The sequence below is a fragment of the Phaeoacremonium minimum genome (genome assembly GCF_000392275.1).
Source record: "Phaeoacremonium minimum UCRPA7 unplaced genomic scaffold PA7_03_scaffold_450, whole genome shotgun sequence".
NCBI lineage: Eukaryota > Fungi > Ascomycota > Sordariomycetes > Togniniales > Togniniaceae > Phaeoacremonium > Phaeoacremonium minimum.
This window is the reverse complement of record NW_006921352.1, coordinates 235,140-303,925: the sequence shown is the minus strand read 5'-3', so window position 1 is coordinate 303,925 and position 68,786 is coordinate 235,140. Positions and strand designations below refer to the sequence as shown.

The 68,786-nt window shown below is 49.9% G+C and overlaps 16 protein-coding genes across 16 annotated transcripts; 10 read left to right on the top strand and 6 right to left on the bottom strand.

Moving 5' to 3' along the window:
- Window positions 1–1,117: 1,117 nt before the first annotated feature.
- On the top strand, window positions 1,118–2,306 carry UCRPA7_6116 (hypothetical protein; the record flags this gene model as incomplete). The annotated part of the gene is made up of 2 exons (XM_007918657.1): window positions 1,118–1,691; window positions 2,065–2,306. 2 exons carry the CDS (start codon window positions 1,118–1,120, stop codon window positions 2,304–2,306), a joined length of 816 nt encoding a protein of 271 aa, XP_007916848.1.
- A 1,738-nt stretch (window positions 2,307–4,044) lies between these two features.
- Window positions 4,045–6,350, top strand: UCRPA7_6115 (putative alcohol oxidase protein; the record flags this gene model as incomplete). The annotated part of the gene is made up of 6 exons (XM_007918656.1): window positions 4,045–4,157; window positions 4,209–5,149; window positions 5,209–5,431; window positions 5,481–5,697; window positions 5,751–6,160; window positions 6,212–6,350. 6 exons carry the CDS (start codon window positions 4,045–4,047, stop codon window positions 6,348–6,350), a joined length of 2,043 nt encoding a protein of 680 aa, XP_007916847.1.
- Window positions 6,351–11,454: 5,104 nt separating this feature from the next.
- UCRPA7_6114 (putative oxidoreductase - protein) lies at window positions 11,455–12,457 on the top strand (the record flags this gene model as incomplete). The annotated part of the gene is made up of 2 exons (XM_007918655.1): window positions 11,455–11,487; window positions 11,567–12,457. The coding sequence occupies 2 exons, from the start codon at window positions 11,455–11,457 to the stop codon at window positions 12,455–12,457; spliced, it is 924 nt and encodes a 307-aa protein (XP_007916846.1).
- Window positions 12,458–12,648: 191 nt separating this feature from the next.
- UCRPA7_6113 (putative methyltransferase domain-containing protein) lies at window positions 12,649–14,173 on the bottom strand (the record flags this gene model as incomplete). Its single annotated transcript, XM_007918654.1, has 7 exons — window positions 12,649–13,021; window positions 13,081–13,311; window positions 13,362–13,422; window positions 13,645–13,686; window positions 13,745–13,827; window positions 13,881–13,924; window positions 13,973–14,173. 7 exons carry the CDS (start codon window positions 14,171–14,173, stop codon window positions 12,649–12,651), a joined length of 1,035 nt encoding a protein of 344 aa, XP_007916845.1.
- Window positions 14,174–16,959: 2,786 nt separating this feature from the next.
- UCRPA7_6112 (putative carboxylesterase family protein) lies at window positions 16,960–17,871 on the top strand (the record flags this gene model as incomplete). Its single annotated transcript, XM_007918653.1, has 1 exon — window positions 16,960–17,871. The coding sequence occupies one exon, from the start codon at window positions 16,960–16,962 to the stop codon at window positions 17,869–17,871; it is 912 nt and encodes a 303-aa protein (XP_007916844.1).
- Window positions 17,872–21,608: 3,737 nt separating this feature from the next.
- On the top strand, window positions 21,609–23,348 carry UCRPA7_6111 (hypothetical protein; the record flags this gene model as incomplete). The annotated part of the gene is made up of 4 exons (XM_007918652.1): window positions 21,609–21,686; window positions 21,739–22,517; window positions 22,573–23,040; window positions 23,300–23,348. The coding sequence occupies 4 exons, from the start codon at window positions 21,609–21,611 to the stop codon at window positions 23,346–23,348; spliced, it is 1,374 nt and encodes a 457-aa protein (XP_007916843.1).
- Window positions 23,349–30,781: 7,433 nt separating this feature from the next.
- Window positions 30,782–31,507, bottom strand: UCRPA7_6110 (hypothetical protein; the record flags this gene model as incomplete). The annotated part of the gene is made up of 1 exon (XM_007918651.1): window positions 30,782–31,507. One exon carries the CDS (start codon window positions 31,505–31,507, stop codon window positions 30,782–30,784), a length of 726 nt encoding a protein of 241 aa, XP_007916842.1.
- Window positions 31,508–39,326: 7,819 nt separating this feature from the next.
- On the bottom strand, window positions 39,327–41,378 carry UCRPA7_6109 (putative amidohydrolase 1 protein; the record flags this gene model as incomplete). The annotated part of the gene is made up of 4 exons (XM_007918650.1): window positions 39,327–39,340; window positions 39,733–41,093; window positions 41,146–41,282; window positions 41,349–41,378. The coding sequence occupies 4 exons, from the start codon at window positions 41,376–41,378 to the stop codon at window positions 39,327–39,329; spliced, it is 1,542 nt and encodes a 513-aa protein (XP_007916841.1).
- Window positions 41,379–41,956: 578 nt separating this feature from the next.
- Window positions 41,957–43,030, top strand: UCRPA7_6108 (putative n-carbamoyl-d-amino acid hydrolase protein; the record flags this gene model as incomplete). The annotated part of the gene is made up of 1 exon (XM_007918649.1): window positions 41,957–43,030. One exon carries the CDS (start codon window positions 41,957–41,959, stop codon window positions 43,028–43,030), a length of 1,074 nt encoding a protein of 357 aa, XP_007916840.1.
- Window positions 43,031–43,183: 153 nt separating this feature from the next.
- On the bottom strand, window positions 43,184–44,252 carry UCRPA7_6107 (hypothetical protein; the record flags this gene model as incomplete). Its single annotated transcript, XM_007918648.1, has 3 exons — window positions 43,184–43,720; window positions 43,778–44,022; window positions 44,099–44,252. 3 exons carry the CDS (start codon window positions 44,250–44,252, stop codon window positions 43,184–43,186), a joined length of 936 nt encoding a protein of 311 aa, XP_007916839.1.
- Window positions 44,253–44,781: 529 nt separating this feature from the next.
- UCRPA7_6106 (putative nuclear condensin complex subunit smc4 protein) lies at window positions 44,782–49,325 on the top strand (the record flags this gene model as incomplete). Its single annotated transcript, XM_007918647.1, has 3 exons — window positions 44,782–45,675; window positions 45,729–49,043; window positions 49,098–49,325. 3 exons carry the CDS (start codon window positions 44,782–44,784, stop codon window positions 49,323–49,325), a joined length of 4,437 nt encoding a protein of 1,478 aa, XP_007916838.1.
- Window positions 49,326–50,336: 1,011 nt separating this feature from the next.
- On the top strand, window positions 50,337–52,127 carry UCRPA7_6105 (putative tannase subunit protein; the record flags this gene model as incomplete). The annotated part of the gene is made up of 2 exons (XM_007918646.1): window positions 50,337–50,612; window positions 50,700–52,127. The coding sequence occupies 2 exons, from the start codon at window positions 50,337–50,339 to the stop codon at window positions 52,125–52,127; spliced, it is 1,704 nt and encodes a 567-aa protein (XP_007916837.1).
- A 5,905-nt stretch (window positions 52,128–58,032) lies between these two features.
- UCRPA7_6104 (putative amino acid permease protein) lies at window positions 58,033–59,498 on the top strand (the record flags this gene model as incomplete). The annotated part of the gene is made up of 2 exons (XM_007918645.1): window positions 58,033–58,121; window positions 58,181–59,498. 2 exons carry the CDS (start codon window positions 58,033–58,035, stop codon window positions 59,496–59,498), a joined length of 1,407 nt encoding a protein of 468 aa, XP_007916836.1.
- Window positions 59,499–62,642: 3,144 nt separating this feature from the next.
- On the bottom strand, window positions 62,643–63,251 carry UCRPA7_6103 (putative microsomal dipeptidase protein; the record flags this gene model as incomplete). The annotated part of the gene is made up of 2 exons (XM_007918644.1): window positions 62,643–62,802; window positions 62,860–63,251. 2 exons carry the CDS (start codon window positions 63,249–63,251, stop codon window positions 62,643–62,645), a joined length of 552 nt encoding a protein of 183 aa, XP_007916835.1.
- A 1,508-nt stretch (window positions 63,252–64,759) lies between these two features.
- Window positions 64,760–66,550, top strand: UCRPA7_6102 (putative mfs transporter protein; the record flags this gene model as incomplete). Its single annotated transcript, XM_007918643.1, has 6 exons — window positions 64,760–65,068; window positions 65,126–65,225; window positions 65,282–65,394; window positions 65,444–65,600; window positions 65,654–66,269; window positions 66,322–66,550. The coding sequence occupies 6 exons, from the start codon at window positions 64,760–64,762 to the stop codon at window positions 66,548–66,550; spliced, it is 1,524 nt and encodes a 507-aa protein (XP_007916834.1).
- A 235-nt stretch (window positions 66,551–66,785) lies between these two features.
- UCRPA7_6101 (putative glycoside catalytic core protein) lies at window positions 66,786–67,876 on the bottom strand (the record flags this gene model as incomplete). The annotated part of the gene is made up of 2 exons (XM_007918642.1): window positions 66,786–67,200; window positions 67,254–67,876. 2 exons carry the CDS (start codon window positions 67,874–67,876, stop codon window positions 66,786–66,788), a joined length of 1,038 nt encoding a protein of 345 aa, XP_007916833.1.
- Between the last annotated feature and the right edge of the window lie 910 nt (window positions 67,877–68,786).

Here is a 68,786-nt window from a genome sequence, read left to right as displayed (position 1 = left end):
TGTTGGGGAGAGCTAGATTAGAGAAGTAACTTAGAAGCGTGTATTATTCTTACCAGGCCGGGTGAGTAGGTAGAGTAGCAGTCCCGTGATATAGGCGCCTGCATACTGGCTTATATTGACAATATTATGACTGGCAAGAGCTGGTTCTTTCTGATGACTGTCTCCCATCTGATTTATTCCCATAGATATACTCTGAATTCTGGTCGTTGTTAATCAGTGGCTGTGCCAGTAAAAGGCTTTTAGTCTTGATCCCTCTATCGCTTCCAAACAACAACAACAACAACAACAACAATAAGGAAGGAAGAGACGACAGCATCGTATACAACAAATGTAAAATTAAGAAACCTCAAAGCCTAGATCCTTCGAGGCTGTAGAAATCTTTGCGCACGCTGAATTGGCGATTTTCTTGTTATGTACTCGTGGCACGTAGTCATAGCGTGGGAAAGGGGCGTGGAGGCATTCGCTCTTGAGCCGACCCGACAAATAATTAGTAGATTGGGGAGCAACTGTTCGTGTAAGAATGGGCTAATCCTCTAGGAACAGGAGACTTCTCAATATATTGGCAAGACTGAGTGAGCTGCGTGAATATTTATGTGTTTCAGGAAGCCCGAACAGAGAGAAGCTTGGATGTTAGTGGAGATAGAGTATTCAGCTTAAAATTGTAGAGGTCCGCTAAGGTGGCCTAACCCAAACTTTCATTGATTGGATTACTCTAATTAAACACACGCTCGCGATATTTCGGATTTGGCCCTGATACTTGTATTCATCTAATTGATCAGTGGCTATCTACCCTAATTCCTACCTTCTCACGAATTCATTCACCAATGTCGATGCGACGATGAGAGCGGTCCTGGAGGAAGATAAAGCTAACTAAAAGGTTGTCTAGCGTGTAAGTGCGCTGGCCTTGGCCCAAAGCCAGCAAATGATTGGCCTGTGCCATCTCACCACATAAATACGATCAACCTACCCCTGTCAATCAGGCAACAACAGCTCCCCCGCTTCTATCAAATGCAAAACCTTGGTCACCTTGAGATTTGGATGAAATTACGACTGTGATACTCTAGGCTGTAGAGAATGCAAGAACTATAGTACCAAACAAGCAACAGTGACGGCTCCGATGATTTTCTCAACGTGGTCTCTTCTCTTTTCTCTCGGCTCGGCCTGGCTTCTCAACATCCCGCGGATCGACTTGATATGGCCACCAGTACAAGCGGAGCGAGAAATTCCCATCACGAACTCGAACGAAGCGGCAGACTCTACATATCCCTGTGCACATGTGCCAATCCCCGACAATGTTGAGCGAATCGATTTCCCTATTATAGGTGGGCAACTTCAATTCAACTTCTCAACACCCAGTCCAGGCCAACGCAATGGGCGCGAGCTCGGCTGGGGCATGTCCTACGCCCTCGGCCAGTTCAACGGCAACCAAACTGTTGGCCAGGATAATTGGTTCATGATTCGGTATAAGTACTGGAACGCGACCAACTTTAACGCGAACATTGGCATTTACTGCACGCCTGAGTTTGACGACCTGGGAAACTACGCAATAAACCTTACAAAGGAGGCGTATGAGTCTCCGCTGGAACGAACCCTGCCCGAAGACGTCGACCTGGAAGGCATGAATGCTACCCTTGCTGTGGAGCTTTTCAGGTTGAACAATGCGGACCTTGACGCCGGCATGGACCAGGTAGGTTGTTTGTGAACTTTACAAATAGCTTGGCTAACATTGTCCAATCGATGTGTAGTGTGTATATGTGCGTTTGACAAGTAATCCCAGATCCTGGGGTGCATGTGCCGAGTCTGACTTGGTCTCACCTACCGTGATTCCCACCCCCACGAGTTCAGGTTTTGGCGGCGGAGGTATCATGCCTCCGACTTTTACGCCAACTCCGAGCCATCCGACGGGAGCCCCGACTCACAGTCGTCGCAACTCTTCGCTTGTCATCGGAGCCAGTGTGGGTGCAGTCGCCGGCGCGGCTCTTATTGCTTTGATAGTCGGATTTCTTATTGTTAGAAGAAGACAACAAACACGCCAACTGAAGAATCCAGTTCCTATGCCGCCAGACAGTGAAGACAAGGATCTCAAGAAAATGAAGAACGGCGGCAAATGGAAAAGCAAGGAGGTTGATGCTGGAATGGATGGGAATGAGCAGAGATTAGCAAAGGAGAGAGAGTCTGACAAGGGCAAAGATGCTAAAGATGCTAAAGATGCTGATTCTGTCAGCGGGGAAAGTAGCAGCGCATCGGTTCACTCTGAGGTTCCGCCTAGCTATGCCGATGCCGTCATGTCCGAGATCAAACTTTAAATCATGGTGAATCCCCGTCATCCAGCACCTGTATCTAAATAAATAGAGCCGTAAACCAGGTAGATGATTCAAATAAAAAAACATCATCATTCATGCTAGGTCACGGAAATGGGAGGTAACAGGCAACTCCTCAGGTCGTCTTTCAAGCATGATAAACCACAACTTTTGAAATAGAGTCCTGGCATACTCTAGCAACTTGCTATAGTCACGTAGACAGCGAGGGGTGTCATCTCAACTCATTGGTATCCCAAGATTACGTCATGGCAAACTGTGTTCACCCCACAAGGTACTGCTTTTGCCCCTTTTGGCGAAGCCGAAACCCTTTCCAACGGTTGGGCGGATGGAAATGCCACGGGATTTAATCTAGTATCCGTCGTTTACTCTCGGGCAATTTGAAATGTATGGTGGGTTCCACTGCAGAGCCAGATGTGTATTGGATAAGTCGGAATGCATGTTGGACGTTCTTGATATCCTCGAATTAAAGCGAAAGGATTGTTGATTCGTCCATGATATCAAATGTACCGAAGAGGCATGCCGGAGAGGAGGTTGCTCAGCCATTGAAATGCGTTCCCCTCCCTACTGCACCACTCCTCGAGGGAGGTAAAGGATGAAACGAGCCACCAAGCTTGCAATCCCGGCGTCGTCGGATCGAAGGAGAACTGACCGGGTGCGAACCCCCGCACTTGGACCGTGTACCGCGGCGTCTGGGGTGCATTAGCACGAAACGCACTGAACTGGGGGTGTAGAGATCGAGATCTTCACTGGCCCGGGAACTGGCCGGACTTGGAGACAGGGGTGGGGTGGTCAGCATATTTGATGCAGAGCCTCCGCATCTTCGATGTTGGAGAACGCGTACTCCACTGCAGGACAAGCCAATATCATAACACGTTCTTCTCGGTAGTTCACGTTGAGTTTTCTGAGCAGCCAACTTCGCTGGTCCTCGTGCCAATCATCCATCAATCACAATCATGACCCCGCATCAATTGCTTTGCTTCGCGAGGCGCAGCATGTCTCGTCATGGCTGGCGACGTCAACCTGCATCGAACATTGAGCGGGTATTGTACCATCGGGTGTAATACTGAGAAGCGCGAAATGTAGCTTCACGCATATCCGCCATCAGTTGGCTCCAATGCCTCGAGTTTGAGATGGTTGAATGCCTCAACCTTTGGCATGATGAGCTGAACCAGATGACTAATACTGTGCACTCGATTGAATGGTTGAGAACAGATTATAATCAATTGCTAACGTTGTATGTTCATCTCAGTGCTGACCACCTGAGAGGAGGACTGCCGCAACCTTTGATAGCCTGAAACTCCGCACATGGTCCTTGGCATGGCTTCCTGGACAAGAGCTTCCCCTCCCACCAGGCAACCTTTATGCACAAGATCGCCCGTATCTCCTACATCAACGAACGCAGGATTGAGGAGCAGTGTTTGGATCAATTCAGATGACCTTCAGGATGCAGGTGCCATTGGTGCCCGCAACTTCCGGGAGAGGGGCTTGCAGTTATGGATGGTGTTGATAATCCCTGACTGATTGAGCGAGCAACTACTATTAAGCTCAACGGAGTAGACTCGGTATTTGAGATGAAAGTGTGAGTATTTCGAAGGGTTTGATGAGCCCAGTGGCCTACTTAAGGAGGCCCTGCTGAGAAGCCAACCCTGTGGGGTAGCATCCAAATCAACAATCAACAATCTTGGTCTACTTTCATATATCAGCTCTGGACAGAGATATCAAGATGGGAGATAACCCAAGCGGTACACAGTACTCCTCCAATCAAAGCACACTGCCAGATGAGTTCGATATCATCGTGTGTGGTGGCGGAAGCTGCGGGTGTGTTGTGGCTGGAAGGTAGGAATATCTTCACTGCTTTTGGAACGACATTTGTGCTCAAAGTCGTAGATTGGCCAACCTTGACCATAATCTAAAGGTCCTGTTGATTGAGGCTGGTGAAAATAATCTCAATAACCCATGGGTCTTCCGACCTGGCATCTACCCGCGGAATATGAAGCTGGACTCCAAGACTGCATCCTTTTATGAGTCTCGACCTTCCAAGTGGCTGGCTGGGCGAAAGGCAGTCGTTCCATGCGCTCATGTTCTCGGCGGTGGCTCTTCAATCAACTTTATGATGTACACGCGGGCATCTGCATCCGACTATGACGACTTCCAGGCAAAAGGCTGGACCACCAAGGAGCTGCTGCCATTGATGCAGAAGCATGAGACCTACCAGCGAGCTTGTCATAATAAAGATATCCACGGCTTCGAAGGACCAATTAAAGTATCATTTGGCAACTACACGTATCCTATCAAGGAAGACTTCCTTAGGGCCACGGAGTCTCAGGGTATTCCAACAGTTGATGATCTTCAAGATCTGGTCACTGGCCACGGCGCTGAGCATTGGCTCAAGTGGATTAATCGAGATACCGGGCGTCGAAGCGATAGCGCTCATGCCTATATTCACTCTACTCGGTCTAATTACGATAACCTTTATCTGGCCTGCAACACCAAGGTCGACAAGGTAATCATCGAGGACGGCCGAGCCGTTGGAGTTCAGACAGTGCCAACAAAGCCATTGCATCCCAGCCAGCTAAAGACACGGACTTTCAGAGCACGCAAGCAGATTGTTATTTCCGGCGGAACTCTTTCGTCGCCCCTCATTCTCCAGCGCTCTGGAATTGGTGACCCGAAGAAGCTGGAGGCCGTAGGAGTAAAGCCAATTGTGGACCTCCCAGGAGTTGGACTGAACTTCCAAGACCACTACCTAACATTCTCAGTTTATCGTGCTAAGCCTGAGACTGAGAGCTTTGACGAGTTCGTTCGCGGCAACCCTGAGGTTCAGAAGAGTAAGCTTACACTCGTTTGCTCGACTTGACGTTGTGAGTAGATGCTGACATCTAGATAGGGGTGTTTGATGAATGGAACTTGAAAGGAACGGGGCCACTCGCCACTAACGGTATTGATGCTGGCGTCAAGGTCCGCCCAACTGAAGCAGAATTGAAAGAGTTCGAATCTTGGCCTACGCCCCACTTCAAAGATGGCTGGAAGTCATATTTCGAGAAGAAGCCTGACAAGCCGGTGATGCATTACAGTGTCATTGCTGGCTGGTTCGGTGACCATATGCTTATGTAAGTGATATATGTAATCCTTCACTTTATCATTCTCATGAGGAATCAGGCCACCTGGAAACTTCTTTACCATGTTCCACTTCCTGGAGTATCCCTTCTCCCGAGGCAGTACTCACATCAAGAGTGCTGACCCGTATGACCTACCTGACTTTGATGCGGGATTTATGAATGATGAGCGTGACATGGTTCCGATGGTCTGGGGTTATATCAAGTCTCGTGAGACTGCCCGCCGCATGGATGCTTACGCTGGTGAAGTTGAAACTATGGTAAGCCTATGCAATCGTCAACCCATGGGACCTATAACACTAACTCAAAATAGCATCCCTTCTTTGATTATGACTCGCCTGCTCGTGCTCATGATATGGATTTGGCCACTACCAAGGCTTATGCTCTTCCAGGCAATCTTACCGCTGGTATCACTCACGGTAGCTGGTCGACATATCTGCCTGAGGCGGACAAGAAGGCGGCCGTGAATATTCTCAACTCCAACAAGCATGATGTCCGTGACGAGCTGAAGTACAGCGAGTCTGATATTAAGGCAGTTGAAGAGTGGGTCAAGAGACACGTCGAAAGCACCTGGCACAGTCTAGGCACTTGTTCAATGGCGCCTAAAGAGGGCAATAGCATTGTCAAGCACGGTGTACTCGATGAACGCCTCAATGTCCATGGAGTAAAGGGTCTGAAGGTTGCGGATCTCAGTATCTGCCCCGATAATGTTGGTTGCAACACGTAAGTCGACTCATCTTTGGTAACATTCACTGCCATCTAACCTTTCTTTAGCTACTCGACTGCTTTGCTCATTGGCGAGAAGGCTGCTGTCCTGGTAGCCGAAGATCTGGGCTACTCTGGTGATGATTTGAAGATGAAGGTCCCCAGCTATAACGCCCCAGGAGAGGTTGCTTTGCCTTATCGCGTCTAAAGGCACCGTAGAGTACGTCGTGAGAACCGCGGTAGTCTAGTGATGGTTGCCAGATTGACACTTTAGAAAGTATAAGGTAGTACTCAGATTGAAAATTCATATTGTGTTACACCTGTGTGTCGTGAGCCAGAAACTGGCTTCTGTGTTGCAAATAATATGACCCAAGAGTCGCCTTTATGTCAAATCCAATTCTGACTTCTCTTCTGCCTTCCAACCAGAGAGCTCCTATAGCTTCCTCTCTTGGCAGTGCCTAGACCTTCCCTCACCAGACCAATCAGGAATTGTACCCCCATTGCCACACCATCCACCACCATCACCTCCCTTTCGGCCATGTTAACAGTCTGTTGGCACACCTCTTGCATTTCCGTCATACCCGCACATCCCAAGCAAATACAGTCTGCACCCTTTTCAACCAGCCTTTTCGCCGCTGCCACTAGCCCGGCGTACACCACCTCCTTCGGCTTCGTTTCAAGTTCTAGTACACTGACATCGCTCGCCTCACAGCCGGCGCTGAATGCGCCGAGACCATATGATAGGGCAATTGAATCTGTATGCAGGAACTTCGAGCGCTGACCGGTGGTGATGATGCCGAGCTTGTCGCCACACATGCGGCTGGCATACAGCGCGGCTTCCATAATCCCAATGGTTGGGACGGTGAACTCTTCACGTAACATGGGAATCAAGGGGTGAGCGCTGAAGCACGCGACGAGGCAGGCGTCAAACTTTCCCATGTTCAATAAGGGAACTAGTGCCCGGAAGCAGTCCGCCGCCGAGAGGACGGCATCAGCACGGCCCTCAATAGCGGAGGGCCCGGTTGGTGGCGCAGTAAATCCATGCACGGTGACATGAGGCGGTAGTGTGTCTTCAATACTTCTCAGGCATCCGGCTGTCATTGACGGAGTACAATTAGGGTTGATAAGCAATATAGATATCGGCCGGGTGGAGCTCCCGGTGACTGAGATAAGGGATGCTGTCGGATCGGCCATCTTTTCCGGTATATGTCTTCCGATCTGAACCGGATCGACGGACTCCTGCCAAATGCTATAATGGGTTGGGAAATTCTAGGATGTGTGGAAGGCCTTGTATAACACGATTAAGCCTGACACTGCAGCATTGATATCAGGTGCATGTTGCCGAGTGTCGGCATACGGAGAGCGCCGGGGTTTCGGCATGCTAGCTTTCTTATAAGTGGCCGACCTAATTGTCGGGGAAGCTGGCCGTTGGCCGTTGGCCGACACAGGACGCGGCATTGGAACATAATGCGCAAAGCACTTCGGCATCATTTGTAAAGGAATGATCAAATACAATCGCCCGTAATATCCTTCAGCTTCTCATTGACTTCTCGTTTCAAGCCCTATTGGGAGCCTACGCGATCGTGGCTCGTTTCAAAGCGCGACCGTCAATTTCCCATCAAAGCCATCTTTTGTCATATCTACAGTGGACTATCACCTGCAACAATGAACTAGGAATAGATGTTCAGCCCCGGTGCTTTGTTCAAGTTCAATTAATACTCGCTCAGTGGTATCTTATAGCGGCCTCACCGACGAGAGCCGCAGCAAATAACGCAAAATTTGTCCCAGAAAACTTCAGTACCGCTTCCCGTCATGCCGGTCGTCGGCCTTTCTCATCGGTCGCACTCTATAGTAAGCACCGCCTAACTTAACGAGGAAGTAATCCCAGAGCTCACGCAGGTCGTGACCCATCCCATCAGAAGGCATATTTGCGATGCTGTATCCGGGTAACCCGTGTTAGGCAATTGTTATCGTCACGTACGTCGCTCGTCGAAGTCGTCTTCGATTGAGGGTCGCTGGTACGATAAATCGGACTCCTACACAATGCAACTTTAGCACTGTACAAGCACACCACGCATCAATTTGCAGATGATGCGACTCACACAGTCAGAGACGAGCAGGCCCTAGTACTCGACTTCGTATGTCAATGGAGCCTATCACGCGTCAATTGACCTAGAATAGAGAGATGCCGGTGGTAGTCAATTAACATACTCGTTGCTGTTTGCTCGAAAGCGACTCTTTTAGAGTGAGAAGCACGGATACAATGATTTGAAAGGCACATCGGCTCGGCGGGCGTCCCGATGCGGCGGGACGGGAGGCGCCGCTTAAGAGCGACCGAAGGGCGAGTGTGTCCAAAACAGGATTATTCAGACAACGTTGTGCTACGTAGACCAAGACTTTTACGGCGCCTAAGATAAGAAGATCATCGCACAAGAGCGTTGATACGGCAGGTATCCTCTAGTAAAGATGTGGTGAAAGGGCGGAGCTAGCTTCTTAAAGGAGATAATGGTGACTCCGACCTTGTCAAGAGGAGCGCTACTCCTTTACGTCACACTGAGGTCGAAGTTTCCTTTCAGGCACCTGCAGTGACCTGCGGGTCGCAGTCAAGTGAAGTCAGAAAGGAGTACGCAATCGCATCCCTCCCTTCACTTTGCCAGTTAGGCTCAGGAGCCGACCAACACTTGAAATTTGATGGCATTTCATTTTGTTTTTGAAGTTGGACGTGTCTCCGAGCATCCTTGGTTGCCATTCTTCCGTCATAACTCCACACAGACTCAGCGATGCCGCTTCGTAGCTTACAGGATGCACTGTGGTGGGGGGCATCGACGTGGCTGGATTGCAACATGAACAGAGCGATGCTTGCTGCCAAATTGCTATGCCGCTGTGCTGCTGTGCCGCGTGCATAGCAATAATTCCAATGCCGATTTCATAGCAACAAATTGCAATGCTTCTACGCGACCGTTTGGGCGCATGGCCAGGTACAAAAAAATACTCTCACAGTCCGGGTAGTCGTTTTTAGGACCCTTATCGCTGATTGCACAACGGCTCTAAATGGCTATACGAATGATACTCAAGTGCGAGTGCATGTTTATGCCGTAGCCGAGAACCCCGTCCACCCGAAGTAGGCAGAGATTCTTCATCTTTACGTTTTCTGCCTTCTCAGCCATCGCATTCCTCGATATACATTAAGGAGTTTTGAATGTGGTTGAGATAATAAGCTAAGCACGGATTTAATTGATCCTAACAAGACAATGGATACTGGACAAGGCACTCACCTCCCACCGCCCATCGCTGGCTGAAAACTCGCAGCGTAGGTAAAATTGTGTTAACCTTTTCTTGATCCGACGCTCGGTCTTCTGGCAGTGAAGTGTCAAGAAAGATAATAGCAGCTCGAAAGACACAGCACATTCCGACGAACGAGTAATGCAAGACGTTGTGACCCTGGATCGTATCTATGGCTAAAGTGCACATGTCCCAAAGCATGCGACGGGATGACTGTAGTGCAATGCCCTCTTTTGAGTCCAGTTGAGCGTTGATCTGGCGAGCTCGAGCTTCGTGAAGGACAAGAGCGCAGCTAAGAAAGACATTGAGTTGAAAAATTCAGAATGGGGAGACGATTGGCGTTAGACCTCACCTTATAGCCATGGCGATGGAATCGCAAAATGTCCAGCCATGGCTACCCTCTCGGTTTATCAAATTCTGTACAAGAGCTCTCATATCATCGTCAATTATGGTATAGTCTTCACGCGGTAGGGAATTCGTCCCAGTCCTATGAATATAGTCTAATGCTCGACCAGCCATGATGGACACCTGGCATGTAGTGATGAACTTCTGGTCATTTCCATTCGACCCTGGTGCCATTTCGTCTAAGCCGAATGGAGTCTTTTGCTGTACCACATCTTGAATCAGACTCCAATGGTCGCAAACGAGTGGTGTTTGGTATGTGATGGTAGATAATGCAATCATCCTAGTATCTTAGCAAGGGTTAACATTATTTTGCCGAGTGTGCGTCTCACCTGTCAAGTATGAGAATTGACCCATGTAGAGAGAGAGATGTGTTGGTTAAGGATAAAGCGTCTCTGCCTTTCATTCCGCCAAGATTCAGTTGCTCCATAGCGACGACAGAGCAAAGTGTCGCATATGCAGACCGAGGTAAACCATGACCACACTCGTACAGAGCTATGAACATGCCGGTCTGAATCAGATGTACTGTTTTCTCAGCGCTTAGATGTATCTGCATGGTCCCGAAAAGTTGCTTTATCGTGATGTAAAGGATGTTCCGACCGATATGATCTGGATGACCACACGGCTGGCGGATCACTAGATGAAGGGATAATAACAAAAGCGCGTGTTCAGGCTCTCTGGCTTGCTGGTGGCTCGGAATTATACCCGACTCTGTGTATACATCAAGTACAGGAAGCCAAGTATGAATACAGCGTTGATATTCGTCCAACAAGGAGGAGGTCGCTACATCGAATAGACCCAATATCTCAGAAACTAGTTGTGTGAACCTTTGCACTGATCCTGGAATGGTTCTTACATATGTAGATGCTACATGTAGAAGGGCGGACTGCCCCTGGGACGACAAATCATAACCACAGGGGCCATGGTCAACATAATCTCTCCATTGGTTCGCATCAGGATGAGGTGGTAATAAAACAAGTGCAGTATAGTCGCAGTTTCTCCATTTTCTGAACCTGTTATTAACTTAAGCCCGAGTGAAGATCATCTCAAAGTAAAACGGCTTACGATGCACATCGAGAGCATTTGGGTAATGTTCGATCACACCCTTGTTTTCGAATTCGGCAATACGCGCACGCATGTGCCGCTTTTCCGGATGATTCGGGCTGAGCCACCATCATGACACTACACTCAGAGTACTCGAACAATCATGGACTCACGAGACACGTTGTCTCAAATCTCGCGCAATGATGTTGATGGTGAGTAGAAGCTTCGGCCGCCCCCCTGAATATCGAAAGGAAGCAGTCGGTATTCCTCGGTCCAAAATACTCGGTTCATTGGCCAACTGGCGCAGTTTATTTTACAGGGGAGCGGCCGACACTAGAGATTTTATTGACACTAGGCCATGTTTAGTTGCTGGCCTAACCTGTTGAGGCTTCTATCAGGGTCACAGTCCTTACTGACATATCACAACATTGAAAGGGATTGAGACTCTACTACGGATCTAATGGCAGATTCCCGAGTTGGAACTGAGTATAAAGAGTCTGATTCTTGTTTAGAAAATGTGAGAGATACTCTCCTACCTCAACAGCCTTAATTTAATCCCCGTTACTCCATTGTCGAACTTCAAGATGACTAAGATCAAGAATGTTGCAATCCTTGGTGTAAGTCAAGTCACCTAGCTATTATCCATAGGTTATACGTCGTTTTTAGGTCTGTACTAATCTGGTCTCTGTATGTTAGGCTTCCGGCACCCTCGGCCAAGTCCTCGTACCAGCACTCGTGCGAGCTGGGTTCGCGGTAACCGTCGTTGTGCGTCCAGAAAACAAGACAAACGTCTACTCCGGCGTAACTGTGAAGACGGCGAGCTATAGCGACACAAAGGCTCTAGCATTCGCATTCGAGGACCAGCATGCTGTGGTTGAAGCCTTCAACCCTGCCGCTGCTAGCCACCAAAGTGCTATCGTTGAGGCAGCTTTGGCAGCGGGTGTATTACATTTGATCACCCCCGAGTTTGGATCCGACTCCTTCAATCCTCATGTCGACGAGCTTCTTATTTACGAACCAAAACGCGAAGCCCAGCGACAGCTTGCAGATACTCTAGCCAAGTCTGATGCTACACTGTCTTGGACAGCAATACACATTGGAGCTTGGTACGACTGGGCGATTGAGGTGGGGAGATTCTGGGTTGACAAGAAGACCAGAACAATCACTCGCTTTGGATCTGGCAATCAAAAGTATAGCATGAGCCGACTCGCAATGACAGGCGATGCGGTAGTGGCTGTGCTCAAGCAACCAGAGCTCTTCCGCAACAAGCCTGTGTTTTTCGCCAGCCATACTGTGTCAACCAACCAACTGATTGATATCATCAAGGAGGAGCTTGCAGACCAAGACTGGAAAGTAGTTGATGTGGCCCTTGATGGGTTCGCCGAGAAAGCTCGTGAGCTTTGGGATCAGGATACAAAGAATGGGGTGCAAGACAGGCTCAATAGTCGAGCCTACGCCATGCTTGGCACTGCTGCCATCTTTGATGAGAACAATAAGTACGGTGCTGATTTTGGGACGAAGGTAGAGCCGGGATGGGATGAAGGCGAGGCTACTTTGCGGCGTCAGCTGAAGGACCTCCTATCCTAGAAAATCTATGGCATAGGTTAGGTCCGTAACACCAATACTTGTATCTTTAACAAGAGTTCTTGAGCGATTCTTTTGATTGTTGCCATCGACTATGTATTGAACCCTGTCATATGTGCCTTAGTGCCATCTACCATCCAAGTAAGCCCGACCATATCGCCGTCCAATCATGCATACAACCCCGAGTCCCGCCGTTAAGTTTCCTCCTTTGTCCCACCCGGTTTCCTCCCGTAAGCAAAATATACAACTCCATAGGCATGGATCTTCTTATCTTTTAGATCATTTCGCACGCCTGCTAGGAACACCTCAATACGTTCCTTGCTCCACCCCAGAACCCGAGCAAAGACAGCCGTACTGAGGGATGCAATTCCCTCGCTCAAATTTTGCAGAGAGATGGCGCCGAGAAGCTTGTTCTTCTGACCTCGTGGCCACGAATTCACAGCCACAAAAACACGGTGCTCCGTCACATCTTCGAAGCCTGCTTCGCGCATGTAATCGCCCCATCGCTGGCTGCCGCTCAGGTCTCGGCCAATACGGGACATGCCCTCGACTAGTAGTCGGTTCCATCTTCAAGAGTGTCAATCAGCCCATAAGCTTGTCAAAGGTAATCTTGGACAGCAACTTACTCGCCAAGCTCAGTGCCATCGAGTGTTCCATCATCACTCAGCATCGGCAAGCAGGGATCCTGCAACTCGAAATAACCGCCAGGCTCGAGATTGTCATAGATTTTCCGTAGCATATCTCGGTTGTCTTTGAAGCAGGTGACGATTGCCCTGGCGTGGATGTAGTCGAATGGCCGACTGAAGTTCCACTCATCCTCGGCATCGTCGACTTCGAATACGCAGTTCGGTGGAACGCTGAGCGGTTAGATGGTGTATAGACTCGAATGCTAGTTGAAATGACTCACTATTGTGGTTGAATGGGGCTTAGATCTGTGCCAACGACTTCGGCTTCGGGATACTCCTGAGCTATAATCGTCAGCAAGACACGGCTTATATAGACCGAGGAGGCTCAAACTATACCAAATTCTATAGCCCAGATACCAGTACCAGTTGCAAGATCTAGCACGCGTCGTGGTCTTGCAAGGGGAGCCAGATGCAGTTTTCCGTCTAACATGATTCTGAACGAGTGATGCTGCAAATCTAATACATTCAGCACACATCAAACGATGAGATGTCTAATTGGCTCACCAAGTCTATCCTGCTCCTTCTCATCATTCGGTAGCATGTATTCTTCGCTCGAGTCAGCAACGGGATCCTTAGCGCGTAAAGCCGTTCCGTCACTACTCACTGCCGGAGTTGTAAGCATGGTAGGTCCGTCCATTCTCTTCAATGTAGTTGTATATGCTCGATCTCATTGACACAGTCGACTCGCTGGGGATTGTTAGTACTACTGTTATGATAGCATGATGGCCGCTGTAACTCACAAGACCGACTCTCCAATTGCGGAATCATCGTCGCGGGTGCTTTGCTAAAGAGTTGTCAATTGAGCCTTTGTCTGCGACTAAGACCCACTCACGTCCGATGAATCCGTCCCAACTTCAAGATCGCTTGGGAAGGGAAATACGCGACCTTGAAAGTCAACTTGCGGCTCCCGTCCGGCCACATTGCTACCCTGAATCGCGCCCGATTGCGGGATTTTCGACGCCGGCGGCTGCTGCTGCGACGCTGTGTCGTCCGATGCGCGCGATGCTTCGGCGGTCTGGTCTTCGGCGGCCATGGCTGGGGTTGTGGATATATTACTACCTGGTGATAATGCACATGGATCTCACAAGCCAGGGGCCACACACAGCAGGGTTTCACGATGCAATGACGGACAGTTGGGAATTGGCCGGTAGGGGTTAAAGATCTGCACCGGAGCCCTGCATCAGGAGATCCTACCAGCCTACTCCTCATTTTACGCGCTATCAGCCCCCACCGTAGCCCCCGCTCGCTATGCCGTCTTGGTGATGGTGCCGGCTCGCCAAATCCTACCTTTTCCCCTTATAGGAAAGCCAGACGACGAGTGCCACGTGAAACAGAAATGTAGCCAGTCTGTTGGGTCAAAAACAACATTTCAGGTTGGAGACAAGCTGTATCATTCAATGGGAGCAATAGACTTTACGAATTGCCCGAGCAAGATTATGAATGACTGCGGAGAGTAGGCAGCCGGCTGCCATGCTATGCGCAAAAATCATGAATCCAGAGGCAAGAGTCGGTGATAATATGAGTGTCTCATCAAAGAGAGATTTCAGTTGATTCTCGCTGTTAAGTCTGCAAAATATGCCGTTGTGGATTTACATAGTGACGTGTTTTAATCTTCATAACAGCATTCCAGCAGCCTTTCAAATCCACCCAAGACAACCAAGACCAATGCCACCTAGCACAGGAATGAAAGACCAGTGCATCCACCCTCCTTTCCCAGCGGCCGTCTGGACGGCATATCCATCCACTATAGCCATGGGCAGAGCTCCCAGCAGAACCAGTCCCATTGTCTGTTGGTTGCCCGAGTACCATGATGCCAGACAGGCAAGCCCAACAGCAAGATCGCGGGCACCATACATCAAGATCTGTGCGTGAACGAGTTTTTGTGCCGCGGGCTCCTTTGGTCGTTGGACCTGGAGCAAGTCGTAGAATGAGTCTGGACGGAGGAGGGCGTTCAGGCCGAGGAAGACGGGTGACAGGCTTGCCAGGCCATGGCTGATTGTCCAGAAGTTTTGAGGCGGGATTTGAGCCATTATTGATGGTAAACAGACGTGATTTCGGACAAGATGCTTAATAAGTGAGACGATGCTGACTTGACTCGGGTCCGTATAAGAATCTGGGGGTGAATTGACTTTTATACCGAGACGGCTCCTCAGCCCTAGCACCCAGGGGTGTGGTCTGTGCCGCAAATGAACAGGGCCAGCCCCAATGACGTGGGGCTTAGGAGTTTCCATCTCCTCACTTATGGCTCCCGAGCTGTAGGCTTAGACTTCCACTAGCTGAGCTGAGGCCGCACCAGTAATGGAGTGCCGCGACGGGAAGACCAGACCAGTTGCGGCAGCTTCAATATACAGTAGGTATCACTTTTAATTCTAGAGTTTGAAATTACGCGCAGTCAGATTGTAATTAGTGTCTGAGAACTCCCACTTACCTGGACTACTTAGTGCATTTAATTCGATAAGCGTGTTTCGTCACCTTGGGTCTGATGTGTCTCGAGGTGGTGTCCCCTCATTTTGTCACGATGAATGAGTAGCGATCTAGATGGATATGAGACTTCGGTACACTCTTTTGAGCGATTTGCATGTTAACAAGAGCTGTTGCAGCTTATTTTCGCATCATTTTCAACTTAAATGAGATCAGCTATGTGGTGTTGCCGACTGATAGGGTTGTGATAGCGGCGGTTAGACTTCAAACCCGAGAAGCGAAATGCTATCGAGACTAACTTGTCTCGACTTAAACTGAGTGATCACCCCACTTGGACGCGATAAGCTCCTGCTTTCATTGATCAGTCGACTATTTTCGACGATGGGAGATTGGTGCAGATCGCTGATAAATAGGTCGCCATATCCGTCGAATTGGGACATGTGAAGTTGACGATAAGCCAAGTATCTAATTGACGATGTTGTCCCTTAGCCGTTTGCTTCCAGGCCTGTTGGCGCTGTGCCCAGCTGTTCTTGGAATACAATCCGGTTCAACTGTGAAGACAGTCAACGGAAGCTATGTCGGCATTGACCTTCCATCTTTCAAACAGGAAGCGTTCTTGGGCGTTCCCTTTGCTCAGCCACCGACTGGACAACTCCGACTAAGACCGCCTCAATCGCTCAATACCACTTTCACAGCAAAGTCAGTAAGCCAATATGGGTATACATGTCCAGGCATGGATGATCCCACTGTCTATGATATGAATGAGGACTGTCTTACCCTGAACATTGTGAGGCCCAAGTATATTCTGTCCAAAGACTTGCCCGTGTTAGTGTGGATATATGGCGGCGGCTTCCAGACTGGAGCCACTAATACTCCCACCTACAATCTAAGTTATCTTGTGCAAACTTCGGTTGAGATGGGCGAGCCAATCATTGCTATTAGCTTAAACTATCGGAAGGCTACATTTGGCTTTTTGGGAGGACGTGACATGGTTGTAAGTGTCCGCTGCTTTGGCCTCAGGTGAGCAAAGCTAAAAAAGGGTGACAGAACTCGGGAAACATGAATCTAGGCCTTCTTGACCAGCGACGCGCGTTGGATTGGATACAAGAGAACATCGATGCATTCGGAGGTGATCCAGAGAAGGTCACCATCTTTGGCCAGTCGTCGTACGTCTTTAACAATACCCAATTGAGTTGAGGTGTTAATATGGTTACATCTAGGGGTGGTGCTGCTGTTGGGTTCCAGTTGGGTGCATGGGGTGGCCATGGCAAACCTCCTTTCCGCGCAGCTATTATGCAGAGTGGCTCATCCAACTCCCAGCCTAGTGAAACCTCTTGCTTCTTGTATGGGCCCAGAAACTAATTCATTCTAGACAACGGGACAGACTATCATCAACCCATGTACGAGTTGGTACTTTCTCGAGCAAACTGCTCTGATGTGCCTGACCGACTCGACTGCCTCCGGCGGTTGTCATATGAAGATTACGTCGCTGCTAGCTCGGGCCTGGTCTTCTTTCCTACCGTTGATGGATCCTTTTTACCTACCATTGGCAGCATTGCCAAGGCGGCCGGGGCCTTCTACAAGGTTCCTATCATAGCAGGTACCACAACTGATGATGCCACTTCGTTCGCGCCAACAGACCGCAACACAGATGAGGATGTCAAGCGTCCGCCAATTGTCGTCGGCACGGGTTACACTATTTCGAACTACTCATGGACCAGAATCCTGGATTTGTACCCGGACGATCCCACGCAGGGCATTCCAGGCAGCACTGGCAGCGAGCGTTTTGAGGATCTCGGCTACCAATACAAGCGAGTTTGCGCTATTGGTGGCGATATTCTTTTCCAAAGTCCACGTCGTCAGGACTGCCAGGTCTTTGCGGCTGCTGGCTTGCCTGTTTACTCGTATCGCTTCGACACGCTCCCATACGTGAATGGGTCAAATGCCACATATACCGACCTTGTGGGAACTCCCGGCTCGGCAGCCCTAGGGGTCAAACATAGTTCTGATCTTCCATTTGTGTTCAACAATCCTGAAAATGGACTGTCGATTGTCCTCGGTCCCAAGGAATCGTATCACGCGCTTGCAAATACAATGTCACGCATGTGGATTTCGTTTGCGGCACATGGAGACCCTAACAAGCACGGTATTGACGGTGTGCCACATTGGTCGACTTATGAAAAAGGCTGCAAGTCGAAAAACTTCGTCTTCCATGCTGATTCCCCTGGTGGTGGTTATTTAGAATCAGACACATGGAGACAGGCAGGCATGAACTATCTGATTCAGACTCAAGCAGAACGTGTTCAGTAGTTCGCGATCTATTTCGAAGTCTTGAGAGGATTCAATGTACCATGATCAATGAATATTAGAACTCTTCTAATGACAATACTTAACAACATCATCTTCTTTGTCAATTCAAAAGAAAAGCAAGCTGGTTTTTGCTAGAGACTTCATATGAAGATAGGAGTATATTCACATTCTGGCACATGGTCTTGGTATATTATACCAAATAAGACTTTCAATTAATTGCAGCAAGGCTACCACGCCACTCATCCGGCCGTCCGGAACCAGCAATTGATACTTTACTGACGTAACTTTTATTACTTGAAGGATACTCACTGTCAGATTGTTCCTTGCCTTCAAAGATCTGGATCCGAGAACGTGGATCCGAGGCGGAAGTCAAACCGGACCTATCAGTCACTTGGATGCCTAAATAAATTATGCGACGCTCGTGGAAATAGATATATTAGCTAAGCCCCATTTTGTCTTTGGTAGCTGTTAGTCCTTGTCAGCCTCACGAGACTAGGCTCCGGTGTAAAACTTCACATCAACGGAAATGCTCCCCGACGGTCCTGCTGCGTTCTTACTTCGGCCCCATGTGCTTCTTTCTGCTACGTTGCACTAATAATAATATCAATGCTTCTATTGTGATTGAGCAACGTGATTTGGTAAAGAGAATTCGGTAAATGTTTGGTATACCAGGAGGTTCTAGGACTATAAGTAGCAGCTTGCCATAGAATTGTTGAACGTTCAACTCCTGAACTAATGAACTCTTCCTCATACCTCCCAAAGACTGTATTTATCGCCGTTATTGATACAATGAGCTACTACTTGATATTACATGCCTTGATCGCGTCGGCGACTGCATCTACTCAATCGTCGATGCCAACAGCCCGTCAGGCACCTGGAGGACAGCAGGTTGCATGGGCATCCTACATTGTGAGTCAGGTTGCTGCCAGAGGTTCTCTTATCGAGGAATTACCTTTTGAACACTTTCAGAGATAACGCTGTTGACTTCGATTGATTTAGCCTCCGACTGACACGAGAGCCTGGAGTAATCTCACATCATACGACAAAAACAAACTAAGCGTCCTCATTGCGAACGTTGTCAACGGACCGGATACTTCTCAGAACGTTGACTGGGCTAAGGTTATTAATGACACAACAAACTCCGGCAAGACCGTCATTGGCTATGTTCGCACCGGATATTTTGGCCTTAGCATACATAACTTCACGACCCGCCTCGGATCTCGAGACCTCGCCGATTGGATCGCTCAAATCGAAGAAGATGTAGATCTATGGTACCAGCTCTATCCCAACACTAGGGGAATCTTTTTCGATGAAGCTTGGTCTGATTGCGGAAAGAATATCTCGTATTCTGATGTCTATCGCCAAATCAGCGATAACACCAAACGCAAGTATCCGGGGGCATTTACAGTACTGAATCCAGGAAGCCCCATGCCGCAATGCTTTGAAAACAGTGCAGACACACTGTTGACATTCGAAGGCCCCTACATAGACTATACCACTAATTATAAATCGAATGACTGGAACGCAACAGACACTCGAAAGATATGGCATATCGTCTATGGTGTGGCGCAGAACCAGATAGGCGAAATTGCTGCCAAGTCTCAGGAACGCGGTGCAGGCTACATCGAGACCACCAATGATAGCGGAGACAATCCGTATGATACTCTACCAGACGATACGTATATGCAGACTCTCTTGAATGCCGTCAGTGGCGGGAGCGTCTTGATTGGAAATGCCGGACCGCGGCCAAACGGTACGGCAGCTTCAGGACCAACATCTCTGGTGGTCACTACGTTCGATTACACCTCAGTTAGTCTTTCATGGCCGCTTGTGGACGGAGCTGCCGAGATTCAGATCAAAATCAACGGTGGGACAAACTATTTGAGTCTCCCGGGAAATATGACTAGAGTCACGGTTGGCAATCTTACGCCGGGGACCGCTTACGTCTTCACGGTTGTTGTTCTGGCTTCAGACGGGACTCAATTACCGGGAACACCTAGCGCATCGGCGACTACAACCGCCCTCCCTGACGGGGGTAAAACCGTGACCAATGTCAAAAATAGTACATCACCCGACTCATCTGCATATGATGCTGACATTCTTGTTCCTTATGCATTCGTACGACTTTTCATCTGGGGCGGCGGAATGAATTGCGACTTGACGACTGATCACGCCTGGCCAATCAACTATAATGGTACCCACTACGTCTGCACTCACTACATGGTTGAGGGAACGAAGTTGTTTCAATACTCTGGTAGCCTCGACCCTGTAACACACGGCGCTACCTGGGCATGGACACCTCTAAATGACACCGTACGGACACAGACAGGATACACGTACCACTGGACTATTCCGCTAGGGACCTCGAAGTTCGATACTAATCAGTTTTTGATTCAGGTTCAAGGCTACGGACCGTCTGGAAACTACCTGAAGCCTTGCCCCGATGGTACTGATTCCAATGTCGCGTTCTGTGCCTGATTTCCTTTCTGCTTTCCTCTCTCCCAAGAATGGATTATAGGCATGTGGCGTGACTGTTTTGTTTGCACACCGTTGGTGACGGCCGAGGTGACTTGAAGATTGACGGATATAGAAATGAGAGTTTCAGGGGTAGTATTTATTTCTCTTGTACGTTCTTTCATACATTCACTTCTTGCGAACAACAGAATGCGGCCCTTTTTCGTGCCAATTCCAGTCCATGTAAACATTCATCACAACTCGAAGCTTCTCAGTCTCCAGTGTGTAGAGGACGGGTTGTAGAAAGCATAATTGGGAAGCTATCCCCGGTGAATGAAAGAGAAGGCACATGACTAACCTACTTCAACAGCTAGGATTTATGGTATCAAAAGGTTCGCATAGCTTAGATAAGTCGGCTAGATAAGCAGATCCTGGGAGACGCTGGTCATCATCCCCTCTGCTGTCGGTTATCCTGATGAGAACACTTTGAAGACACGGCTCGCCTAGGCTCACTATACGGGGTACCCTCTATCCGTTGAAGAGTAGAGAGTTGTGTAAACTTCAAAAGAGTTCATAACGCGAATATGCTGTAACCTGCTAGATTCGAATCAATTGAGAACTTGCGAGCAGCCTCTTTGGGCTTATTGCTACGATAGAGACACCGGCATTCTGAAGTGCGGAGGCGGCACTCTCGGGATAAATAGGTTACATTGCGCTCTTGGTATGACTGAAAATACTGTCGATCCTGTTATTTGCCCGGCTTGGCTGCAGGAACAAAGGCACACCTGCCGCTTTGGTCTATCACGCGAAGCCGTCCCGTGATTTCGCGACTGCCATTCTCTAGTACTCTCCAAGCATTATCCAAGCCTCTAGGCTTGCAATGCCGGTTCGCCGCATATATACACTATATGTTATCACGGTAGCTGTCCTCTTGGCTGCAGCCTGGGCTCAATCTCACCTACCAGATTTGTATATCACGCAAGCTGCTTTTGTGATATCGTAAATCCTCTTGCCAATGTCGAATCCTTGGTCTGCGGCACGGTGCATACATTTGCCGACTATAAAATAATTTGCGGCGTCGGCAAGGTTTTTCAATCTGAAGCAGCCTGGCAATGGCTTATTAGACTCGTGGTTTAATCGATTGACGTATACTAAGTCTTGTCGTCGTGCTTGGCATTTCTTGAAGATTAAATACAGTCCGGGACACTCAACTACAGGTGACGATGAGATCAATCACTGTAGGCGTCTTTGCGGCGCTCGCCGCTCTGTCAACGGCTAAAGAAATGGTCATAAACGCCGAAGTGCACGCGGAGCTTTTCGAAAGTGGAGTCAGGCATGCTGAAATCTTGGCTCTAAAGAATGTAATGTGATTTGGACGTTTTCTCAATGTTACATGCTTCTAACGTATGGTAGAAAATATGGGACCAACTAAGCAAAGAAGGCGTCTATGATTCAACGCAGTATAGAAGCTTCGACAAGAAGAAGGAATATGTCGCATGCACTGATGGAATCGCGGCATATGTGCCAGGCGATCCAAAATACACATTCAGATGCAGCAATCTGGACCTGTACGATTTTAAAACGCATGCTGAGCTTGGCAGCTCTTCGGGTAGGGGAGCCGGGTCTTGGGGATGGACCAGTCCAAAGGGGCGAGAGTTCATTGCCATTGCGCAGGAAGACGGCACAGCGTTTGCTGAAGTCACGAAGAAAGGCAAGCTCATCTACTTAGGTAGGCTGCCGCAGTATACCACTGCGCCCACATCGCTGTGGCGAGAGATCAAAGGTTACAAGAGCTATATTGTGATTGGTAGCGAGGCGGTGCAGCACGGTGTCCAGATTTTCAATCTGGCGAAACTTGCTGACATTGACCCGGCTCACCCTGTGGTCTTCAGCAACGAGGAAGACTTAGATGGATTCTGGAATGAAGGCCTTCCCTTAGGCCGATCTCACAACGTTGTCGTCAATGAGGAGAAAAATTATGGGGTGGCAACAGGGTTTCAGCCACGCAATGGAACACTACGCGCCGGCCTAGTGTTCTTTGACTTGACGGATCCGACGAACCCAACGACACTAGGAGGCACAGGCGAGGATGGCTATGTGCATGATGCTCAGTGCATTGTATATCGGGGCCCGGACTTGGAATACTATGGTCGCGATATCTGCTATGGTTACGACGAGGACACTTTGACTATGTAAGTTAGGTACATGAGCAGCAGTTTGCGGAGTTCTTCTGCTAATGAGTCAAAGTTTCGATGTGTCAAACAAGAAGCAAATCAAAATCATCTCAAATACATCGTATGAAGGTGTCAGCTTCACTCACCAAGGCTGGGTACTCGACCCCAAGTGGCAGCAATACCTCATTTTAGATGATGAATATGATGAGTATGACAAGACGGGTCTTGCAGCAGATGGATATCCCATCTCGTACATCTGGGATATCAGCTCGCTTGAAGCACCAAAGCAAACAGGCTACTACAGGGGATTGAGAAAAGGCATCGATCATAATCAATTTGTCAAAGACGGATATACGTACCAGAGTAACTACGCTCTAGGTATCAGTATCCTCGATCTTAGGTCTGTGGCACGGGATCCGACTGGTAAGGGAATTAAGGAAGTGGCATACTTTGACATTCATCCTGAGGACGACAACGTGGCTGGTGGTGGTAATGTCACCTTCACGGGAACATGGAGTCATTATCCGTTTTTCCCTAGTGGGTACATTGTAATTAATACAATGGATCGGGGCGCTTTTGTAGTGAAGCGCTCTAGTAGCGCATGGTGGTGGCCGTGGAACTAGTCACACATCGGGTACAAACAAGAAATCCAAGACCAAACATATCATCTTATAAGCCTACTGTCACGAGTTACAGAATTGATGCACTGTGTGAGTCAAAATTGACGTCAACTCATGGATCGACTGCACCTCAACCCATTCCTCTTTCGCGTGGAGTCCTTCTCCCTTCGCGCCATATAGTACAACCGGTATCCCTTTCTCTGATAACAATGCACAGTCCGTCCAGTAAGGGACGGACGCGATGGCCGGATATCCGCCTGTGACAGCAGAGATTCCATCTGCAACTAAGCTGACGAAGGGATGACTTTTCTTTATCTCGAAGGCGGGTCGGGAGAAAGTTGCTCTTACTTCGTAGATAAACCCGAGTACTTCCTTCGCGACATTTTTAAGCAAAGTCTCTATCTCAGTCTTGACCGATATGGCGGTTTCTCCCGGTAGTGTCCGCTTTTCTAATGAGACTGTACACTTGGCAGGATACGATGCCGGTTCTTCGCCCCCTTTGACAATAGAAGCGTGAACGCTAGGAGGCCCCAAGAGTGGATGGATTGGTCCATTTAGCAGTGCTTTCGAATAGTGATCCAGCTCGACCAAGAAGTAGCCAGCTCGAGTTATTGCGTCCACGCCGAGATCATACCTAGACCCGTGGGCTGCAACACCATGAATATCAACCTCAAGCCACACAAAGCCTTTATGAGCATGGACGAGCTCTTGATTGGTAGGCTCACAAATGATGGCACCATCTGCACGCCAGCCTGCACTTAATAGCTGCTCGGTACCAATGCTGAGATCCTCCTCGTCGGCGACGCCAGCGAAAATTACGTCGCCTTTAAGTCTCTTGTTCTTCGCACTGGCAGTAGCAATGAGTGATGCGGCAACTCCACCTTTCATATCTGCTGCGCCACGGCCGTACAGTTTGCCGTCTTTGACACCACCGCTCAGTGGATCACCATCATAGCTTCTAGTAGTAACTGTGTCTATGTGTCCGTTCAACATCAGACTTTTGCCTCCACCTGTACCACGAATCACGCCGACAACCGATGGCCGACCTGCTGTTGGTTCAAGCCAGTGTGTCTCGATATCTCTGTATTGTAACCATGCGGCAATGTACCTGGCGATCTGCGTCTCTCCTGGGCCAGGCGGTGAGCTGCTTCCCGGCACAGCTGAATTTATTTGTACGAGAGCCTGCGTTAAGGATACAGGATCATTGATGGCCACATCCTTACAGTCGCCAAAGTCCCGAGATCCTTCCGTACATAACAAGACCACGGTAGAGTCCTCATTCAGACCAAGAGCCATACGATCATCATTGTTCAGGCGACGCAAAGCCGCTAGGGGGGCTGCCCCGCATGGCCCAGGAAACACGCCGAGTGATTCAAGATACCGTTCGGCTTGCTGAGACTCGTAATCACTAACGGTTGCGCTGGCATCCACACCGTTCCGCAGCACCGGCCAAGCTATGGTTGAGACTGTGCCGCAATCCAGGCCGGCCATCGTTGTATAAGACGTTTCAATGGGTGTGATGGATCCGCTCGAGAGACTCTTCCAGAGACAAGCAGCCGTATCTGGTTCAACCGTGAGTACTTTTGATGACTTCCCAGGGGCTTTGGCGTATGCTGTTACGGCTTGAGCAAATGAGCCCACGCCCACTGGTGCTATAACAAGGTCCATTGAAGTAGGCCCGAGCTGCTCGTCAATTTCTCGCATCAACGTGCCATATCCGTCAACAATCCACTAACACAGAGTCAGAATATGTTGGTGGACACGGGGAAACGCACTCCTTACCGCAGGAATCTCTTTGTATTCAGCGAAGCTCGTATCTTGTATCAAGATACCCCTTTCTTCGTCCGCAGCCGTAAATGCTTGCTGAACAGCCACATCATAAGATGCATTCACTACCACGAGATTCGCACCTTCCTTTTTGATGAGTTCTATCGTTTCCAGATTCATAGAGCTTGGCACAAAGATTTTGACCTTTGCGCCTAGGATAGCGCCCATATGGGCCACAGCTCGCCCGTGATTCCCGTCTGTGGCGGCAAACAGGGTCACCGGCCTCTCAGCGACGAGTTTCTGTACCTCAGCGAGACTTGCTGTCGTGGGTAAGCCTAACTTCTGCGTGATGGCCTTGAAAGCCCCCCAGGATGCGCCCAGGATTTTGAAGGAGGTGAGACCTAGACGGTTGCTTTCATCTTTTAGGTAGACGGCCTTGAGTCCCTGTTCCCGAGCGACTGCATCGAGGGAGACGAGCCTTGTCGGCGCATATCCGGGTAGCTGCTGGTGAAAGGCTTGAATGGCGGTGGCATTCTTCTCATCAAGCGCCGGGGCTGTCCATGAGCGCGCTGACGGATTATGATAGACTGCCCTTCTGAGAGTCATCGCATCTGACTTTGACTGTAGCGTTGGAGGAACACAGCATCTACGATTTTGTAGATGAGATCGGGAGTACTCAGATAAAACTCACTTCCGTCAATTGATGGCTGTCAATTTGCTTTATAAAAGCCCTGTGTTTCGGTAACTCGGTCGACAAGTTGCCAAATGCGATTATGAAAAAGCCGATATCGTCCACATCCCCCTGCCCTGAGAGTGGTAGAGGGTCTGCTGTTAGCGTTGTAGACCTGTCCACCGGAGGGCGTGGAGTATCGGGTTTGTTTCTACAACTACCATTGGACCAAGTAATTACAGTGCTGCTAGTTGCATTTGAGGAGCTGCTATTACGAGTACATATCAATTTTCGCGGAATCAACGCTAACCTTGAAGAAGTACGAACGCGGATACGCTACTAAGGCGCAAGATTACAGGCACTTAACCGCCGGCGCCGTGGACGCCGTGGATGAGTGATGTGAGAGCTGCCTCTGGGCTTTTTTTTTTTTGCAATTTTTTCACTCACTGTTATTTCCTATCCTATGTCCTCAACATGAATTACAAGTCTCGTCATTGAAAGTCTCTCTCGTGTCATGTGTAGCGACCCGGCCAACATTGTCGCAACACCAGAATTGGAGCAAATTCATAGTGATAGATCCAACTGTATGAGAAGACCTTTTGTAAGACTTAGCCTTAGGACTTCTTTGAACTTTCGAGTAGCAGGATCAAATTCAAGAAGCAGCATGCTTCTTGACAGATTAAGATGGATCGAGTCATGAATACAACTTCGTCAGCAACCAGGTAAGGCAACGAATGACGTATCTTCTAGGTTAGCAGGTGCTTCGAATCTCAAAACACCCCCAAATCTGCCCTGTTGCGAGCCTCGCAGGCCTCCACAGCTCGGACTTCTTTGGGTGCACTGCCTCAAGCCACCACTGCTGAAAGCTGAAAGCCATGGCTGCAACCCCGCATATTTATTAGCGATGCAAATCTAGAGTATCCTGATTATATCTCACCCAAACAATAGATCCTGGCTTCCATATCTTGACGCTCCAGATCTCGTACGAATGGTTTCCATAGTAAATACAGATAGTCACCGGTTTCGAGCCGTCGCGCCTTCGTTGGGAACGGCTCATGAAAGTGCGGCGAGAGTTTGGGATATCGACCTCCCTGGAGAGCAAAATGAGGTGCTGCACGGCGCTGACTTGAGATCAAAACTTTCTAGCCTCGTATGGTTATTTCTTATTCTCTCAATATCAATCAGCGCCTTTGAATATCGATAAAATCTTACTCATAGATTTTCACATTAGGATGACTTTTGGGCTGGGCGCGGCGCCATCGAAACTCCAGGAACAAGTCCAACAGTACCAAAATTCATGCTCATGTAAGCCACGACCCTGATATTACGGAAGGAATTTCAGGGGCTTCACAACGCCAACTTCAAATAGAACAACAACAGGGGATGCTTGTTCACAGAGATCTCCGATCCAATTATGTTTAGATCTACTGCAGTCGACGATTCATGTGGCTGGACTTGACGAGAAAGCAACAAGGGCTTTCCTTCTTAGCTCGCTCCCTCATGTGTCCTTCTACTACCAGTATGACCAAGACAATGATAAACCAGTTGCTATGGGTATGTCGTCATGTTGAGACTCACTTTTCACTTACACCTGCTGATTTACTGATTTACTGATCATTCGCGGCTGTAGTCATTCAAGTCCGCTGCCCAAGGTTCAGCAAATCTGTCGTAGGATTCATGAGGATACACATCAAATCTCGCCAGTGCTTCGCGTTTATTAGCTGTCGTTACGAGGCAGATGTCCAAGATATTCGACAGCGCTGTTTTGCTAACGCTGACCTGCTCCGGATCCATCCCTTGTATCTTCTCTCATTCGTATACGAACATCGTTTTCAACGCTGGACTGATTGGTACTCCAAGCTTTGGAGGGAGATTGTGGAGATTGAAACAGTGACGAATATGACCAGTCCCTCGTGGGGTTTGAAGCAAATTGATAAGGACCGTCTGGACCTTCTATCACATCCAGACAATCTCCTCGCTCAACAACACGCGACCCAAGTACAGCTATGCCACAGCCAAACTGTTGTAGCGTTTGCATCACGATTTGGTCGATTTTGCTCAGAGGCGCTCGAGAACATGGAGAAGTGCCGGGTAGAATCCAGCCTACAGCCTTTGTCAAGACGTGACATGTCGGATCTGACAAGCCGCTTTAATTGGACACTCCAACAATGCGAGGCCATCGCAGAACGCCTATCCGAGCTAAGAAATAGGCTCACAGGTCAGATTAGTGTGGTATATCTACGGGCGTCGTATTTGGATCTGTAAGAAGCGCTTTGAGCTAATACCTTACACAGTCTTACAGCCTCATTGCGCAGAAAGACAGCAAGATCAATTTCGCAATTGCCAGGTTTCAAGCCCGCGATAGCCGTACAGTCAAAGCTATCGCTGTTTTAACGTTACTTTTCCTTCCATCGACACTTGTTGCGGTATGCATTCCTTTCTCATGGCGCTTGTTTCGATTCATGGTCAGTCCTCGTCATGTCACCAGCTGACAATAGTTAGACACTATGGACAACAAATTTGTTTCACCTAGAAGGTAGCAAGAACTGGCAGGTATATATCGGGGCAACCTTAATTTTGACATTAGTTGTTTTTGTGTGCTGGCTCGTCTATGGTCGATTATCTCGAGCTCGTCAGGAGGCACGGTGGCCAGGGGTAGGTGCGGATAGACTAAACCTTTCTTCGGTCTAGATGTGATGCAGATTCCCCTTGGAAATTTTACGTATTACAGTAGGAACCCCTACTTGTATACAGTTCAATATTATATTAAACATTATATATCGTATTACTAAGTTCGTTTCCTCGGTTGTCTAGAAAAAGGTGGTATTCTAAGATTAGTCCTCAAATCGTTGACGACCTAAATCAGCCTTGTCAAGAGTCAGCTCCTCCGTAAACAATGATGTCACAAATCCAACCCCTCCGAATGCAGTCATCGCATAGAAGATTGCTCGCATAGCTGTCAAGTAAGCTCCGAGAACTGGTTGCAGCTCGCTGTGAGGAATATCCAGTGTTCGTAGTGTTGGTATGAAGCCTATAGCTTCATTTCCGTTTCGTAAAACGGCCAGCTCGCCCGGCAGCTCTTCAATGGCCGCTATAGACGAGGCAAAGACGTTGCTAAACGTAGTCGATCCAATAGCCAGTCCAACGAGGCCGCCAAACAGGCGGATCGAGAGGGATAGCCCAATCGCTAGGCCCGTGTCGTCAACGCTTGGCACACTTGCTTGCATGGGTAGATGGAGAAGGCGCATTAAAGCGCCTATGCACCCGCCCCAGATGACTGGAAGACCCATCCGTATGGAGTGTGACGAGTCTGGCCCCAAAAGGACGAGTATGCCTGTCCCAGCTGTCATCACTGCCCACAGCACCCGGATGCTCCACCGATAGCCCTTGCCAATTATGCCCACGATGATCACAGCACCTACAGCACCCACGACACTGGTAGCACTTGTAGGTAGGAGAAGCACCGCCGATCGAATGACGGTCTCCAGCATGACGGCCTGATAGAAAAGCGGGAGATATTGAAGCAGCGTAAAGAGCATCGCACCATGCATGAAATTACCGATCAGTGTCATAATTGCTGTCCGTGAACGGAATAGTCGATGCGGCATGACGGGTGCTTGAGGTTTAGACTCATATACCGCGAAAGCGATCATGAGCAAAATACCAATGACCAAGGGAAGGATCGTCTTCCATGATTTCCATGAATAAAGTGAGCCAGCCCAGCTGAGCGGAAGAACAAAGAGCGTAATCCCAGCCAAGGATAACACAGCACCGCCCCAGTCCAGGCGCTTCATGTTGGATTTGAAGGATGTATCGATTGGCCGTAAATTGAGGAAGAAGAAGACCAATGGAAAAGCAACTCCCAGAAGAGGGAGGTTGATCCATCCTATCCAGCGCCATGAGACGTAAGAACTAAACAGTGCGCCTATAGTGGGTCCCAGTATGCTTCCGATGGCAATGGGCAGTGCTTTCAACCCCAGATATAAAGCTCGTTCTTGTAAGGTGGTCATGTCTGCCACGATGATCTCGCCTAAAACATCGAGTCCACCTCCTCCTAAGCCCTGAAGCACACGGCCCGCTATGATCGTGGCCATATTCTGTGCGAGCGCAAACACGAGGGAGCCGACGATGAAGAATAGAAACGCGACATATAGGGGCGGCTTCCGGCCGAAGACATCGGAGACGGTGGTATACAGCGGCTGAGTGACGACAACACAAAGGAGGTATGAGATGTTCGCCCAAAAGGATTGCAGAGTGGTGCCGTTGAGGTGCTCTGCGATTAACTTTGACAATTTAGTATACATACTACAAACACATGAAGAGTGTGGTATGGTCAGAGCTTACCGGGATGGCGACAGCCAGAGTCGTGGCATCCAAAGAGCACACCAAAGACATGACATTCAGCCCCCAGAAAGCCAGGTAGAATGACAAGGGCTTCTTTGTTGTTGCGGTGGTCGTACCCTCTTCGTCAGAGCTGATTGCACGTGGGCCATCATCTTCTTTGCTCTGGACCTCGGTCTGTTCAGGAGCAACTTGTAGCTTTGGCTCGGCGCGAATCTGTGGCATGTCTTGCTCCATCCGCGCACACTTCTCAAACCATCAAAAGTGCGGATCCAAGACGAAAAGGACAACGGTGGTAACGGTGAAGCGTGGGGAAAGGAACGCGACTCGATAAGTCTCGCAGAATTGTTGATAGGGAAAAGTCTGATATATTATGTAGAGGTCCGCATCACCCCGAATACAAGAAGACTGCTACAGTGATGGAGAGGCTCAAGACCAGGCAGATTTCTACACAATGGTCTGCGGGTGTCGGTTTATCTTTAAACTTGTTGTCTCTGAGTGTTTATAAGTCTGACGGGAGGCAGCCGGCACTGCACTGGGTCATCACGCACGCTATCGCCGCACACTTCGCCCACAGGTTCGTAGGAACTATTCCATCAGTTCCGACACTCAAACTCATCTGGCAAGAGTTTTGAAGGAGCATGCTTCATCATTGGCCAATTTCTAAGGGGCCCGTCGATGCGAGGATTTGACCCCCTGTTTAGACCTTTCCGAAAAGAGAAAAATGTCGCCGGTCCGACCCACCCCTGAATTAGCCTAGACTCACATCGTCAACGACCCATCGACGCCACTACTCTAAATCAATGACCCCTAAATCATCGTCCCGATATCTCTAGCAAGAGGGCCCTGCTCTCCCACAGCCCAGCATACGCAATAACACGCGCTTACGCGACTGTGCCACCCGTTAGTAGCTTGATGCTACGCGAGAGGCCGCTTTTTACATCAGCGACACCAGTGTCCTCTGACTCCGTCCCGACAAGCGCAGGCGGGTGGGCCTGTCGCCAAAGAAACCAAAGCAAGGAGGTCGCAAGCGTCGTCGGTATAGCAAACACCCAGTACAGCCAAAGCTTTTCCGACACCGACCAGTGACCGGAGTCGGCATCATAGCTGAAGAAAGACATGCTGAAGATGGCAGAGATGAAGGTCGGCGGGAGAAATGTCAGAGTGACAAAGGCGACCATCTTCATCGCCGCGCTGTCCGACTGAGCCGCCTGGCCGATTTTGACAGAGATGCCCGAGTCGTACTGCGCTACGGTGTTGTAGGCCAGGTGAATCTCGTTGAGCAGACGCTCTTTGTTTGACGCGGATCGATGCCGCAGGCTCAGGAGCAAGTGCTCGAAAAAGAGCAGTCGCCGGTGTATGTCTTTGGAGACATGGCTTGGCTCCGTGCTGCTCGTCATGAAGTCTTGATGTTCGGCCAAAACGCTGCCCATGGTCTTTCCTGCCACATCAAGTGTTTCAATCACGTGAATGGCATGCCTCGCGATATCGTGGAGGTCTCTGTAATTGGGGTTTGGCTTTCCCGCTGGCGTTCGGCGCGTTTCCATTTCTCGAACACGGTCACGTATGGTCCAGACGGAGACATCTTGGAGCTGAGCGATCTCTTCCATTAGATGGGCGTAGAACCAAAATGGATCAGCAAGTTGGTTGGAATCAAGATCGCCAAATAGCGAAGCCGATAAACGCTTTTCAATGGTTGCAGGTACGTCTAGCATAACGATGATTGACTGCTGGGTTGTAGCAAGCCACCTGGTGAAGAGGTTGACTCGATACCATTCGTGCTGCGTCCCTTCGAGAAGCTGCTTCACCTGAAACAAGCACCAAGTATCGATGGGGGGTGTGAGTTACTGTTACATAGCATGAGGGACTCAGGCTTACTAAACCCCGTCACTTCACCATTCGCGCCCTTCTTCACGTCACATCCGAAATAGCCGTTCGAGTTCTTGCAGTAACTCGACCACCATAGTGAGGGTACTTCAAGCGCATCAGTAAAGTATCTGCGACAGCAAGAGCAACTACGTATTTTCGATGCGCTTGCGGAACTTGTTGGTATTAGCATTGCTGAAGCCTCGTGGGAGGTTCACACGAACACAATGGCCACTTTTGCGTCTGCGACCAAGAAGGTAGCGTCTCCAGAATCAACACCATGCAGCGACTTATCGCTAATCTTTTCTAGTTGCCAAGATCCAGTATCTCGTTCACGTCAGCAGTTAGTGACTGCGCGCGCCCAACCATCGAGAGTTTGGTGACTTACTTGACGGCCATCGCGACACAGATAGCTCCACGCAGCAGCAACATTTATCCGTAGTCATCTTGCTACCGAAGACACATGTTGGGACAATATGTCATGGATTTCTATGCGCCATATTCAGTCTAGCGGTTTTGGACCACCAGGAAGAGTTGCACGTGCTCACATCGTACCCTATTGGTTGGATTGGGCCTCACGAGACTTGGGCGCCTACGCAGCCTTGCGGCAACTGTATCAGATCCATCGCGCACTCAGCTGATGGTTCTTCTCTCACGCATATCATGCACCATCATCGCGATCATGCGTCTTGAATGCTGGACAAATGAGCCGACCTCCCGAGTTCAGCGGGCCCATGGATGGGCACAATGTCTTTGCCGGCACGACTACACACAGCGGCGGAACGAGTAACTTCAACTTCTACGGCAGCAACCCCGCCGCACCCGTTCAGCGAAATCAAAGCCCAACCCCAAAGCCCTGTTCGACAGTGCCTTTCCCGCCCGATCCCGATTTCATCGACCGGCCGGAGATCCTGGAATGGATGCTAAGCAAGAGCGCTTGGCCTGCCGCTCGCATTGCGCTCGTTGGGCTCGGCGGTATTGGGTATGGAATTCCTGTCCACAAGCATGGCCATTCAATACGCTGACAGACAGGGCAAGAAAATCACAGCTTGCCATCCGATACGCACAAACAATTCGAGAGCGTTCGCCAGACACGTGGATCTTCTGGGTGCATGGCGGCACAGCGGAACGATTCGAGCAAGGATATCGAGACATCGCAGATACAGTTCACCTTCCTGGCCGCAACGATCCCAACGCCAACATACTGCAGCTGGTGGATCGATGGTTGCGTAGGGAGGAGAATGGAAAGTGGCTCATGATTCTCGATAATGTCGACGATATGGCGGTCTTCTATTCGACGCAGCCTCAGCTTGCAACGCTGCTCCCACAGAGCAGTAATGGATCCATCGTTATCACGTCACGCAGTTTGGACGTGGCGCAAAGACTGACGGGCAACTTTCACAGCTGTTTCGAGATCCTAGTGATGAGCCACAATCAAGCCTGTCAATTGTTGCAACAGAAGCTTGGCCTCAATCATGATGAGACTCATGCAGGCGAGCTTGCCCGTGCGCTCGATTACATGCCTCTGGCTCTTACTCAGGCCGCCGCGTTCATCAACCGACGCGCACCTCGAATGACGATGCCCAAGTACTTGAGAGAGTTCCACGAAAACGAGAACAAGAAGGGAAGCCTGCTTAACATCGACTCAGGCGATCTCCGGAGGGATCCCAGTGCAACGAACTCCATCGTGACGACGTGGCAGATAACGTTTCAGCAAATCCAGCGGGAGCGAGCATCGGCGGCAGATCTGCTCTCGTTGATAAGCTTCTTCAACCCGCAGAGCATACCTGAATGGGCTCTTCAGGAGTCTGTTTATACAGGGGAGGCGGCCGGTTCTAGTTTCGACGAGGATATTGTGGTGCTGCGGGGTTACTCGCTGGTAAAGATGACAGAGGATGGTCGAGCGTTTGAGATGCACCCGCTGGTGCAGTATTGCACTCAAACGTGGTTGGCCGCAATGTCCACAGCGGACGATTGGCGCCGCGAGTTTTTGCGGGCCATGAGCAGGCTGTACCCCCTTGGCGAGTATGAGAACTGGGGCGACTGTGGGGAATTGGAGCCTCACATCGCCGCAATCGTCCAAGGAAGGCGCCCAGAAGAAGACGAGGATGCAGAATGGTGGGCATATCTCCTTCACAATGCGGCATGGTACCGATTTAGGAGGGGGAGGTACACCGAGGCTGAGTCTATGTTGCGGCGGGCATTCGAGACTAAGCTGGCGTTGTACGGTCCCGAGCAGCACAACACACTCGCCAGCATGGAGTGCCTCGCACTCGTGTGCACAGACCTCGGCAAGTGCGACGAGGCAGAGCTGTTGATGCGACAGAATCTCGAAACAACGAGAAGGCAGCTTGGCGAAGAGCATCCGGACACCCTCGCGAGCATGCACATTTATGCGGGGGTGTTGTGCGATTTAGCCCGGTTCGATGAAGCGGAGCAGCTGTATCGCCTGAGTTGGGAGACCAGCAGGAATTTGTTGGGGGAGAACAACCAACTTGCACTCGCCAGCATGGGTGGTCTTGCCTTAGCATCATCTGCCCAAGGCAGGCACGAGGAAGCAGAGCCACTACAGCAACAGACCCTCGAAAGAAGAAAGACGGTACTGGGTCCACACCATCCATACACGCTAACCTCCATGTGCCACCTCGCATACACGCTAGATGCCCTAGGCAAGTTCGAAACCGCGGAGAATTTGTACCAACAAGCACTCGACCTGAGCAGTAGAGTTCTCGGCGCGGACCATTCTGACACCCTTAGTATAGCATATTCTTTTACATATTTTCTTTATGGACGACGACGCTTAGGCGAAGCGGCCATGTACTGCGAAAGAGCACTGAGCGGACTCAGCAAGGGTTTCGGACCAGACCACCCTCGAACAAGAAAGTGCAAAGATCTTGACCGCACCTTGAGGGAAGATATCATCAGAGAGAATGGTGATGATGCAGGTATGGTTGCAGCTGCTACTGGAAAGTCCAAGAAGCAGCGTCGGCGAGCTAAAGGCCTACCCCTAAGGATGGCAAAGCCGCTAGGGTCATGAGATTTTTATCCAAGTAATCCCACATGCCCATCATCCCCGTGTACCAGCATTCGCCAATCTGATTTCACCTCGGGTCGACGCGAGTTCAATGAAGGACCGACTGGCACGTAAATCAACACTCAACGTCGCCTAATATCGGTGCAGTGTATCCAACCAACCAGAAGGTGCGTAATGAGATGAGGCAACCTCACGCAAAATGCGGCTATTCGCATTCACCATTGTCCTGAAGAGCTTCGCCGTGCTCCCTCTCTGGTTTCTGTTGTGAGAGCGTTGTCTCGGTCATTGGCAGTTTGCGTGCTAGTTGAGTGGCAATACGCGAGGCTACTCAATCGTTCAGACACGCTCTCAATCACACATCTCGGAATGGATGAATCACATAGGAGATGGGCTCTTAAATCTGATATTACTCCTTTCTCTTAAGCATTCTGAGCAAATGTAGACGTTGATACTATAAAAAATGGCTAGTTTGAAGATCGAAAAAGGCTCAAAGAACTTCAGCTGCTACAGCTACAACTCAGCCGCTCTCCTCGGTCCAGCAAGTCATGACGCCAGAGCTCGTTCCTACGACACTCAATGAAGGACTACATCCTCAAAGGATCATTTGTAATTAGCTATTGAAATCAAGGCTGACCCCGGGGTTGCGTTTTGCTGGCATAGCTGTCAGGGTTACGGGCAAGCCTCTTAGCAGCATGGTAACTGTGGCAATCGGGTCCACTAAGTGCCTGATAACTCAACATATTCAAGTCTCGCTGGGTTCAGTCGAGTGTCAGAGATGTGTGGCCTGTATATTGCCTTGATTAATTCTCGAGTAGATGGCCAACCTGTTTTATCCAACATCCCACTATCACCTCTCAAGTTGATCTCATTGGGTGAGTGATCATCGATCCTTCCGACAGTTCCTTCCGCCAGTCATCCAAGACAGATTGTGAGGTCTGCACGAATGAATGGCTCCGTCCGTACAGCGTACTGCCTCTGTCGACACAATCTTCCAGCAAAGCCACCGCTTCTGCGCCCCTATTCATTGACTTCCAGCTAAATGCGAGGTTGTACATGCTCACCAATGTGCTCGGATGCCCTGCCCCAAGTGTTTGGTTTCTTCTCTCGAATACCTCAGTCTCAAAACTGGCCCCCCGCCGCCATTTACTCTCCTCGCAGAGGTTCGCAGCTAAGTCTGAAGAGTTCCTCGGTGTATTGGGGTGATGTTGCCCATGGACTTGTGTCATGAGTCCCTTGGCAACAGCGTGTCTCCCCTGATTTGCATAGATAATCGACAGCCGTGCGTTACTGGAGATTGTGTCGGAATGGTCATTGCCCAGTATGTCCGTTCGTTTTCTCAAGGATTCCGTCTCATACTGCTCCGCTTTGTCCCAATTTCCTTGGGTGATGTAGAATCCTGCTGCCAAGTGTAAGGCAGATGCTTTGAGCAGAGAGGTCGTGTTCGACATTGAGTCAAACACATTCAATCCTGCGATGTATTCGATGTGTGTCATGTAGAGTCTACAGTTTTCCCAGTTCCTAGAGCTACAACCTGGCCACATCTTCAATATCGCCAGAAGAACCGATCCAACAAATCGTTCATCTTCTTTCGTGGGCTCGAGCCATTTCCGTGTTGCTATCTGGACGAGTTGATGGATCGTGATGCTGTCATTTTTGCTCTCTCTGATTAATGAAAAGGCCTTGAGATTGCCAAACGCAGTTTCGAGGCGAAAGACATCAACGACTTGATTCCCGTCCTCCCATGATACTTTGATACATTGAAGAAGTAGTTCTCTGGTAATTCTTTCCGGGTCCAAGAAGCTCATAAGTCCCAGAACCTCGATGGCTAGAGGGTCTTGTTGTGCGATCTGTTCGAAGGATTCTGCTATTACGGATGTTACCGAGGTCGCCTTTCCTTGATCCTTTTTGGCCACTGGGAATTCCGTGCTAAATAGCTGTGCACCATGCTCGTTTTGCAAAAGTCGGAGATATTGGCTGACAGTCGTTGAATTGGCCTGGATGAAAGCCACGGCCTGTACAATAGCTAAAGGTAGATGGCCCAAATACGGCATAAGCTCTTGCACATGGGCATCTAAAGTTTCGTCATCTTTGAGCAACGATATGAAGAGACGAGTTGATTCATGAGATTCCATCGGTAGTACTTCAATAAGTCCATGTCCATGAGTCATCCTTAAAGCCACATGTTTGTTCCGTGTCGTCAAAAGAACAGACACATTTGCGGACTTTGGCAAGCACAGGTCTAGAGACACCATATCATCAATGCTGTCAAATATTAGTAGCCACTGTTTTGGGTCGTCTTCGATGAATGATTTCACTTGTTGAAAAAGCTCTCCTGTCGGCTCAGTGTCATCATATTCAAGATTGAAAGTCTTCGAAATGTTCAAATAAGCTTGTCGCATAGTCTCCTTGGTTTCGCTGGATATCCAAAGTACGTGATCGAAGGTGCCTTTGTATCGGTATGCATACTCCAACGCAATTTCCGTTTTTCTGTTTATATCAGTATGTTCAACCCCAGTACAAATTCTTGGGTAGCCATACCCTACTCCGCCCATTCCGAACAAAGCCACTACCTGCTGAGAATGGAAACTTGAAATAGAGTGAAGCTGATCTTGCAAGTCTTGAAGGATTGTGCCCCGACCGGAAAAACACAAATTTCTAGGTTGAGGGAGATTGTCTACTCATTTGTTAGACTCTGACCAAAATTGACGATACAAATACCAAAGCATACGGTATGATGTTTTCTGTAAGTGCTGTTTCCTGGGATCTTTTCCATTTGGCGTGTATTGGAGTGGCTCTTCGAAAATCCCCGGAGAAGAAATGAAGACATTCGAGGTGATGGGTGGATCAAACACTACCCTACTAGATGTTTCTCTTGCTTTGGGTCGCTCAGGGGCCGAGCATGCGAATCCTTTGCGGGCGCATCTTTCACATTTTTGCTTGGGCCAGTGCCTGTCGGAAGGCATGCACTATAAAGATGAGTACAATCATCCAACGGATGTGCAATTATTGCCTGTTTACCTTTTGTTTGTCCCTTCGGCAAAAAGTGCATTTCTTATAGTTGAGCGTTCTCCGCCTAGGCTCTGAGATCGGTGCACTATCGTGGCCAAAAACGCAGGCATAGTTCATTCTTATGCATCTGACGCAATGAGGCTCATCGTTCGGTCGAATACACTACCAAGAGGTTAACAGTCACCCATAGTGCCTGGAGCATATTAATAAGCATACTTTCTGACGATCTTGCTGGCACATCCGACATCTTTGTTTGGCTTCGGGGGGAACATCCTCCATGTCATGATTTTCCATCGGGAGACTTTGGCCTGGTTCTTCTTCATTCATATTGAGACCCATCTCTACTTGTTACCAAAATCCTTGGAATTCTGCTGTAAAAAATAACTCTCCTACTGAGCTGAAGACAGTGAAAATACTGATCTCACCCGATAGGATATAGGCGGCTGTTGTCACGTGGCGCTTATAGAAGTCGTTCGCCATCAACTCGATGGTTCGCCATTAACCAAGATGTCAGCTTGTGACGAAGGGAGGAGTGATTAAATTACAATTCTGGCGTAAATAGATATCATGGCCACCACTCATAGCCCTGGCTTGTCTTGCTGGCTCCAATCACGCGAGGCATCCTTCGGGGTGGCTTGGTTGTCTGCCTCGAGTTGCCTCACAGACACCCCCCGCACTTCGCTGCGCACTTCGCTCGTCGCATTTAGGGGGTGCGCACTTCGCCCACCTCTTCACCGTTTCCTAATTTCCTCCTCCACTCTCCTGTCTTCACGCTCTGCGTTAATGACTTCACGGCTGTTTTAACCTACACGGCCTTTCTATATGATATATACATAAACTTGGAAACAATTGTTGGATAGAACATCCGGTCGTGTAAGCCAATTCTTGATAATGCTTGGTTGATATAAGGCTGGGAGGACAACAGACACGTGGCTGACACGTGCACCTTTCAGCACCTCTATGGCCCCTCAACCCCCCTGTTCCGTCAGCTTTGGAGAGAATGTTATGGGTGTGACGATGTCGTTTGAGAATAATCAAATACACATCGTGATTCCCAGTGATTTTCTTCCCACACTTCAGCAGTGTGGTTCTCTGAATCTTATCCCTCGTCCTCCGGCATCTAGCCTCTTCAAGGCACAGTCCTCTTCATTTCTAGACTTCAAATCAGCTCAGACCGCCCCGCCATTCTTTCAGAGCAAGCGGCTGAAACTTACCACCAATCCTCGGTCTGTGCGGTCTGTTCAGTCACGCTACGATGCATGGGACTCTCGTGCGGTCCAGTTTCAAAGCACGGCTGCGAGACTAAGTTCCGACAATGGATCCGTTGCAAGCATTGTTGATGGCAGCAACGCTTCGTGCTCCTCACTTAGCATCTCACTTTCTGGTCCTGGTGGCGCAATCTTTGGGGTTGGTGGCGGCGTTGTCATCTCACAAGCTGCTTTGGCTCGTCGACAGGAAGAGGAAGATAGGCGAAGCGACGAAGAAGAGCTCTCGTAGGAAGTTTCGGAATGATTAGACCATCAGACGCCCACGTCTGATGTCTTTCAGTGTTTATGCAGCTCCAAGGTTTCAAAGGGTAAAGGTCAAAGTGTCCATGGTTGGGAGGTCTCCTTACATAAATGAGTCATGCTATTGAGTGCATAAGAAGGGTGACTAGAATACTTAAAAACTTTCACAAGTATAAGCAATTATACTGTGAACTATGACAGAGAAGACGACATGATTACATTGCTAATATAGAAGTCGTACTTGAATTAACGAATTTGTTTTTTCTATTGACTGAGGCTTGAAGCTTACTGACAAGCTAGAATACGCGAGTAATGATTCGCTATATCCAGTATGACCACTCGTTCTCCATCATACCAGTTGCCCTCCGCCCCAACTGGCCTGTGAGGATAGTGGACTTATGCCTTCTTAGGAACTGACCGTCACTTTTACTTCCAACCACACCTCCCCCATCCCTGTCCCACATGACCTTGCCTCGAAGAAGAACCCGGCGGGGCCAATTCCTCACTTCCACCCCTTCAAAAGGAGTGTAATCAATACTATGATGAAGCATCTCATTTGTAATCTTGAACTTGGACGGCCGCTTAGATGATCTATATGTGCTACTATCTGCCGCGGCACCATCCAACAAGCCCATTGGTGCAGTTGTCATTGGTGGCTCTTCCGGATACCAAATGACAATGTCAGCATCATATCCAGGAAGAAGACTTCCCTTTCTGTCACCTAGCCCGTAAAGTTTGGCAGGGTTAGTCGATGTCAGCTCCACGAATCTCGGTAGCGAGATACGGATCTTATCATCGTGGAAGCGATAGCCGACAGTGGGGTCGAATGTCCGGTCAAATATCAGGGGCAAGCGGGTCTCGATGCCTGGCAGTCCATTTGGCACGTCCCGGAAATCAGCATGCACATGGCCGTCCTTGTCGACAGCACCCTCTTTGGCGAGGGCCTTCTTCTTTCCGCATGGATGGTCGAATGTAGCTGGCGCGTGGTCGGAGCTGATGACAGTAAAGGTGCCGTTGGCAACACTGCGCCAGATCTCCTCGAGATCCTTGGGATCGTGCCTTAGTGGAGGAGCGCAGATGTTCTTTGCGCCCTCGCAGTCATGTAGCCCGGATCGCAGACGATCGCTCAATAAGTAGAGATAGTGAGGGCACGTTTCAGCGTGGATGGGCAGCAGTCTCTGCTGTGCTTCGCTGACGTGCTTCACGGCCTGTGGCGCCGACATGTGGACGAGGAGAATTGGTGTGTCGGTGACTTCTGCTAGGCTAATGGCACGGTATGTGGCTTCAGTCTCTGCGATCTGCGGCCTCGCGACAGAGTGGAAGAATGTGCTAGTATTGCCAGCTTTGGCTAACCGCTTTGTGATCTGCTCGATGATATCACTGTTCTCAGCATGTATCATAGTCGTGATCCCAAGACTGCGAGCTTGCATCATAATATTGAACAGGTCTGCATCACCGAGCTTCATCGGCTCGTATGTCATGTAGAGCTTGACGCTGGAGATGCCCTCCTTCTCGACCAGCTCTGGCAATTCCTTCTCCAGAATCTGCTCAGTAGGGTTTGTGAGGATAACGTGGAAGCCATAGTCGCAGTAGGCGTTACCCGCCGCTCGCTTATGGTAAGTATCGAGAACAGGCCAGATGCTCTCCTCATGTCTCTTCTGTGAGGCGAATGCAATTACGGTGGTGTTTCCACCTGCTAGCGCACTTCGGGAGCCACATTCCCAATTGTCGCCTGTCGGCGAGTTGTCTTGCTCAATATGAACATGAGAGTCTACACCTCTGATAGAGAGTGTTAGTCGTAGGCAATAAGAACAGCCGACCTAAGACTTACCCCGGCGTCACGTATGCACCTTCGGCATCGATAACCTCTGTGCTTTCTCCTGCTTCAAGACCACGGCCAATGCAAGCAATCTTGCCATCCTTGATGCCAATGTCAAGGCCGAAGGGCAACACTTCGGAAGCGGTCACCTATGTAGTCTCAGTTAGGATCTAAACCATTCAGGGCTTGGTCAGAATAGGTAAGGTCATTCTTACAATCCGACCGTTCTTAATTATAACATCCATCGTATTATCCAATGACCTACAAGCAAATACAAAGGCACAGCTCACTACGTTCTTTGTAGGAAACGGCACGCAGCCGATCGAATATACGTGCTCGAGTTGGCCGATCAGATAACTATCGCCGATGAAGCTAGCCCCTGGGTGGCAGAGCGACGGGATCGGAGGCGGCCGGCCGACCGGGAATAGCGCCCGATCGACACGCCGACCAACGAGTTGCCCGCGATACGGGAATGCACGAGGGGCTGCGATAAGCTTACACCACCTTAGACTACCTAATGGAATCCTGCAATTCGATCTAGATTTGGCCGGCGGCCTGCAGAAGTTCCTAGGTGCTGTCTAGAGGGCGGAGCTCGAATGATGATGCGCCCCGGAATCGGGCAGCTTGTAGTCGGCCTCACAGTCGGCCTAAAGCTGCCGAACTATCGTGGCCACTGCACGAGGAATTGATTTACAATTCTTGCATTTGCTTGCATTTGTGTACGAGACTCTCCGAATAGGTTCGTGTGAGACTCTACAGCAAACTCACGATGGCGGCGAACGGGACCTCATCACCACGCGTCTTCACAGTCGCAGCCGCCCAAATGGGCGGCAACCAACTTGCCGACCCGCGCGAGAAGATTCTCGGCCGTATGCTGAAGCTTCTCGATGAAGCAGCCTCAAAGGGCGCAAAGCTGGTCGCATTCCCGGAGCTGGCCTTCACAACCTTCTTCCCGCGCTGGCAGATCGACGACCCGGTCGAGAAGGCCAAGTTCTTCGAGCCCGAGTCTGTAGACGACCCGCAGGCGATCCTCAAGTCACCAAACGCTAAGCCGCTATTTGACCGCGCGAAGGAGCTGGGCACAGATATCTACGTTGGGTATGCCGAGCGATGGACGGACGAGGCGGGCAAGTCGACGGATTACAACACCTGCGTGTACTACTCGGCGAGCGAGGACAGAATTATATCAAAGTATCGCAAGATTCACCTCCCGGGCACGGTCGAGCCTATTCCCGACAAGGGCACTGGCGTCGAGCAGCAGCTGGAGAAGCGCTACTTCACTCCGGGCAATCTGGGATTCCAAGCCTTCCGTGTACCGGGGCTGGTCGATAGCGCCGTGAAGGCCGAGTCAGCGGACGGCAAGGACCCCAAAAGCCTGGTGGGTAAGGGCGACCCGATCATGGGGATGATGATCTGCAATGACCGGCGGTGGGCAGAGGCGTGGCGCAACTACGGCCTGCAGGGCGTCGAGCTCGTCATCGAGGGCTACAACACGACGCTATGGGCGCCGCAGTATCAGGGCACGCACGAGGAGCAGGAGAAGGAGTCGCTGTTCCACCACTGGATCTCGTGCCAGAGCGGCAGCTATACGAATGCCTGTTACAGCATCAATGTGGCCAAGTGCGGCAATGAGGACGGCGGGCTGCTGATTGCGGGATCGGTCATTTATGATCCGAACGGTCATGCTATTGCTGAGTCGAAGACACAGGGCGATGAGGTGCTGGTTGCGACGATTGATCTGGCCAAGTGCAGGAATGGCAAGGATCGCATTTTCGATTTCGAGAGGCATCGTCGGGTAGAGCACTACAAGCGTCTTGTCGAGCAGACTGGTGTGGTAGAGCCGCCGCTGTTGAGCACGAAATCAAACGCGAAGACTGTCCAACCGGCAGTGGTGTAAAGTGGTGTATTGCCATCGCACTTCAAGAATGTAAAGAAAAATAGAGCGAATCGAGCCTTGCTTACATTGATGACCCCCTATCGAACGCCGCCGCTATGCATGCTTTCTCCCTTTATGACAAGCCCCCAATTCAATCTCGTAGCCACAGGGGTATCATGATTTGACACGGTTTCCCATGCCGCTCTTGAAGCCATCCAAAACCAAGCCCCACTGCCCACCAAGATTCTTCTCGCTCGCGGACTCGCTATGCTTTCCAGTAACAACCTTTCGCATAATCACGGTATCCTTGGCCTTCCGTAGCTTTCGTCCGTCGCCGGTGGTCAGGTATTCGTTAAACCACTGCTCCTCGGCTCCGTCTAGGGGTAGGCTGACGAGTTCGGTGGCTCTTGTAGCAACGTCTTGGCTGCCTCTTCCGTCCAAGACCGCCGAGATGAGTTGATGGAATAGTTGCTGCCGCGCGTTCTCAGGTTGCTTTCGGGAGAAGTAGAATGCTTCTGTGACACTGGTTCTAGCCAATGCGCCGAAGAGGTGCTCAAGCGCGGCGGAGGTCTTGAGAACGGGCTGGACGGTATGGTAGTATGCAAGTGGGAGGCTATAGTCGTTGTTCTCGGCGTGACGGATCAAGACGATGATAATATCATCGGCAAATTCGGGGAGGAGGGAGGGATGCGACAGGCTCTCCAACGCGAGCTACAACATTCTTTAGTGACTGCTAAAGTCAAAAAGGCGATTGCACTGGTAACATACCTGAAACTGATGACGGTCCATGTCCCACAACCCGCGCATGAAGATCTGGTATTTGGTTGGGACGCCTGACCGCGTCGCGAAGCTCTCCGCAGCACTGGAGCGACCCTGCAAACCGAGGCCCTCGTCGAAGTCGAGGAGCAGGTAGAAGAATACGGACAGCTTGTGGTGGCTAGACATTTTGCTCTCGCAGATTTCTCGGTGCAGCGTGTGCAGGCCGCTGTCGCCTTTCGGGGGATATGCCTTAGCTACACAGAGCAACGTTAGCATCTAAACCCATAGTTTCTGACATGGAGAGATATCAATTGCGGCGGATGTATTTACACTTGGTGATTCCCAGTGCCTTCAGCACCCTGTCGATGAATAGGACTCCATTGAAGCTCTTGCGCTGCACCTCGACCTCCCGTACAAAGTCTTGGTCATACGGCGAGCCAAGGTCGGGCTTGAAGACCTCGTGGAATTGGGTGTGGTCTATCATCGTGATGGTGTGTGTGTGCCGTCGGTGGAATAGTCCGTGGCCTACGGTAAACGGGAGCTTCTTCAGAGCTTCAGAGACGACCCGCAAACAAGAAGTACCTGGTAGATGCAAATAAAGCGATACAAGGGAAATATCCCGATGTTGGTGATATTACCGAGAGTAACAGGTATCATTTTTGAGATTATGCAGATTGCGGGGCTGATGCCCAAAACGCGTGCGATAACGATAAGCTTGTCAGCGTTAGCGCGTCATGCGGCTGTGGCTTGATTCGTGGCTCGGGTTTGTTTACAAACAGTGGGGGAAAGCGCAGGGAGCAACACCATCAGTGACCGAGGACTAATACTCGCGCTCGACACAACACACTTGCAGCATAGCCCAGCACAGCGAATGCGGTTCGTCCTATACCGCCACTGCTAGACAACGGATTTCTTAAGTCGAGCTTCTTTCCATCGACGACTTTACTATTCATATTATCTTTCCATACTCAATCCATCACTGACACTGCTTTTGTTCGGCATCACAGACAGACATGGCTTCGCGAACATCCCGCCGCGTTGCTGCGCGGCGGCAGGCGGTCATTGACTCGGACGACGAGATGGCCGATGCGCCTCAGCAGATTGCTGAGGAGAGCGAAGACGATTTTACTCCAGCGCCGGTGCGCAGCCCTCGAAAATCTACAGCAGGAAGGCGAAAGACTTCATCCGAGACCACAGCGGCCCCCGCCTCGCGACGAGCTGGTCGACCACGAAAGAGCGTCGCAAGCGCGAGTGTAGAGCCAAGCGAGAACATAGATCCTGACGAGACCACGATGACCGCGCTGGTCGACCCGGAAGAACCAGTCAAGAAGGCCTCTCCGCGAAAGCGGAAGAGCGTCGCGCCTCGAGCGACAAAGGCGTCAACGCCAGAGTTGGAGCCTCCTGCCATGCCGACACCGCAGCCCTCCATGTCTCCAGAACCATCGGAGTTACAAGCCACTCCACTGGCAGATATCACAACCGCAAGCATCAATGAACAGCGGAGGCCAATCGAAGATACCCTGCTTGCCGTAAAGCCGATCAAGGCTATGGACACGATCCTCGAGAAGCCAATGGACATTGTCCTCAAGTCGCGTACCATGACCGTTCCGATCATTGAGGATGCGACACCAAAGGCGCGAACTGTCATCAAATACCTCATCCTGACAAACTTCAAGAGTTACGCCGGAAAGCAAGAAGTCGGCCCATTCCATGCGTCTTTCTCCTCAGTTGTCGGCCCCAACGGTTCTGGAAAGTCCAATGTCATTGACTCTCTGCTCTTCGTGTTCGGCTTCCGCGCGAGCAAGATGCGACAAGGCAAGCTCTCTGCGCTCATTCACAACTCCGCCCAGTACCCGGACTTGGAATTTTGCGAGGTTGCTGTTCACTTCCAAGAAGTGATGGACCAGGTAAGTTGCTCGACCTTTTCAACCCCTGGCACTATTGCTAATCGCGTGTGCAGCCCGGTGGTGGTCATACCGTGATCCCCGAATCAGATTTAGTCATCTCACGAAAGGCGTTCAAGAACAACTCGAGCACCTACTACATAAATGGCAAGACATCAAATTTCACTACTGTAACAACCTTGCTCCGCGACCGCGGCGTTGACCTCGACCATAAGCGATTCCTGATCCTTCAAGGCGAGGTCGAGTCTATTGCGCAGATGAAACCAAAGGCCGCTAATGAACATGAGGATGGTCTGCTGGAGTATTTGGAGGACATTATTGGCACTTCCAAATACAAGACACCAATCGAGGAATCCGCCACCGAAGTCGAGACTCTCAACGAAATATGTATGGAGAAGAGCGGCCGTGTCCAGCACGTCGAGAAGGAGAAGAACAGCCTAGAAGACAAGAAAGAAAAGGCCCTCGCTTACATTCGCGATGAGAATGAGCTGGCTATGAAGCAGTCAGCTTTGTACCAGCTCTACATCTCCGAGTGCAGTGACAACCTCGCTGTGACCGAAGAGGCCATCGGACAGATGCAGAGCCAGCTTGACGAGGAACTTGAAAAACACAACGGCAGCGAGCAAGTCATCAAACAGCTGCAAAAGACATACTCCAAGAGCAGCAAGGAGTACGAGGCTCAAGATAAGGAGACTCAAGCTCTTATCAAGGAAGTCGCCAAATTCGACCAGGAACGTGTCAAGTTTGAGGAGAAGCGGAAGTTTTTGTCAGACAAGCGTAAGAAGCTCGAGAAGACGATTACCAATGCTGAGAAGACCGCCACTGAGGCCGATGAGACCATTGAGCAGTGTGGCCTGGACATTGAAAGCCGGTCGCAAGAGATCTCTTCTCTTGAGCAACAGGTCAAGGACGAGGAGGCCGAACTCGCCACCATTCGAGACGGCTTGAAAGGCAAAACTCAAGCCTTCTCTGACCAGATCTCGGCCAAGCAAAAGTCACTTGAACCATGGCAAGAGAAGATCAACCAGAAGCAATCAGCTATCGCCGTCGCCGAGAGTGAGCTGACCATCCTTCGCGAGAAGGCCAATGCTGGCGCCGTTGCCCTTGAGGAAACGGAGGCCAAGATATCGACCATTGAGGAGACTCGTGTTGCCAAGGCGCAGGAGCTCAAGGACTGCCAGAAAGAAAAGGCGACTCTTGAGAAAGAGGCTCAAGAGGTTGAGTCAGAACTTCAAGAACTCGCTCAGCAGGAGCCTAAGATCCGCTCCAAGGTGTCAAACGCTAGACAAAAGGCTGACGAAGCGCGCTCAAGCCTCTCTGCAAACCAGACCCGAGGGAATGTCCTGACGGCTCTAATGCGGATGAAGGAGTCTGGTCGTATCGAAGGTTTCCACGGACGCCTAGGAAACCTCGGTACTATTGACCAAAAGTATGATGTCGCCATCTCGACCGCTTGTGGGGCACTCGACAATTTCGTCACCGACACAGTTGAGGCTGGTCAGCAGTGCATTGAGTATCTCCGCAAGACCAACATGGGAAGAGGCAACTTCATCTGCTTGGACAAATTGCGAGTACGCGACATGGCACCCATTCAAACACCAGAGAATGCTCCTCGTCTGTTCGACCTCGTCAAGTCAAAGGAGGATAAGTTCCGGCCAGCTTTCTACCACGCCCTACAGGATACCCTCGTGGCAAAGGATTTAGCTCAGGCAAATCGCATTGCTTACGGTGCCAAGAGATGGAGAGTCGTCACACTCGATGGCGAGCTGATCGACAAGTCTGGTACCATGTCTGGTGGTGGCAGCACTGTCAAAAAGGGGCTAATGTCCTCGAAGCTCGTGGCCGACACTAGCAAGGAACAGGTCAATAAGCTTGAGGGTGATCGTGATGCTCTTGAGCAGAAGTTGCAGGAGTTCCAGGAATATCAACGCGAGCTGGAAACACGCCTCCGCGTGCTCAAGGATAAGATCCCACAGCTCGACACCAAGATGCAGAAGATCAACCTCGAGATCGAAAGCTCAGCCAAGAACCTCGCTGACGCTCAGCGTCGCATCAAGGAGCTTAGCAAGGAGCATCAGCCATCCAAGACCGATGACAATCGCGTCGCGGCTTTGGAAAAGGAAATCGCCAAGCTGAACAAGGAGGTTGAGAAGCTCCACGGCGAGACTGCCAATGTCGAGGACGAGATCAAGGCTCTCCAAGACAAGATTATGGAAGTCGGTGGTGAGAAGCTTCGAGCTCAAAGAGCCAAGGTCGACTCCTTAAAGGAGGAGATCAAGTCACAAAACGAGGAGATCTCCACCGCGGAGGTCAAGAAAGTCAAGGCCGAGAAGCAAAAGGTCAAGCTGGAGAAGGATCATACAAAGGCGACAAAGGACCTCAACGCTGCCGCTCGAGAACTCGAAAAGCTAGAGGAAGAGATCCAAAACCAGGGTGACAAGGCAGAGTCCTTTGCTACCCAGGTTGAGGAGGCTCAAGCTAGCCTGGAGGTCAAGAAGCAAGAACTCGCCGAACTCAAAGCCGAGCTTGACGAAAAGACATCTGAGCTGAATGCTACTCGAGCTGTCGAGATTGAGATGCGCAACAAACTCGAGGAGAATCAGAAGGTGCTTGTGGAGAACCAAAAGCGTCTTCGGTACTGGGAGGAGAAGCTAGCCAAGCTCTCCCTCCAGGACATCAATGATCTCGAAGCAAGCACAGCTCCTAAACCAAGCAACGAAGAGAAGCCGGAGGGCGAGAACTCGAGCGAGGATGTCTCCAACCAAGAAGAACCCGACGCTCCAGAGCCCATGGAGGAGGAAGATGTGGCAGAAACTACGGTCGTCAGAGACCGCAAGGCACAAATGCAACTTCCTACCTACAGCAAGGATGAGCTTGCCGACATGAACAAGGAGACGCTCAAGGGTGAGATCGCCGCTCTTGAAGAGAAGACTCAGAACGTCAATGTCGACCTTGGCGTTCTTGCCGAGTACCGTCGCCGAGTCGAGGAGCATGCTGCTAGGTCTTCTGATCTTCAGACAGCTGTGACCCAGCGTGATGCTGCCAAGAAGCGTTGTGATGACCTTCGCCGCCTGCGGCTTGAGGGCTTCATGGAAGGGTTCAGCACTATCTCTCTACGCCTGAAGGAGATGTATCAGATGATTACGATGGGCGGTAATGCAGAGCTGGAGCTCGTTGACTCTCTAGATCCTTTCTCTGAGGGTATCCTGTTCAGCGTCATGCCGCCAAAGAAGTCATGGAAGAACATCAGCAACCTTTCTGGTGGTGAGAAGACTCTAAGTAGTTTGGCGCTCGTGTTCGCCCTCCATCACTACAAGCCGACACCTTTGTATGTCATGGACGAGATTGATGCTGCGTTGGATTTCCGAAATGTAAGTGGCTCCGTACCAGATCTCCGTTTATCAATCACTAACACTGCTTTGCAGGTCTCAATTGTAGCCAATTACATTAAGGAGAGGACAAAGAATGCCCAGTTCATTGTCATCTCACTTCGAAACAACATGTTCGAGTTGGCTGCTAGACTGGTGGGTGTGTACAAGGTCAACCACATGACGAAGAGCGTCACGATTGAGAACCAGGACTACATAGTCAGGAGAGGTCAGCAGCAACAGCAGCAGCAAGCCGGTCACACTACACAGCTCCCACTGCGATGATTTGTTGGATGATGACAATTTTGTTTCCTTTTTACTCTTTGAATGAATATGTACAGTTAGTGGATGGGACGGTTGGACTACCCTTAATGACACCATGGAATGATATGTCTTTTCTGATATCCCGAAGTGCCTGCCCAATGAAAGAGAGTTAATCCGGCGCTTTAATTACACAGGGTGCCATCCCGGCCCCGGCACTAATTGGAAAGCAATTAAGTATCCGAGACGCACACGCACCCCAGCTCCAGGCGCCGTTGGATGTTCTAGCGACCATCCTGGCTGTCCGGCATGCAACTGCATCTGCAAGCGTCATCTCTCTAACCTGGATTCTGGGGAAAGGAGCTTTCCCCAGTCAGATGAGGTATGCATAGAAATAACGTTAAAGAGCCTGAAACATCATCATTCTGCGCAAGAGAAAGCGATTGTTTGGACCGAGAACATTGCCCCCACATTCCGTCTCGGTTCGCAGATCTTGGTGCCGGCACTCAAAGCGAACGAGGAAGCGATGCTCTCGCCATTGTGTCTGCTCGCCTCGCTCGCCTGGAGCTCTCTCCAATGCATGCTCGCTAGCGCGCCCACATGCTGTGATATTCTGATCTCTTAGCGATATCAGATCGCCTGGTCCATACGACGTGACGCGGGGTTTCCCATATTAAGGGGAAGGTCGTCGACCGCGTTGGCCACGCGGCCCCTCTAGGCTCTGGAGCCTTGGTGCCCTGGATCCAGCCACGATCGTGACGGACCGAATATGGGAAAACTCCTCGTTGCTTCCGGTGCGGTACCGTGTGTTTTGCCTAGACTTTCTTGTGATAACGATCAACGAGGGAGAAAACAAGCATTCGGAGATCCGAGCTTGCGCTCCGATCATTCGATGCTCCCGGGATATGTCTGCCCATAAGTAGCGGTCGGATCGCATCCGGCTGGGTCCCTGACGATGCTTGCTTCCTGTGGTCTACCCGGCCCAACACTCTTGTTTAAGTCTCGTCATCCAATTGCCCGGATAAGGTACACAAGATGCGTCAACCCCGAGCGTCTTTCGTCCTCTTCCTAGCGACCACCATTCATGGTATTGGTGCAGCTTGTACCGTCGATGTCTGCAGCAAGGCCTACATTCAGTCAGCTCTCCCAGCCAATGGCTTCATTGATGGCGTCACGCTGTCGCCGGACTCAGTCACTGCCAACTCCGTCAAGAATTACAGCGTTGCAGCATCCTCGGAGACTCCGGCCGCGCAAGGACTGGACTTTTGCAATGTGACGTTCTCTTACGGCCATGCAGGATTGGGCGATACTGTATGTTTACACGTGTAAGCCATAAGCGGTGCTAACTGTTCACAGATCAACCTCTGGTATTGGCTACCCACTCACGCGCAATGGAAGAATCGGTATCTCTCGACTGGCGGCGGCGGTCTTGCCATCACATCCGGCCAGCGCGGTCTCACTGCCGGCCTCCCGTACGGAGCTGTGACAGGCACCACAGATGGTGGCTTTGGAGGTTGGAGCGCAGAGCTCAGCGACGTGCTTCTTCTCGCCAATGGAACCTTGAACTATGACATGCTCTTCAATTTCGGCTACAAGGCCATCCACGAGATGAGCGTGCTGGGCAAAGAGTTCACGCGCAAGTACTACAACACGTCCGACTTCTACTCCTACTACGAGGGCTGCTCCGAGGGCGGTCGCGAGGGATGGAGCCAGGTGCAGAGATACGGCACACAGTTCGACGGTGCGGCAATTGGGGCGCCCGCCTTTCGACAGGCATTCCAGCAAGTAATCCACCTGTTTGAAGGATTGGTCGAGCTTACCAACGGGTATGCCCCGCCGCCGTGCGAGCTAGACCAGATCAACAACGATACGATTGCGGCTTGTGATGGGCTAGATGGGCGCATTGATGGGGTCGTTAGCCGGACGGATCTCTGCAAGCTTCATTATAACGCCAATGCCAGTATTGGAAATAGTTATAGTTGCGCTGGGACGGGTGGTGGAGGCTTTGGGAAGCGGCAAATGGGCGGCAGTCCATCACCTGCTGTCAGTGGAACAGTCACAGCCGAGGCTGCGAAGATTGCGAATGAAATATGGAAGGGCCTGTTTGATTCCAAGGGTCGCCAAGTATACGTCTCATTCCAGCCATCCGCCACCTTCGCCGACGGTGCCACGACATATAATGCGGCGACTGGCGAGTATGAGGTTGTGGCGAGCGGGATCGGTGTCCAATACGTGAACCTGTTCTTGAAGGAGATCAACTCGAGCTCGCTGTCTTTGACAAATGTCACCTACGATACTCTCCGGGCCTGGATACTGGAGGGAATGCAGAAGTTTGCGGATACTTTGCAGACGACCTGGCCTGATCTCGAGGACTTCCATAACGCTGGAGGCAAGGTAATTCACTACCACGGTGAATCGGACAATAGCATTCCTGCAGATTCGTCCGTCATCTACCACAATTCTGTCCGGCAAATCATGTACCCAAAACTCGGGTTCAATGAGAGCTTCGATAGTCTGCACGAGTGGTACCGGTTGTTCCTTGTGCCAGGAGCAGGACACTGCGGTCCGAGCACGCAGCAGCCGAATGGGCCTTTCCCTCGAGGGATTCTGGGGAGTCTTATTGACTGGGTGGAGAATGGAGTGAATCCAGAGAAGCTCAATGCAACGGTCATTGCAGGTAATACGACGGATGTCGACCAGAAGCTTTGTAGCTTCCCACTACGACCGTACTGGAGTGATGACGAGACAATGGAGTGTGTCTACGATCAGGAGTCAATTGACTCTTGGCTACCAACACTAGATTCTATTCCTCTCCCGGTATATTAGCTTCTGATAGCAAATCTAATCATTGAAACTTCACCTCTTGGGTTGTAGATCGCCGTGCAATCTATCTCTGGTTGATATTTCAATTTTTTTATGTAAAATTTCCTGTGCCGGCACTCAGGTGGACAGACTATACAGCGTCGGCGACTATTTTTTGCAAGTACTCTATAGCTTTAGACTGCCTTCCAGTGATGATGTTAATGAGAGAAACCACGTCCGTGGTTTCGGAGTTTGTTGTCCAGCCGTGAGGATAGGCTCCGTAAATCTCCGGCCCACCGTTTAGCTTATGCTGTTCTCACAATTACCCCTGCAGCTAGATTCTCACAATAGCTCACTGCCTCGGACTATCCCACCTTATTTGAGGTAATACATACCTAGGTATGATGTCGATAACTTGGCTTATTTAGTTTTGTGTTATTGTTACCTTGATGGTGATTTGAGACACGAACTTAACTAGACTAGGCGTTTCCCCCTTTCAGCCAAATCCGCGCCTCAGGCAAAACAGAGTTGACTCGGTGCGTGAGTCTTAGACGCTAGGCTAAAGATAGTTAGTTCCCAGCTAGTAAATCCCATCCAATCACTGAACTCATGAACCTCACACCTTCATTCCGCCTAGATTTATTATACTCTCACTCTGTTGATTTCTCCTGCTACTTGAGGCATAAGCCAGATCTCGAATTTTACTAAGATACGAATGGTCGAGGAAAGTGATGCTTGAGATGGAGGAAAAACAGAGCCCGCCACCGAGAAGAGCCAGGCGGCGCATTCTCTCCTGCGAAAATTGTCGACGACTGAAGAGTCGATGCGAGTATGATCCTCGTATAAACGCTTGCCAGAGGTGCCATAAACTTAGGTTCGTGTTGCGTGTTAGTAAGATGATGAGTAAGTGCTGATGTGTAAAGAATTTACTGCTCTCTGCACTCAGCTAGCCACATTCCAAGGACTGCACCCAGCAGCAAGGATCGTGCTCAAGACGACATCGCCGAAGACAGGTATGTCTTGTCTATACGAGAGATCTATGATGAACTCAGCTCACACCGTTGCAAGAATTGCCAATGTCGAAAATTCGTTAGCTTCAGTGAAAGAGTCTGTGGACAAGATTTGGATGTTCCTTCAACAAGATGGAAACCGTCCATTGAATCTTGCCAATGGCCCATTGATACATAATGCCGATCGTTCCATGGAGAAAATCTCAGGGCATCGCCAGATACAACAGTCTGAGTCCGCGGAGTTTCCTCCATTACACCCGGCTCAAGGTGACCTGAATAAATCGGCACCTATTATGATCGTTCGAAAATTTCGCTCTAGCGCGCGACGGCTCTACGAGAACCCTGGGGAAGATATTGTCAGCAAAGGCATTCTTAACGAGGATGTTGCTGAAAGGCTCGTTTCAGAGTATGTACTCATGTCTTGAGTTCTGTCAGGAGTTCTAACTCGCTGCTGCAGGTTCATCCTTCGCCTCGGTCATGTTATCCAGGTTAAAACGTATAATGACCTCACTACTACGTCGTCCATTCGACAAGCTTCCCCTCTTCTGTACGCTGTCTGTTGCCTCCAGGCCATACGTTTCTTCAAAGACACTGATCTTGTTGATACAAATGACCATCGTCAATTATACGAAGAGGTTAGAAGGATGCTCGGCCAAGTTATCCTAGCTAGTCCAATACCGCTTGAAGAGTTATACGCTATGCTGATCATGTGCACATTTGAAGCAGCACCAAGAGTAAGTCTTCAAGAAGAGTTATTCCAACATCTGAGCTAACAACTTCCAGCCTGTCTTTGAGTACATAGAGAGCTGGCATTTGAGTGGGATCTGCGCACAGCAAGCCATATCCACCATCGACTTCGCAGAAATCATAGCAAATTTGAGCCTCGGGAAACATGAGATCAGAGACAAGAGATGCTTATCCTTGTGGAATAATATCTGCTTGGTCAATCTTAGGTACCGGGCTCAGAGAATATGACGAGAATTCCCTGAAACTAACGCGGCATAGATTTGCTGTGGGCACTGGAAAGCCTGCGACCATACCCTCTGAGCTCTTAGACCAATGTTCTGCAATTCTGAATCACCCTCAAGCGACGTTTGAGGACGGCGTTGTGCTGGCAGAAACACTTCTCTTTTCTACACTATGTAATAAACAAGCACCCCCTATGCTTGATCGATACGGCCAATGTCCGGAGTTAACTGCCTGGGAGAAGAGATGGGCGCATCTACTCAGTGGGTCAGCTGTCAGTGCGGTATCCTTCATGATCTAATATATGCCCTTAGAATCGGACAATGCTATTTATCTGAGGTTTGGTCGCGAGTTTGCATATCTGGTCCTGGCGATGAGACTCGTGGACAAATCTCGTTCGAGCGGAGTAATCCAAACCAGCTTCCAAGCTGATCCCAGCTCAAAATACCAATCAGCCATGGCAATCAACAACGGTGATGAGGTTGACAGTACCATTCTATCCGATTCTTACCAAGCATGCGCACATAAACATGCTCATGCTATGGCCCGCTTATTTTTGAAAATGCCGACTGCTCTCGTCCAGGAACTACCTAAATTTCATCACATTTGTATTGCGTATTGCTCTATTGTCCTTTCTGAATGCGCTGATAAATCTGGCATTTCTCATGAAGAGGTGTATGAGACACTCTCGGACGTCTGTGTGCACTATCGCCGGTTTTCTGAGGAGCTACCGGCGGTGATGAACGTAGCACTTGAAAAGATGCGACTTAGCCTCGAAGGAAATGCAGTCGGCAAGGTCGCAAAGCAAACACAGAGTCAATATACAGCTCTTCCCATTGAGCAGACGACTGATATATCTACGGTGTTGGATGAGCCCAGTCACAGAATTGAAGGCATTGTCACATCAGAACAGGGACTCAACACTGAATTCTTTGATAATGGGCTGGGACTATTGTCATTTCCGACAGTAGACGATTTCTTCGGCAGCTGGATGATGAATGTTGGCAATGAGTAGGCTAAAATCCGCTTTATCAATGGCTTCAATTTATGCTCTACCTATGTGATTTTTAAGACACATCGGCTGGCCAGCACAGCCACGTAGCTGATACGGCATACTTCAAACCAGCTGCGACGAAGAATACTGCCGGTATGCCTGCCTGGCTCTTAGATAACCACCCGCCACATATTGCGCCCAGCAAAAGCGCACAGACTGCTCCTATACGTCGATTCCGAGGAGCGTTGGATTTCAAAGCTTGCATAAACTTTGCATCCGCGGCTAAGCCGAAGTATACACTGGTCAATACTGTCGTTGGGATCTCTTTGAATCCTAGAACTTCACTTGTCCAGACTTGTCCCCCCGCCTGCAGACCCAGAAAGACAATAGGCACCAGCACCTTCATCGAACTTGAACCTTCCGTCACATCTGGAACAACTTTTGTTTGAACAAGCACAGCAGCTACCGTAAGACATATTGCCTGCAATACGAAAGATAGTGAAAGCATGCCTCGACTTCTAGGTTTGCCCTTTCGCATCCGTGAGAACAGAAAACAGCCGATGAGAAATGTGACAATGGCCATGAGCGAACGAAGCCAGCCATATGGCTTTGTAGCTGGGAGCCCAGCTGCACCAAGACCGAGAAATATGGTATTGCCTGTGGGTTTGTCAACTTCGGGCTCAATACATAATGTTGTCTCCTGATCATACCGGTTTGCATGCAAATAAAACAACTCCATGCATTGAATGCACCACTGTCGCATAGCCCTGATATAAAACTACATATCAACAAGACTACATCAGAATGCCGACGATCGATGTCTTGCTGCAGCCATGTTCTTAGACGACGTTGTCTCGGGTTGCTCGTCGTGTCGTTTTCTGCGCTGCCCTTTTCGAGGTCAGTTTGAGACATCTCAATTGTCACTGGTGACATGCCAGGTCGAGTAAGGCGACATGAATGCAGCCCAAATGTTCTTCATAGCGAGTTTGAGTCTCAGCAACTCCTCACATTTTGAATGGCGAGGTCGTCATTACTGTGACAAATGGAAAGGTGCTGCTACCGATTACCGACTAACTCCGGCCAAATCCTGCCATATCCGGGCATTACCGGTCATCGCCTGGCGAAGGCTTGGCGCTGACATCAACACCTTCCCCTAGGCATTCACTAACATCCTCGTTATGCCACACCTAATTAAGCCTGAAAGATTTTTCTCTGCCCATTAGTATTATCGATACCAAATTCAATTGCACAATTCATTCCACGAGGGTTCTTCTCCTCAGACCTAGCGATATTACGCGAATCTATGTTTAACTATCTAATATTACGGACCCAATCCCTAAACTGGAACTGCAAAAGTACTTTCCACCTCAACAATGTCGTCCTAGAGGATCTCGTTTAGAACAGGGTTGGCAGATCTAGAATGGTCTGTGCTTACCTGATTGAGTCTCGTCACCTCCACAATGGATCGAGGCGGAAAGGGGACATCGCCCCATATCTCCTTCTGTGCTTCGTTTACCAATGGCCTGTACTGGGGCATGTCCGTAGTATAGCTAATGAGCTGTCAATTAGTTTCTTGTAGGATGAACTCAGGTAGGTACATACACTACCAGACGAAGACAGTCGCCTAAAGTTGCCCCGGCAGCTTCGATAATCATTTGCATATTCTGAAATGCTGATAGGACGTTAGAGTGTGGCGGCTTTGTATTTGTCGCCGAAGAGCCTCACCTTTCAAAACACGAGGGTAGGCTGGCGATTCCTTAGGAGAGTTCCCATGATTGATAATATTCTGGATTGGGATGAGCTCCGAAGTCTCAGGGCAAATACCGCGCAGACCTGTATTTATAAGCCTCATCGGATTTGCGAAGATCAAGTAAAGACAAACCCGATATGTAGAGCGTATTTCCGCGTTTGCTCATCATGGACCATGTCCCCGTAGGGTTGTAGCTAACTTGGTCAGCTATTGCCACCAATAGACAGAGCCTGTAAACCTACCACCATGAAGGACTGAATAGTTGCACTCCTTGCGGAGAGACATAATCAGGGCTCCCAAGCTGGTGGGCCATTGTCCATCTAACAGTCTTGTGTTGTGTTAACGTTGGGGTCTTAGAAATGTTCACTTTGTGTTGTCACTGAAGAATGATCCAGTGGTACATGTTCCAGGTATTTGGTGCAGTAAACCCGAAGACTTGGTAGGATGCTTGATTGGCAGGGCACCACGTCTTTACTGTGCCCAGAAGCCAATCAATGAAATAGGGTGACTGAAGCGCTTGTATGCCACGCCATCGGCCACTAGAGCTAAATTGACTCGCGATGAATTAGCTACTTCACATCGGCCCACCTAGCGGAGGCCAAGCGGGTCATCCAGAGCTTCTTATCATTGACTACACGAGAATGATTGGCTTAGAACTGTAAGGCTGATAAGAGACCGTAAACCGTCGGTTACCGGACGCGACATGGTATTTTGGCCTTGCTGCGATTCCTTCTGAGGCGGTCTTGCTATCTAGGACCTTGGATTTGATGTTGGATATAAGATCAAGCTCAGAAGTCCCTGAGCTGGTAAAATGTACTCTAAACCACAGGTAAATCTTGTAAAGTTTGACTGCCATCATGGGCGCCTCACGACAGGATGACTTCGACGTTATGCCGAACAAGGAAGCGCTCGCGCCGGACAATGCAGCCAGTCCAGTTGAAAAAGGCGAGATAACTATCGACAAAGGCACTGCTTTACATCGAGGCCTAAGATCTCGGCATACTACCATGATTGGTGAGACATGGTCAGCTTTTGTGTTATGAGTACTCCATCGACTAAAAGTTCTGTTCAGCCTTGGGTGGTGCATTAGGATCAGGCCTGATTATTGGAACAGGCTCCGCGTTGGCAACTTCTGGGCCGGCTGCCGTGCTCATCTCATATTCAGTTGTTGGCTTCGTCGTATGGCTGATGTTGACTGGTCTGTGTGAAATGGGAACCTATCTCCCTATTCCTGAAGGGTTTACCGGCTACGCCTCTCGATTTGTTGATCCCGCGCTGGGCTTCTCGCTTGGATGGGTGTAAGTTCTTCATCTTGAGTACATCTTGCCGCGAGATAGACTGACGGCGGGCTGGCCAGATATTGGGTCAAATATGCGATTTCGACCCCAAATCAACTAACAGCCATTGCCTTGGTCCTTCAATATTGGGTCGACCGCGACAAAGTCAACCCTGGAGTATTCATTGCAGTGTTCCTAGTGGTCATTATCTTGGTCAACTATGTTGGCGTACGATTCTTTGGAGAATTCGAATTCTGGCTATCGTCTTTGAAGGTGCTGATACTCTGTGGCGTCATTATTCTTTCATTCGTCCTCGCCTGTGGTGGCGGCCCCGATCACGATGCTAAAGGCTTTCGATACTGGCATGATCCGGGTGCCTTCAACGAATTCCGAGCAAAAGGGGCTACAGGACGCTTTCTTGCTGTGTGGAACAGCGTTGGAACAGCAACTTTTGCCTATCTATCCACTGAGTTCATCGGAGTGACAGTCGGCGAGGCTCAGAATCCTCGCCGAACCATCCCCCGGGCGGCACGGATGATTTTCTATCGTATCTTCTTCTTTTACATTCTAAGTGTTTTCTTCTTAGGCATGAATGTTCCATACAACTCCAAGGAGCTTGCATTCGCCACAAAACAGTCAACCTCTGCCGCAGCATCACCTTTCGTTGTGGCTATTGTGCTCGCCGGCATTGATGTGTTGCCTGGCATCTTGAATGGCTGCATCCTTGTCTTCGTCTTTTCAGCTGGTATCTCGGACCTGTACATCTCTAGCCGTACGCTTTATGGTTTAGCTCGCGATGGCAAAGCCCCAGCTTTCCTGGCTAAGACGGATAAGAGGGACATCCCTGTGCCAGCACTGGCTGTGTCCGCGGTGCTGTCTCTGTTAGCTTTCATGAATGTTTCGAACGATTCGAAGACGATATTCACTTATTTCATCAACTGTATCACTGTTTTTGGTTTGATCGTCTGGGTTTGTATTCTGGCATCTCACATCAACTTCATCCGCGCCTGTCGATTCCAGAACATTCCTGAGGGCCACCTGAAGTACCGTGCACCCTTGGGTATATGGGGCTCATGGGGTGCTCTGGCATTTTGCGTTCTCGTAACTTTTACCAAGAATTTTGCGGTGTTCGTTTACAACCCGGCGACGGGTCAGCACTTCGACTACAAGAACTTCATTACCGGCTACATCGCCATTCTGGTGTTCCTGGGTGCCTTTCTGGGCTATAAAATAATTTATCGGACCCAATTTGTCAAGTTGGTAGATGTGGATCTTCATTCCGGTCTTGATGAAATTGAGTTGCATGAGATGAAATTTGAAGCTGCGGAAGCGGAGAAACTGGCAAACCAAAAACCCCTGAGCCGATTCTATCGCCGCTACGTGTCTTGGCTCTTCTAGGCGTCTTCGATACATAATGGTTGGACATATAATGGAATATTACGAGTAATTATGCTTTACTGAAACCTTTATCGATATGTGTTTGTCGTATTTGCTTCGCAGATATCTCTGCCGAGTCGCATTGGACTTCTTCAATGCATTACGCTTGAAGTATTGGGGCACTCTGTAGATCGAAAACTAAGCGTGCTTGATGGTCCGTCTATACTTGCATAACTGAAGAAACTCGATAATGGATTCGCGTAGAATGATTCAACAACGTATCCTTCATGAATTCAATATTTATGTCAGCATCTAATCCCACTTCAGAAGAGATCATCATCGCTTATTGCGACATTTCTTAACGAGAGGCCGTCTCCATCTCATTACGTCGGTCAAATTTCTTCTCCTTGTGTGACTTGTACCTCTGTGCGTGATTGGCACCTAACATTATCCCTCTAGCGACCACAGCAACAGCCGAAGCAGCAGGAGAGGCTGCTTGAGCCGCGGCTGTAATTCCACCGCCCATCGCCAGTCCACCGCCTGCCGTACGCGCAACTTCCAAGCGGTCTTCCTTGAGGAATTCCTGAACACTTCTCCCGTAGCACGAACGGCGCTCCCTAGTTGGTCACTTGCGTAGTGGGTGATGGCTTTGGATTTCCGTTGAGCAGACCTGGCCACTTCTCTGGAACCTTTGCTAGCAGAGTTTTGCGACGTTGGCCCACTGGGGACTGTGGGAAGAGGAAGGGAAGACCCGTGGTGGGTATGTGTGTTCATATGCTGAGGCGACTACTCCGTCCTCGGCCGGTTTGAAGCGCTCGTCAACTTGCGTGGCATCCTCAAATCTCGTTTGAAGTAACCCATTATTCTAGTTGACAGATTGATCTTGGTCGGTTATGTCTGGAGGATCCTGGTCAAGGTAAGCCTGACCGTAGCGATAGTCGGGAATATCCGTTTTGGTGTCGTTTATCATGGTTGCTAAATTGGAATGAGCGCGTTAATTTGGTATAGACAACGATACGCACATGATTAAGACTAGTTACCCAGATATGACCAGACGATAGAGATTGAGAGCTTTAAAGCTCATTTAATCTTGAGGCCTTGGTCACAGCCACGACGTTGCCGTGGTACGATGTAATTGGGTCCAGATACACAATGACAAGGCGACCAATAATAGAGAGTGTCAAAATCCACGTCAAAAGCCAAACAACCCAAGCGCGTTCGCGAAAAAGAGCACATTGTGCGGGATAGCGTCTATTACTTCTTGAGATTTCGGCGGTGCCGAAAGGCAGTCACAGAGTTCTCCTCTGCGATAATGCCAAAGAATGGCTAGATCAGACCATAGATTTCTAGTGAAGGTAGATAAAGAGTGGTGCTAGCTTTTAGCGAAGAGGTAAAGTTAGACTTTACTCTCTAGTTCCTCGAGGCGTATAGCAAGCAACCCGGCTTTCCAGACCGAAACCAGCCCTTTCCAAAGACCAGATATATCTTCCTGAATGGAACCTTTCACAAGAATCAAGTCGGCTCGTTTGCCTTCTTCAACCACTCCTAAATCATGGAATCCAAATCTTCTAGCTGAGACGGCGGTAGCAGAACTTAGAGCCTCCTCAACGCTCAGTCCGCATCTTTCCACAAGCATGTATAGCTCTTGCCACATGCTCGGGCCTACTGCAGTCCCTTTCAGGCCGGGTATACTGTCAGTTCCCGCAACGATGTCAATGCCTGCTTGCTTAAGTCGACGAATACTCTCGTATGCATTTTCAATCCGAGCTTCAGATGCACCTGCAGATATAGTCTGCGCCATGACACTCCTCGTGAAGTCATCCGCAAGACCAGGCAAAGACGAAGCTACCGCCACAAATTGATTTCTCAATTCATGCTCTTCGTTGGTGAGGCTACTTAGTGTCACGAGTGTGGGTATGACAAATGCCCCCTTTTCTTTATACAACTCGATAATGGCATCGGTTGGTGCTTGGTCAACGAACGTATGTGTTACTCCATCGCAGCCGGATTTTAGGATAACCTCCGTGCTTACAACGCTTGTAGCGTGGCCTACTGCAATCATGTTCTTAGCGTGTGCAGCTCCGACAATGACTGCTTGTAATTCCAGAGTTGCGCTTGGAAATGAGCCTGTTGGTAACGCCAGGGAGGTGCAATCTTCTTGCATCAGCTTGATATAGTCGGCTCCTTGTATCTCGTGTTCTTGAATGAAGTCCTTCACATTATCCAAGGTCAGGTTTGGCCACTTCGAGACTCGATGTCGAAGCTAATGCGCTGTAAGCTTCGTAGAATTGGAACAAAATTTTGTCCTCACCTCCTCCGATGGCTCGTGACTTAATACAAACGGCTTTGGGTGACCAGATTCTATTGTGGCCCCTAGCAAGGAGCTCTTCAAGTCGGCCATCGTGACTCGGCCATTTCTGCCGCCGGCTCGGGCTTGTATTAGATCTTCTTCCACGAGGCGCCTGAACTCGTGAACAATATCAGGATCTGAGTGCATATCGCAGACCGTTGTTACCCCACATTGGAGCGGATATGTAAGGAGCGACCAATTATCGCTACCGGAGGGCATATGAACTTCATAGCAGTGTATATGACCGTCGATGAGACCTGGTAATATGCTATGCCCTGTGCCATCAATTATGGTAGCATCCGGGTGCTTCTCTATGTATTCTGTACTGTCTCGAGACTTGAGCACCTTGGTGATGATTCCAGTCACTGAATCAAAAGCGATAAGAGAATTGTGGTGAACTGTTGTCCCGTCAAAGAGCGTGACATAGTTGACAATTGTGAGCGACATTTTACATCAGCTTAGGGACGAGAACAAGAGATAGAAATCAAGGCATGAAAGTTAAAATTCATGAACAAGGACAGAGGTAATTGCAAGAACTTTTATTGTTGCTGGACCGGACGTCCGAGGTTACACGACATTTTCGTGCGCCTCCCGGATTTCTTTTCGGGTAATTTGGTAACACAGCAGCTTGGCCCGCCCATTCCCTATAATTAGCACTGGCTTGACAATCCCGCTATTATATATACCAGCCAGGATATGCGATAAATCTCTCCCCAGAAGAGTTCTAAGCTATTTAGAAATTTGAGTGGAATGAAGGGTTAGACCATCGAGGACGCTGATGTGAAATTGATCATCCTCATATCATGAACATTCGTTTATGGGTAGTCAACTGCAGCAACGCGATTCGGGTTGTTGGGAATCATGAGTGGTAGAGGGTTATTCCATCTCAGGAACTTTCTTCCTGCCCATACGTCTTCCACTGGTAGCATCTGAGGTGCCAGCCGTGCCGCCACTTCTTCATTCTGTCGCCAGACTCTATAAGAGTATTAGCGATGAGTGATACTGGAAATTCAGCTGTGTGGCTTATCTTACCGCAGAATGTTCTCGCCAACGAGTTTTCTGACTTGTTCGTCCGTCGCTCCACGCCTCATGACAGCTTGTATAAGCTTAGGATAGTCTGATACTGAATTGATGCCATTGGCAAGCGTCACTGTCCCATCAAAGTCGCCTCCGATGCCTATGTGGTCCCAACCTGCCAATTCAACCACGTGCATGATATGATCCACTACAGTCTCGATGTCCGCAGCTTCTGGGTTCTTGGCATTGAGGAAGCGCTTCACAAACATCACCATGAGCACGCCGCCATTGTCCTTCAACCGCGCAATGACATCGTCAGGGGCATTGCGGTAGTTGGCAGCGAGTCCGTAACAGGAGCTGTGACTGAATATGACGGGCGATGTGGTTATGTCCAATATCTGCCGCATGGCGCGATGAGAGGTATGGGCGAGATCGATCATCATGCCGAGTCGATTCATCTCTCGAATTCCAGCCGCCCCGAACTCGGTAAGGCCGGCATCTTCACCGGTTGCTGTGACCGTAGATGCTGCCGTTGCGTACGGGTTGTCACAATTATGGGTGATTGTAATATATCTCACACCAAGATCATACAACTGTCGGAGTACTGCTATTGATGACCCTGTCTGGTGCAAACCTTCTGCGCCGAGCATTGACGCAACCTTCCCGGACTTGAACGCCGAAGTAACGCATGCTGAAGTATCGCAATATTGAAATTCTTCAACTTCCGAAATAAATCTTCGTGTCACGTCAACTTGTTCTAATGTGTCACGGACACTATATGTAGGATCATCGAGGCTTTCGTCAGGGCATTCGACAAATACGGACCAAAATTGACCACCCACTCGGCCCTCTTTCATGCGAATGAGGTCAGTGTGCCCGGCAAGACCTAGCAAGAGTTAGAATTAGAGTTCGGGCCGAGACCATGAGGGGTTGTATCAATACCATGACGGAATGTGAAGGTGCTGTTGTCATATATCTTGTTTTGAAGCTCAATACGTAGTAAGTAGGGGAGATCATTGTGTCCATCAATGAGGGGAGTGGTGCTCAGGATCCTCTCCGTCCTCAACGCGTAGTCTGTCGGATCAACGGCCTGCTTGCCGACACCTGTATAACTAGCAATCGCTAATATAATGCCAGCTACAGCTGCAAGTATCCCTAGTGTGGGCACAGTTCGCCCCTTTTGCTGCCCTGCTCCTTTACTGCTTCCGGAGCCCTGTTGCAGCACCATCTTTGTCTTGCGAAATTTGCAGGCCGCTTAGCAAAGCCAGAAGCAATAATGACGTATTTCCGCTCTTCGGCCTTCAGCTTCACTTTAGCCAGGGGTATGTCGTCTCCTTTCCAGCAACAGTACTTTCATAGAGACATCTGGTGGCTGATAAGTTGCCAGAATTGTCGTCCCTGGCCAGGTTTAGGAGGATGGGTGGTGCCAATTGGCCGCCTTAGCCGATCGGGAGCTTACCGATGAGATCGGGATTTCCAGTGAGCTTATCGCCCCGGCGCACAGCTCCACAGCCGGCACTAAGCCGGACTCACTAGGTGCTTATCACGGCAGTGGACCTAAATGTGGGAATTGGCGGGGGGAGGAACGAGTAAACACACCGTAAACCGGACTTGTTAGCCCGCGATAAGTCGAAGGATCATGGCCCTGATCGACATCGTCGGGGCCGCTGCCCAATGAACAGCACCGCAATCTACGTCCGTCGGCCAGAGCCCTCGATAACTCGATAAAGACAAATCTGAAAGAGTAAGGGGTAACGCCGCCAGCCAGCGGTGCTGCTTCCGAATGCCGATGTTGCTTGGCACTGCTGTGTTCTTATGTCTTGCAACGCCCCCAAGCGACGCCGTTTCGGCGCTCTCGATAATCTGGTAGAGAGGGCAATCGCCAAGGTTCAATTGCGAAATAAGGAAGCACAACATGACTGCAACAGACGTCGAAAATGCTGCGGCACTCGCTGCTAAGCGACCCAGCGTCTCGGGTGACGAACCAGTTGACAATGAGATCGACACTGCCAAAGGGGTTTTGGCCGACCTTCCAGCATCGATGAGTATAGACCCAGTTGCTGAGAGGAAGCTGCTATGGAAGTTCGATCTGCGCATCTTGCCAACATTGGCGGTCATGTATCTGTTCAACGGCCTTGACAAAGGCAACATGGGTAATGCAAAGACCGCAGGCCTAGAGGAGACTCTTGGTCTCAAGGGGAATCAATACAACATCCTGCTATCAGTAAGTGTATCTATGCTATCTGCCTGACCATGTTGGCTAATGCGTTGCAATAATTAGGTCTTCTTCATTCCTTATGTCTTGTCCGCTCCTTTTTTGGGAATTATCGGAAAGAAATTTGGTCCTTCTCGCGTGCTGCCATGTATGATGTTTTTGTACGGTGAGTACGACTTGCTCAACATCGTCCAGTTCTATGGCTAAACGACTATTTCCTAGGCTCCATGACACTTCTGACAGCGGCGGCTAAGAACTTCGGAGGACTCTTTGCCCTGCGTTGGTTTGTGGGAGTAGGAGAAAGTGCATTCTTCCCCCTTGTGATCTATTACCAGGTAATATACCTCTTTGAGTTCAATACTGCAACATCTAATCATCCGCTAGACTACATTTTATCGACGTGGTGAACTCGCAAGACGCCTTGCGATTTTCTACGCTGCCTCTGGTATCGCAAACGCTTTCTCCGGACTACTTGCTTTTGGAACGTTCCAGATACGTGGAGGAGCTTTGGCGCCATGGAAGTACCTCTTCGTGGTTGAAGGTATGTTGTCATTTTTGCCATCGCATATTTGGCCTGTCTAACCCCCCTTTTAGGGGCTGGCACTGTGTTGATGGCAATCTTCGCCTTCTTCTACCTGCCTTACAATGGTGCCACTGCCCATTTCCTCAGCGCCGAAGAAAAGGAGCTCGCCCATTATCGTCTACAGATGGACTCCTCTTCCGTTGTCAATGAGAAGTTCGTGCTGCGCGATGCCGTCTCCATCTTCCGCCAGCCTACTACTTGGGTAGTTCTCATCATTGAGATGTGCGTTGGTGTACCCCTTCAGTCAGTCAACCTGTACCTGCCCGTCATTATCAAGCGGCTAGGCTACAGCACGATTAAGACCAACCTCTACACGGTCGCACCAAATGTCACCGGCTCCGTGATGCTACTCTTGCTGGCATTTAGCTCCGACTTCACACGACTGCGGTTCCCGTTCGTCGCGCTGGGCTTCACCTTCACGCTGACTGGATTCATTATCTACGCCTGTGTGGATGTCGTTAGCCAGTTGCACGTGGCATACTTTGCATGCTTCATGATGTGCTGGGGTACCGCAGCTCCATCGGTCCTGCTTGACACTTGGTTTAACAATAACATTGCCAATGAGAACAAACGAGTGATGCTTACCACCGTGGCGGTGCCGGTAGCGAACATCATGGGTCTGGTGTCGTAAGTACTTTCCTCTCCACTTACAAGAAGATGACGACTCACATCGTTTTAGATCGAACATCTTCGTGAACAAAGATGCCCCGAAGTATTTCCCGGCCTTGATCACTACAGCCTGCTTCGGTGCCACAGGACTAGTGCTTACACTGTCGCTCGGCGCGTGGATGATTTTCGACAACAAGCGACGCGATGCGAGAGATGGGAAGACGATGTCGGCGAAGGAGATTCCGACCGAACTTCTTGCCGAGGGTCCTAGCAGCCGGAACTACAGGTGGCACCTGTAGATTCTCGATGCGTGCATGCAACCGGACGGCTGAGATCACCAATCTTGCCATCATGCTCATGTATGAGCAATAGATACATCTTCGGCGGCTGTCATTCTACTGCCTCGCTGACACTGCATTTACATTTAAACATTGATTAGCATTAGAGCATTATGTACTGATCTATATCTATCGTCATGTATTATGTCCCGTTCCATATGTGCAGTGACACAAGGTCTCCGTAATCCCACGCCAATCAAGACAGTACATAAGATATCAGCGCCAAAGCTGTCAGTCCTTGCCACTGTAAACCCGACGCAAGAATGCCCGCGCCATTGTCGTTTCCGCACGGGTTAGTGGCGTTGCATGTGCTGCCAGAGCTCCCCGAGCCCGTCGAGCCGGAGTTGCCAGAGTAGGTCGGCGTGTTGCCAGTCGCGTTGCCGCCTAGATACCAGCTTCCAATATCCGTCAACCTGCCATAGTCGTCGATCATAGTGACATTGGGTCCCACGTTGGATACATCAGCCCGGAAAGAGCCAAAGTAGGAGTATCGCTCAACAATATCGGACTCATCCAAGTATTTCAATGATTCGTTGAAGAAGGCTTGTGTCGTCGGGAGATCGGCGTTGTCCAGCGCGTATTCGGTGATCCAAATAGGCGTATCAGGGAAGCTATTCCAACAATCGGTACACACTCGGGCAACGGATTTCCAGATCGTACTTACAGTTTGGCATATTTGTCGACCTCGCCGGTCAGCACCGACATGTTTCCGAAGACATGCATGGTCAGAAAGTCCCACGAGCAGTTCGCTTCGGAACTCGCAGATGCTTTCCTGAGCATAGTGGTACAGTTTGCAAGAAACGGTGTCATCCATGGCATTGGGTCCGTCTGAGCTTTGATGACCGGCAGGCCGATCTTCACACCCATCTCCTGCAGCGGCAGAAAGTTCTTGATCCAGATGCGCGCCGCATCCGCAGGCTCAATGTTAGAGCCGCTCTCGTTCCATGACAACTCTGGCTGATTGAACCCCAGCACATGTGTGATATTGTGGCCTTGTTTGATTAAATCGGTAACGTTGGAGAGGAAGGACGTGTCGTTTACGGCGCCCCATAGCATCGGCACGAACTCGAAGGTGGATTGCGGGATCGAGGCATAGACGTCAGTGATGTTCGTCGCATAGTTGTAATACCAGCTCAGTGGCGATCCATCCTCCACCCAGATCTCGTTGACGGACGCGTCCGGACTGGGAACGTAGACGAGCCCACGCTTTGGATTTTGCGTCGCGGCTGCACCGGGACGAGCAGCCAGCAGCGCCGTAGCTACTACTGACAGCACGGAGCCCAGCATGCTGAATGTTTCGGATCGGCAGAGAACAATTGAATGTCTCTAGATGACCGCTGCTCACGGTTCGAGATCTGAGTATATTTCCGGCCGAAGGAGGCTGATCGTCGCGTTCAAGGCCTAATATCCATCGTCAAGTTTGGGAGAGGACCAAGAAGTCCTCTCGATACGAGCTCGCACAACGATAGGAAAGCAAGCAGGAGGAAATTGCATCCAGCTTTGCGTAGCTCGGGGACGCCCGATGTGGAAATTACTGCGCGGCTACGAAGCACGCCGTGGCAGCACTACTATTCTTGGAGTACCAGGGCTTGCCCCAGCGCGACTAGCACCTGGAAACTATGTGCCAGTAGTGTGCATTGAGGCTGTCTGGGCGAGGTAGGCTCTCCAATCGGTGACTTTAGTGTTTCGCTGGTGGGCCGCCGGCCTGGACCGAGACCTTAAATCAATACGGAAGTCATCCTTGGCGATTCAGCTCTTTTCAGATTTGCCATGTTTACAGGCAGGACGATTAGAAACCAGGTGTTAAAGAGACGAGATATTAAGACAAGTACTTGTTACTACGATTAGATAAGGAGGCGCTGTGATATTAGAGCGTATTGGCATGGTCTATGAAAATGGAATCGCTAAAATGGCCATAGAAATGTGACAAAACCCGAGAACCCGGCTTGAAATGCTTTCATTGTGCATGCAACCGCGTTGATCAGGCGGGGTAGGCTCAGATATCCAACTAATATGTGTTGGTCCCAACTTCAATTGGGTGTGGCATCTCGTTTGCGACCTACGAGCTTGTCTTCTTCTCCCATCTGCCGAGGCATTGTTAGTACGATTTCCACCACTTTAAAAGGCTGAAGCAGCTTACAAATCTAGGAAGAGCTTCCACAGTATGGAGAAAAGAAGGCCTTGGAGTCCGTTACAG